The sequence below is a fragment of the Hypomesus nipponensis genome, chromosome 16, assembly GCF_054491055.1.
Source record: "Hypomesus nipponensis isolate SF chromosome 16, ASM5449105v1, whole genome shotgun sequence".
NCBI classification, from domain to species: domain Eukaryota; kingdom Metazoa; phylum Chordata; class Actinopteri; order Osmeriformes; family Osmeridae; genus Hypomesus; species Hypomesus nipponensis.
The window spans coordinates 846,765-918,295 of record NC_140376.1 but is presented as its reverse complement, the minus strand read 5'-3'; the positions used below and the strand labels follow the sequence as shown (position 1 = coordinate 918,295).

The 71,531-nt window shown below is 50.3% G+C and overlaps 2 protein-coding genes and 1 long non-coding RNA gene across 7 annotated transcripts in view; all 3 read right to left on the bottom strand.

The window, feature by feature from the left end:
* tp63 (tumor protein p63) overlaps positions 1–21,002 on the bottom strand; it is a 42,469-nt gene extending 21,467 nt beyond the window's left edge. The window contains 3 exon segments of the mRNA XM_084675780.1: positions 13,357–13,492; positions 13,682–13,816; positions 20,789–21,002. Coding sequence (XP_084531906.1) covers positions 13,357–13,492; positions 13,682–13,816; positions 20,789–20,841 — 324 coding nt within the window. The 5' untranslated portion in view covers positions 20,842–21,002.
* Positions 21,003–35,880: 14,878 nt separating this feature from the next.
* On the bottom strand, positions 35,881–69,390 carry tprg1 (tumor protein p63 regulated 1). 5 transcript variants are annotated; one of them, XM_084676076.1, is made up of 6 exons: positions 68,676–69,390; positions 50,706–50,951; positions 49,769–49,860; positions 46,557–46,733; positions 38,467–38,713; positions 35,881–36,959 (listed from the first exon to the last, which is right to left on the bottom strand). In XM_084676076.1, exons 2-6 carry the CDS (start codon positions 50,943–50,945, stop codon positions 36,765–36,767), a joined length of 951 nt encoding a protein of 316 aa, XP_084532202.1. In that variant the 5' UTR covers positions 50,946–50,951; positions 68,676–69,390; the 3' UTR covers positions 35,881–36,764. The 5 variants fall into 5 exon arrangements, with proteins under 5 accessions (XP_084532202.1, XP_084532200.1, XP_084532204.1 ...); XM_084676074.1 differs by lacking the exon at positions 68,676–69,390 and adding an exon at positions 52,730–53,811; XM_084676078.1 differs by lacking the exon at positions 68,676–69,390 and adding an exon at positions 52,730–53,800 and having other exon boundaries at positions 38,560–38,713.
* Positions 44,798–45,914, bottom strand: LOC146254250 (uncharacterized). The gene is made up of 2 exons (XR_014731486.1): positions 45,841–45,914; positions 44,798–44,923 (listed from the first exon to the last, which is right to left on the bottom strand). It is a non-coding gene; the product is annotated as an uncharacterized LOC146254250 (long non-coding RNA).
* Positions 69,391–71,531: the final 2,141 nt, after the last annotated feature.

Genomic DNA, 71,531 nt, shown 5'->3' with positions numbered 1-71,531 from the left:
ACACAACCTTCATATACCTAATCCACACACACAACCTTCATATACCTCATCCACACACACAACCTTCATATACCTCATCCACACACACAACCTTCATATACCTCATCCATACACACAACCTTCATATACCTCTCCCACTTGGAGAGAAACTCCAAACAGGAGCCTGCAGGTTGTAAGAGGAGTTTTATCAGCATGAGTCAGACAACTGCAGAGTATAAACATTATCATTAATTGATCATAGTATAGTATATCAATGTATAGTATAAAGGTGACTGTGTAGAGAGTAGACATCACTACATCTCAGGAAGAAATCCAGTGGTGTGTTTGACAACAACAACTAAAAAGGGAGAATTTGATTCTGACCTTTAAAAAGTCAGCCCACAACAAGGAGCCCACCCTACAGGACCAGAGTCATACTCCAATCAGGTTCAGGTGACACATAACTGTGACGCATCACTTCCTGTTTAGAAATCTTCTTCCCGCCTATGTAGTGTGTTTAGTCAGAAGTGACGTCACTCATCAAAAGAAGATCGTACAGAAAATGTCTCCTTTACTACACCGCTGCTCTGCCGCTTTCCAGCCAATCACTGCCGTCTCCTTCCCCCCTCCCACTCCCCCCGTCTCCTCCTCCTCCCCCCCCCCACCTGGCCCTGTGTTCAACTGAGGTGGTAGACAGCCTCTCATTATCACAGCACATAAACGTCAGTTCTGATCAGCTGGCCCCGCCCTGCCCCACCCTGCCCCTCTCCCATCCCAGAACAGGAGGCTGAGAGACAAGGACTCCCAGGACACTTCAGACCCCCTGGTTCTCCTGAGGAATGTTCCTCTGGCTGCCAGGGGAATCCGGAGAACAGGGGTGAGATGGGGGCGGGGGGAGTCGAGGGGGAGGGGGGAGAGGTGGAAAAGGGAGGAGGGGGAGAGAGAGCTGGATTCCTCCAAGGACACACAGCCCACCTCAGCCCCCGATCACCAGGCTGAGAGTTTAATTGAGTGGAAGTGTGTGTGTGCTAACCCGGTGCTAACAGCCTGTGTGTGTGTGTGTGTGTTTGCGAGCGTGTGTGTTCACTGCCTCTCCCCTCTAATCAGATCTTATTCCACTGTAACCCAGTGGTACGTTTAATAACCCCTTCAGATGCTCTTAAAAATACCTTCCGTTTAAAAGCCAGGAGTGTCTCTCTCCCCCAGGAGGTTAGCTCCTAACGCTGCCACGCTCAATCAACCCATTTGACGTCCAAGACAGCCTTTAATAAAGCTGGTGAAAGGCCAGGCAGGCTCCCAGGAGCCTTTGTCTGAGGCAAGAGCTGGAGTCAGCATCGCTGAGCCAGGGGGGAGAGGGGGGCAGGGGGAGAGGGGAGGGAGGGGGGAGAGGGGGGCAGGGGGTAGGGAGAGGGAGGGGGGAGAGGGGGGCAGGGGGTAGGGAGAGGGGAGGGGGGAGGGGGAGAGGGGGGCAGGGGGGAGAGGAGAGGGAGGGAGGGGGAGAGGGGAGGGAGGGGGGAGAGGGGGGCAGGGGGTAGGGAGAGGGGAGGGGGAGGGGGAAGAGGGGGGCAGGGGGGAGAGGAGAGGGAGGGAGGGGGAGAGGGGAGGGAGGGGGGAGAGGGGGGCAGGGGGTAGGGAGAGGGGAGGGGGGAGGGGGAAGAGGGGGGCAGGGGGGAGAGGAGAGGGAGGGAGGGGGGAGAGGGGAGGGAGGGGGTAGAGGGGAGAGGGAGGGAGGGGGAAGAAGGGGGAGAGGGGGGCAGGGGGGAGAGGGAGAGAGGGGGGGGCAGGGGGAAGGAGGGGGAGAGGGAGAGAGGGGGGCAGGGGGGAGAGGGGAGGGAGGGGGAGAGGGGAGAGAGGGGGGCAGGGGGGAGAGAGGAGGGAGGGGGGGCAGGGGGAAGGAGGGGGAGAGAGGGGGGCAGGGGGGAGAGGGGAGGGAGGGGGGGGCAGGGGGAAGGAGGGGGAAGCAGTGACCTTTCCAGCCATGCAGCTAGCTGATAGCCTGTTGACTTCGCAGAAGGAATCTGGAGGATGCCGCACGCATGTCTGGGATGTTTAGCATACAGACACCGTAAATAAGAGGCCGTTACCGACGAGGGAAAGTTTGTGATTGGCTGATGGATGGTTTGGCAGATGAATGCTGATGTTCACATTCTCCTCAGGGATCTATGTGTCGTCCGCCACCCAGGCCCAGACATTCCTCTACGTCCACTGTGGTGGACCCTGGGTTTGGAACTTTGCAACCATCCTGCCTGTTGTGTTCATTCCTTTAGTTCAAATCAGAGGGCCTCCCAGGTTTGTAAGTCAAATCAAATCACATTTATTTGTATAGCCCTTTTTACACGCAAGCATGTCACAGAGGGCTTCACATACGCCCATACAACTGCCCCTCAACCAACCTAAACCCTCAAGGAAGTAAGGATGCTCCGACTGTGAACGACCTCGAGAACAGCTGTGTCAGTCCACTTGGTTCATCTAGGACTATTTCAAATATTAAAACTATGTTGGGACATTTACTTTCCTTAAAATACATTTATTTTACGTTTATGTTACAAAATTATTGCATGTTATGTAAAATGTTAACATAAATATTTTTATAAATATTCCTGGTCTAAGAAGGATGTGTTGCCAGTGGTAACCAGCAGGGTCTGTGAGGGTCAGAACTTCTAGAACCTTTAGAACGTGGAACCCCCCAGCCAACACACAGCAGGAGAACATCTGAACAGGGTGTGGTTTTCCAGGTGGGGCTGTGATCCAGGTGAGCTGGAGTCTGGAGGTAGCAGAGGACAGGAACCAGGGGAGCCCTGAGGGGCATAGCTCCCATTCCTGGACTCTCTCTGGTGACCTGGTCTGGGGGGGTGGGGGGCTGGGGGCTGTGGGGGCGGGGGGCTGTGGGGGCGGGGGCTGTGGGGGCGGGGGCTGGGGGGGCAGGTTGGTGATGAGTGACCACATGCGAGGGGGTATTAGCAGCTCTTCTAAGGAGGGGAGGGGGTGAGGGTGGGAGGGGGTGAGGGTGGGAGGGGGTGAGGGTGGGGGTGTTGATGGTGTGGTGGGAAAGAGAGGGATCTATTTCCACCTTCTACCTGCTGGGGGTGGGGTGGGGGGTGGGGTGGGTCAGAGCAGGTGATTGTATCTACATCAACACACCATTAAAGCAATTACCACCAAACAGCCAGGCCAGCCGCATTCTGAGTGCTCCTACAGCCCCCAGAGAGAGGGGAACCTAATACCTCAACACTCAGGGAGGGTGGACAGCCCCCCTGCCCCCCTGACCCCCAGCCCCCCTGCCCCCCTGCCCCCCGCCCTCTAAAGACAGGGACCTGACACCTGCCATCAGCCAGCCGATCTGCAACCCCCCCCTCCCAGCTCCAGCGTTGGGCAACGTGTTTGATGACAAGATAGAAAACAGTCGATTTATCACCTCGGTTTGTTTTTACAGTGATTCTGGAATTCCGAAAAAAACACACATCTAGATCCGTCTGTAAGGAAGATCTGGATTGTTCTAGATCTGCCATCCACAGGACAGAACACACACGTCTACCACAACGTTCCTCCCACCCTTTCAGGATGGTGCGTGTGTGTGTGTTCTTGAACAGGTCTGTTATCTGACCCAGGATTGGGGTGAAGCCCTTCCTGGTCCTGATCAGGACCATCCGCCGGCCCTCTCTCCAGCTCCTTGTGCAGGCCAGTGGAGAGCCCTGCGCTGGGGGCTGGACACGGCTGCTTGTCGGGACATTCATGGAACACCATCGGAATTTACAACAACAAAAAGAGGTGAAAATATATTTTTTAAAATGTGTGTGCACACATTTTTTAATAAAGCCAGGGTAAACTAAAACTAAAGTTGTGAAATGGTGTCCCGTGATGTAGCAGGGATGCCTTCGGCAGAACAGTCTGCCAGTCTTTCAGTCTGCCAGTCTTCAGCGCTCTTCTCCAAATCAAAGCCACTCACTTGAATGCAAATCCAGAAACATCAATCACCTGTCTGTCACAAAGCTGTTTTTTTCCACACTCAGATCATGTCAGTTAACAACAGTCTCAATGGACACTGTACACCGTTAACAAAAGTCTCAATATGACTACCAGCTTCAGTGCGGGACGACAAACAGTTTGAGTCAAATCCCAGCTGTGGAGCCTAACATGAGCAGACTCCATTTCCTGCCTTGTTCGAGCCCTCCACAACACCCTGTTTACATTCCCTCTACGCTGCATTCACACTCACACTCAAACACACAACCGCCCTTTTTAGCACACACACACTCACTCACAAGCACACTCACACAAACACACAATGTCACTGAATTGAAACGCAAACAGAGAAAATCAGCCGCCAAAACAAGAGTTATTAAATTTGTCTTCCTTGTAAATCTGAGACAAGCTGAGATTTGTAATTGATCTGATCCAGTTTAGGTTGTTTCTGAGCCATTTTCAGTGGTTTCCATTCCACACAAGTCACTAAGAAGGACCTAACAGATCCAAACCACACAAACGTACACCGAACCTTTTTTGTTTTAGGAAAATATTGTCGTAATAATTTTTATGACATTACTTAACGACTGGGGCCCGTTCCGCCCAGTACATATCCTTCTACATCGTCTACCCTCTGTTCCACGGAGGTTTGAGGACCCCACCACCCAGGGGCCCGCTGGGTCTGTTACCAGGGGCCCACCGACCCCTCTCCCTGCCTCCCCCCCAGTCTTACCTCACTGTACGAGGACGGTGTCCCAGTCTCCAGGTACAGCATGTTAGCGCTCAAGTTAAGCAGGGCTGCAGCCGTGTGCTCCACTGACTCCAGGGTTCTACAGCTCACAATCCTTCTACTGCGAAAGAGTCCAGGATCACACAGCTAACGGGACAGGTAGGGTCTCAACGGGAGGCTGGGGGGAGGCCCTTTATACCTGGGACAGGGGGGAGGGGCTAGGGAGCTACCTGACCAATACCTGAGCACACACACCCATCTCCTGGAGAAGCCCTGTGTCTTCCTCCTCCTCCTGTGTCTTCCTCCTCCTCCTGTGAGCGTCTGGAGATCCAGAGTGTGAACGCACAGGACAGCCCAGAGCAGCACGCCGCTGTACCATCTGAGATCCGACCACAGAAGCCGCGTTTGAGAAGTGAAAGTTGAAGGTGACAGCAAGGAGATGTATGACGACAGTCACGTCTGACTTCAGGAAAACGTGACGTTCCTCGAGTGAATAAGAGGAGCATGATCAGTCATGGTGAAGGGTGTCACTGAACAGAACAGCAAGTGTTCAAGGTACGTCAGGAAACGGAAGAGACTCAAACTAAAAACGTCCCTTTAGCCAATGCTTCAAAGAATCACACAGAGGGGATTTGAACCCAGAACTTCATGAGTAATCAAATAGCGAGCAAGTGTGACACAGTCTGACACAGTCTGACACAGTCTGACACAGGATGACAGTGAGCTCCATGATGCCAGCTGTGGTCTGTCCAGGGCTGTGATGCCGAGCTTCTCTAGCAGGTCTGGTGACAGAGCCCTACTATGCATCACAATGTGCCCCCGTCCCCCTCCAGGATCAGCCCCCAGTGGCCCAGGACATGGCCCTGTAAGCTTGGATCTACCACAGGTACAGATGCACATCTGTTGTGAAAACATGCATGTTGTTTCAGATAAAGGAGGAACTCTCTTCAGCTCACAGGGGTGGGCCGGGGAGATGAGACAGACCGGCACAGAGACAGACAGGCACAGAGACAGATAGGCACAGAGACAGACAGGCACAGAGACAGACAGGCAGAGAGACAGACAGGCACAGAGACAGACAGGCAGAGAGACAGACAGGCACAGAGACAGACAGGCACAGAGACAGACCGGCACAGAGACAGACAGAGAGACAGACCGGCACAGAGACAGACAAACAGACAGACAGAGACAGACAGGCAGAGAGACAGACAGACAGAGATACAGACAGAGAGACAGACAGGCAGAGAGACAGACAGACAGAAAGACAGACAGGCAGAGAGAGAGACAAACAGGCACAGAGAGACAGACAAATAAACAGACAGACAGGCAGGCAGACAGCTAGTAAGGTATGCACAGAATCATTTAGAAAACGTTTATTGTGCAACTGCCAAGAAAAACGTGGTCTTCTTCATTTTTGATTATGAGTTTAATCTAGATAACTTGAGCTGTTCTGACACTCATTTCTGTAGTCTGATGACCAGAGTCACAATGTTTAAATCAGGACAAACATGCTGACCAGACTGCAACTGCTAACCTGAGGGCGGAGGGTGAAGAGAGAGAGGTGTGTGTGTGTGTGTGTGTAAGGGGGCGGGGTGCATGACTGCAGGGACAGAAGGTGAAACTCCAGCCCTCTGGTCAGAACCCTTTGAAAGCGCCACTAATCTGAACACTGACCTGGAGTCAACGTCTGCAATCAAGGGCCACACCCAGACCACTACCCAGACCCAGGCCCCAGACCCAGGCCCTATACCCAGGCCCCAGACCCAGGCCCCAGACCCAGGCCCCAGACCCAGGCCCCAGACCCAGGCCCCAGACCCAGGCCCTATACCCAGGCCCCAGACCAAGGCCCCAGACCCAGGCCCTATACCCAGGCCCCAGACCCAGGCCCCAGACCAAGGCCCCAGACCCAGGCCCTATACCCAGGCCCCAGACCCAGGCCCTAGACCAAGGCCCCAGACCCAGGCCCTATACCCAGGCCCCAGACCCCAAACCCAGGCCCCAGCCTCCAGACCCCAGCCTCCAGACCCCAGCCTCCAGACCCCTGCCTCCAGACCCCCAGCCTCCAGGACAGGCAGGTTGCACAGAAACTCCAACCAACATCCTCCTTCAAAACAGTGGCATCTTTTGAAGCCCATAATAAGTTTAGATAAACAAACTTGCAATTGTGTTAAATAGGCAGTGTCTGAGGAGTCCCAACAACTCATCCAAGAGTTCCTGCTGCTTAGAGACGCTGCTCTCTGCAATAGAGAACATTCGAGGCAAAGCTCACATTTCAACAACTCCAGCTTAAAAAAAAAAGAAAAGAAAAAAAAAAAAAAGGACTTGAAGAGTTTGCCTTCAGCTCAGGTCCACACCCCCGAGGGTGTCGAAGCCAGACCAATTAGCTGGTGACATGCCCCTAAGACCAAGGGACAACACTGTTGACAGAGGCGCTATCAGGTTAGCGTTAGCTAGCAGGAGAACCCCCACCCAGCCCCTCAACACCCCCCCAGCCTGTATAAGCATCATAAACATCAAACCTCTAAGCATAGGTTCAAGTATTTACAATTGACTTCTTAAGTCAACAAAGAGCTGGGGCTCGTTAGAGAGCCTCAGGTAGCTAGCTGCAGCCCAAACTGACCCACCCAGTAATCAGAGATGACAGTGCCGGTCCAGGCGACAGGGGGGACCGCCCCACAGAGACCCTGGCCCCAGGCAGGCTGCTGGAGGCTCTAATACACGATTAGCACCCAAACAAAAGACCCATTCCGGTGTGGAATGAAGGATTTAGAAATCGATCGAACGACGATGGTAATTATCTGACGTGGCTTTTCGGCAGTAATCTGAGGCCAGGGTTTGAGGTTTGAGTTGCCGAAAAACTGCACTTGTGCAGCAACTGCTTGACACACAGTTTTTGGGGGACATTGAGAGGCTGCCACAGGCAGTGGAGTTTGCTCTGGGCTGGGGAGAGAGCCAGGAGTGCCCTGGCTGATATATTCATAAGTCTAAAACCAGAGGTATGAGTTTGCTTTGAGAATGTTGAGTGCAGCCGTTCCGCTGCACGCACCCAAGTCATCATTAGCACCTAGAGAAACATTCTCACTGGGCACAGTAATGCCATCCTGACACACTGCATCTAACCTGATAGCCCGGCCGCCACGCTGGCTGGGGTGGACTGAAGGCCAACTGAGAGGCCTGGGCACATATCAGGAACGTTTGTGCTTCTCTGTCTCTGACAGGAGAGTGAGATTTATGTACAACGTCCGAGTCTGGCTCAATGATCCCTGTTGGTCTTTGGAAGATGGGAGGGAGGGAGGGAGGAAGAGGGAGGGAGGGAGGGAGGGAGGAAGAGGGAGGGAGGGAGGGAGGGAGGGAGGGAGGGAGGGAGGGAGGAGGAAGAAAGAGGGAGGGAGGGAGGGAGGGAGGGAGGGAGGGAGGGAGGGAGGGAGGGAGGGAGGGAGGGAGGGAGGGAGGGAGGGAGGGAGGGAGGGAGGGAGGGAGGGAGGGAGGGAGGGAGGGAGGGAGAGACGGGGGGAGGGAGATAGATGGAAGGACGGCAGAAAGAAGGAAGGAGGGAGAGGGAAAATTGCAGACAATGGGGAGGGAGGGAAACAGCCAGAGACCCTAGATATGCTCTGTCAGGACACAGGTCTGTTGGGGGACTGAAGACAAGAGAGTCTTCCTGCTTCCTGTCTCAAGAGCCCTCAGTCCTCAGGAACAGCCTGATCAGCACTACAGACACCTGCCCTGAGCCTCTGGAGGCCTCTGCCCCCCCCCACCACAGACACAGGAGCCGCCCCCCCCCCCAGGGTCCCGCAGCGACACCTCTCCCCCGTCACCCGCCCGGTAAACACTGCAGGGTTTCCGTTAAGGAAAGCGGCAGCGCTACAGTCAGCAAACAGGACATTAGTGTGGCTTCCTACCCCTCCACTCTGTGTGTTTACTGCCTTGGGTCTTAGATCTGTGTGTTCAACTGAAGGCGGTGTTAGCACAGTCAACACCTCCAGAGATAGCACTGAGCAGGCCAAGACTTCTGATTGCTGCTCTGACTCCCTCTCACACTCCCTCCTGCGTCACAGAGAAAACCCTGAATCCATCTTTACCCCTGCAGCGTGCCCGGTATAAGGCAGGATATCATGTTTTTGAGAAGCATTTTTTGGGCAAATTAGCTGAAATAAACTTCACATCCTGATAGCATTTGAGTTGCAATGACAGTAAAATACAATAAATCCAGTATCTGTTGACCTTTGCAGGAATGAATGCAACCAATCACTGTGTTCTGACCGAATGCAACAATTGGACGGGCTACTTGCCTGTCAGGTGTTCATGTTTTTTGTGGGTGTGGCTTTGAAGGGAGGGTGAGGGATATTTTGGGATGGATACTTTCAAACTCAAGCCAAAATAGTAATTTTCGCTAAACGTACCTACCCTGCCTTCAAACTCTTTGAGAGTGCTAACCCCAGCCTGCTGTAGAGCAGGAGTCATGGTAACCCCAGCCTGCTGTAGAGCAGGAGTCATGGTAACCCCAGCCTGCTGTAGAGCGGGAGTCATGGTAACCCCAGCCTGCTGTAGAGCAGGAGTCATGGTAACCCCAGCCTGCTGTAGAGCGGGAGTCATGGTAACCCCAGCCTGCTGTAGAGCAGGAGTCATGGTAACCCCAGCCTGCTGTAGAGCAGGAGTCATGGTAACCCCAGCCTGCTGTAGAGCGGGACTCATGGTAACCCCAGCCTGCTGTAGAGCGGGAGTCATGGTAACCCCAGCCTGCTGTAGAGCAGGAGTCATGGTAACCCCAGCCTGCTGTAGAGCAGGAGTCATGGTAACCCCAGCCTGCTGTAGAGCAGGAGTCATGGTAACCCCAGCCTGCTCTAGAGCGGGAGTCATGGGCTCGCCTGTCTTCCCACACGGCTCGCTGAGGTAGACGCTTGTCCTCAGGCCTGCTCTCTCACGGGGCGCGCCCAGTCCTCCTGCCAAGACCGTTCAACCGAGGCAGACGAGCCAACCGTGATCTGGGCCTGGTCTGAAGGCAGCTTCAACAGGCACCTGGCTGAGGTAGGGGCACTGGGGGGATCACTGGAAGGAAACCATGAACCTACGTGACGATGTTGGCTGTGAGGGGGGGGGGGGGGGGGTGAGGGGCTGTTCCAGTCCTTCATCTCCTGCTATACTTTCTGTTTGTGAGACGTTTCCTTCAGTTGGCCTGGTCCCTGGCAGCTCTGAGGAGCGCTAGCTGCAGGGGATGAGAGACCAGCCTTCTGACAGACAAACAGAAAAGTAATGAACCTGTCAGAACACCAGAGGAAGTCAGGTGTGATCCAGCCTTCTAACAAGAATGGAGTTTTACATTTAGCTCATTCAGCATTTTCCTCTGAAGCATTGTACGAATACATATACAAAGTACTGCAGATGATCAAGGATCTGAAGAGCGTAGTTCTAACAATATCCCAGTGGTCAGAGTCAACGAACGGTCTGTACTGGCCCAGCAGAGCAGGAAGGAAACAGTGGAGGCCAACGTAGTGAGGCGCTGGGAGAAGGTTGTGTGAAGAACCCCCTGACAGGAGGAGCACGTCACCTGAAGCTGCTCCTCACTGCAGGCTGAGGGAGGCTGAGGCTGCTCCTCACTGGAGGCTGAGGGAGGCTGAGGCTGCTCCTCACTGGAGGCTGAGAGAGGCTGAGGCTGAGGGAGGCTGAGGCTGCTCCTCACTGGAGGCTGACGGAGGCTGAGGCTGCTCCTCACTGGAGGCTGAGGGAGGCTGAGGCTGCTCCTCACTGGAGGCTGAGAGAGGCTGAGGCTGAGGGAGGCTGAGGCTGCTCCTCACTGGAGGCTGAGGGAGGCTGAGGCTGCTCCTCACTGGAGGCTGAGGGAGGCTAATTGAGATGGGTGTTGAGACTTCTTCTCACAGTTGAACCCTTTCGGCCCGGCTGGCGGGGAGCCAAGTGTGTCATCACCTGTTTTCATCACCTTGTGTCTCCACAGGGACAAAAGCATTCCACTGGTGGGCCGTTCTACCAATGCTGACCGTAGCCATACAGAGATAAGATTGACCCCCTCTTCAGAAACCACAGACATGAACATTAATAGCTGGATTGATTTTGAGACCTGGTGTAATGTGATTGTCAGTTCAGTCTAATATTGACAGTTGCTTTTCAAACTGCTGATCGTAGCAGCTTTGCTGTGCAACACTTACATGACCTCTCTCACTGTGTTCAACTCAAAATGGCCGCAAGTGCATTTTTCCCTCCATAATACAATCAGAGCACAGGTGTTTCAAAACTCCCGCACAAAGTTACACACACGCACACACACAGCAGTCACCAGTGAGAGCTCTGTGCTCTGGTGATCAGAGACGTTATCTGGGGTGAGATCAGCTGAGGGGGAGAGCAGCTCCTGCCACCTCTACTGCTGCATTCCTTCATGTTATTCTACTCTGCACACCTCTCCCACCCTCCCCCACACCTTTCCTTCACCTCCCCCACGCCTCCCTTACAGTCTCACTCCTGGTCTCTCTCCCTCTCTCCTCACTCCTCACCCCTGTCTCCTCCCTCCTCACCCCTGTCACCTTCCTCCTCACCCCTCTCTCCTTCCTCCTCACCCCTCTCTCTTTCCTCCTCACCCCTCTCTCCTCTCCCCTTTACTCCTATGGTGATGAGTCATACTAACAGATGGGGGAAGAGATTTCCAAAGAGAGAGAGAGAGAGAGAGAGAGAGAGAGAGAGAGAGAGAGAGAGAGAGAGAGAGAGGTGCTGCTCTAGATTGCTGCCCTGCAGCTACAGAAAAAAAGTGAAAGAAAGAAAGAATTTCAGATTAAACATGAATCACAAATAAGAACCCCAGGGCTCCACCCAGAGCCAATCAGGTGACTCACACGGGGGGGGGTGGGGGGGGGGGGTCACACCCACACCCAGGAGGGAGGTAGGGAGGGGTGAGGACCTGGCAGAGGAGCAGTGGAATAGGCCCCCCAGTCCCCCTGGACAGGCTAGAGATACCATTCTGTACCCCAGCCCTCTGGTACAGAGGTACAGAAGAGGGAGGGAGGGAGGTTATTACCAGATCAAGAGAGAGCAGACCTCTCTCCCTCCTCTTCCCTCCCTCTCTCCTCCTCCTCCTCTCTCCTCTCTCCTCCAGCATTCCTGTACAGGGAGGGGAGCTGTGACATCATGCAGCAGCACCCTTACACCGGGGTAGCTCACACAAACACACACACTCTTACACACACGCTCTCTCACACACACTTTTACACACTCACACACTCTTAGTGTCCCATGTTATTATCACACAGCTGTTCCTGACACTTAACCTCATCATACGCAGAGTGAGCCATCAGAGAGCAGATTACACAAGCTCATAAAAATACCTGGCTAACTATTGTGACAGACGAGACAGTGAGTACTTACATGGGCCGGACAGAGGAAGACATCTTGAAAATTGTGATTCATTTTGTTCCCGTCTTCAGACGAGACCAAGTCTCAACCCATAAGGCAGTGCCAGGCTTAAGTAACCACATCACTCTCTCACAACCAATCACATAACCATATCACCCTATCAGAGCCAATCACAGCTGAACTTGACCCAACACAGCCCAGCCAAGCGACCAGAACGGCGGTTGACTTCTGCAGAAAATAATATTTGTTTTTAGGAAAACCCCGAGCAGATATCACTGCTTCCGATCTCTCTACTGCTGCTAGACTTCAGACGGGATTTACCTCTGAAACCCCCATCAGGTCACGCCTCTCCACGGGCCCCAGAGTTAGACATGATGCAGGGTCCTGCCAGACCAGCCAGGTCCTGCATCCACATCACCTATGAGGGCTGAGGAGGTTCTAGGACTGTCTACATGTGTGCACATTGCTCACTACAGGCCACATCCAAACATGTATGCCAGTCCAGTGCAGTGGCTTAGCTTGTGTGGCTGTTTGGTGGCAATAGTGATACTTGTTGGTTATATTTATGAGGGAGGTGATCGTAGGGCCTCTCTTGCGCTATGGACTTACAGAGTTAGAGGGTTGTGGAGTTCTGGAGTGTAGGGTTGTGGCTGTGTAAGGTAGTGTGAGGTAGTGTGGGACAATGTGAGGTAGTGTGAGATAGTGTAGGACAATGTGAGGTAGTGTGAGGCAGTGTGGGGTAGTGTGAGGTAGTGTGGGATAATATGAGGTAGTGTGAGGGAGTGTGGGGTAATGTGAGGCAGTGTGAGGCAGTGTGGGGTAGTGTGAGGCTGTGTGAGATAGTGTGAAGTAGTGTGGGATAATGTGAGGTAGTTTGAGGAAGTGTGGGTAGTGTGAGGTAGTGTGAGGCTGTGTGGGGTAGTGTGAGGTAGTTTGAGGCAGTGGGGGATAGTGTGAGGCAGTGTGGGGTAGTGTGAGGTAGTGTGAGGTAGTGTGAGGCAGTGTGGGGTTGTGTGAGGTAGTGTGAGGCATTGTGAGGCAGTGTGGGGTAGTGTGGGGCAGTGTGGGGTAGTGTGAGGTAGTGTGAGGTAGTGTGAGGCAGTTTGAGGTAGTGTGAGGTAGTGTGAGGCAGTGTGGGGTAGTGTGAGGTAGTGTGAGGCAGAGTGGGGTAGTGTGAGGCAGTGTGAGTCAGTTGGGGGCTGTGTGAGGTAGTATGAGGCAGTGTGGGTAGTGTGAGGAAGTGTGGGGTAGTGTGAGGTAGTGTGAGGCAGTGTGGGGTAGTGTGGGGTAGTGTGAGGTAGTGTGGGGTAGTGTGAGGTACTCACGGAGTGAGGCCCCTGGGGGCCGTGCATGGTGAAGCAGTCCATGCTGATCTGGATGGTGCTGCTGGGAGGCCCCTCCCCCTCCTCCACACCATCACAGAAGCTCAGTTCGATGGGCTGGACTGAGTGGAACGCTGACCTGAGACACACACAGAGAAACCTCTAGATTCACACTTGGTACCAACTCACAACACCTGAGGATGTTCTGCTGTCACATGATCAAGTCTTATGTACTTTGAATACGGAATATGGTCTGTATGCCTGTTAGTGTGTGTACCGGTTAGTGTGTGTGTATGCCTGTTAGTGTGTGTGTGGGTGTGTGACTCACTGGTCCAGCATGTCCAGCAGCTGGCTGAACACCTCCTGGCTGAGGAGGTCGCTGGAGGGGGGCCCCTGGCTGGGGGCCCCGGGGCCCAGGAACGAGCCCTCGGCTCTGGACACACGGGACAACAGCTCCCTCGGTCTGCAGGGGGAGACACAGACACACAAGGGTATATGTTTAGCTCAGTGGTTAGAGCTTTTGACTGCAAATCAAGAGGTTGCAGGTTCAAATCTCCACTTGTCATTATCCGTCTTGATAAATGAATACATGACGACATTGTCTGTAGCCCTTAATGACTAAGAGCCTGATAGCTGCTCTGAGATCAGCGGGTAGCAGGTTTGAAGACCTCTGCTTTGAAACACACTGAAACACGAGGAACACAACACAGTAGCAACAAACACAGGAAGTGACACCACCGCATGTGAGGAGGGGATACAGGGTTGACAGACAGACAGACAGACACATAAAGACTCCATTGTTGTAGACTGAAGCTATATTACAGTGTGGTGTGTTTGGTAACAGTTCAACATAACTGTGTTGGTGGTACTGAGACATGAAGGTGGTCCTGTGACCAGCGCTACTGAAACTAAACACCAGCCCCAGCCTGGCCTCACCCCAGCCCCACCCCCAGCCTGGCCTCACCCCAGCCCCACCCCCAGCCTGGCCTCACCCCTGCCCCACCCCCAGCCTGGCCTCACCCCTGCCCCACCCCCAGCCTGGCCTCACCCCAGCCCCGCCCCCAACCTGGCCTCTCCCCAGCCCCACCCCCAGCCTGGCCTCTCCCCAGCCTGGCCTCACCCCAGCCTCTCCCCCAGCCTGGTCTCACCCCAGCCTCTCCCCCAGCCTGGCCTCACCCCAGCCTGGCCTCACCCCAGCCTCTCCCCCAGCCTGGCCTCACCCCAGCCTGGCCTCACCCCAGCCTCTCCCCTCTCCTCATTGTTCCTGCTGAAGGTGCATGCTGCACATGCTGTCGTCTCAGCGGAAATCCCCTCGTCTGATGCTGCCTGTCACAGCTCCTGGTATGTGTGCAGCTGGACGGGGCTGGACGTGTGTGTGTGGTGTGTGTGTGTGGTGTGTGTGTGTGCGCGCTTGAGGGGTGGTAGAGGAGGAGTAGGTGGGGGGGGGGGTATAATGTGAAGCTGGCACTATTTAGGGCTTTGGAATTCCCCTACTCTGTGTGGTTCATGGTATTAATACCTGAGTTTCACAGACGCAAACATTTCCAACGAAGCCAATGACACAAGCAGGCAGCACAGAGCCAAGAGAGGAACCCTGTTGTGAACTAAGACACTCTGACCTGTGACAGTTAATACCTGTCATATCTGGAGCCTTAACTACTGTCCATGTCTGATCCATGACTGAGTTCTTCATTTCAACTGGCAGCATGCTCTTTCACTGATTGACAGAAAGGTTTCAGCCAGTTAGGGTGTTGGTTCTGCCCCCTTTCTCCCTGGTTTTGAGTCGCACAAACAAAAACTACAATAATGGAGCAAATCTAAAGGCAAGCATACTTGTGGGGCTTGTAGTTCTGTCGTGTGAGGTCAGCATTAAAACAAATCAATGTTGCCTCTGTGAAAGCATGTTCTCCCAAGAAAAGCTCACTTAGATTTCGATTTGAACTTTGATATTTTAGCAGACAGCCGTGATTTAGTAGAAAGTACCATCCCAGCTCTTCCCAGTTCTGAGAATGTGGCAGGTCCATCAGCTTAGCGTAAACCCTGGCATTAGCAAACATCTACCTGGGCTCCCAGTCTGACATTCCTCAAGAGCAGGAGCGTCGCTGAGAGGGAACGGCTCTCCTGGGAGACACACCCAGACTACCTCGCGTCTGCCTGCTGCCCTGTAGCTGGCTAGGAGAGTACATAAACACCCATCAAGGTTTCAGTGAAAGTATTGAATGGGGAAAGTGTTTAATGAATGGAGAATGCACTGCATGGTTGTGTACAGGGGCGTTGTTAGACCCTTTTTACTGGAGCACGTGCCCCAGTAAAATCTAAAATTTGAGTTTTAACATATTTCTTTATTGGTCAGTGCTTTCATTTAGATTGATAATCCCAGAAAAAATGAACGTAGTATCCCAATCAACGCTTGTAAAAGTGTTTAACCGAAAACACAAACGGATGCACGCAGAGTTCCATGTCAGCGCTCTCTTCTGAGCTTGCCAAACAGCCGCTGCAGCACACAGAAGTCCAGGTGTCAGACTCTGCACACAAGTCAGAACTGAGGTAGGCTAAGAAAACATTACAAATGATAGGCCTTATCTTATTTTGACGAAAACAAAACAATATTACATGAAGCTCTAAAAACGGTATTTGCGCTCAAATAAATCCGAAAAAAATGTGCGCTTACATTAACTGTTGATGTCCCTGCCAAAGCTGATATCAAACTTGTTTCCCTGAACTGTTGTATAGTGGGTTAAGCAAGGGGAGTTTCTATAGCCGAGTACTGTATTGTGCCCAGCATGCTTGGAAGAAAGAAACTACTGGGGCCTGTGAGCCAGTAGAGCTTTATGTCTAACAAAACCTCTGGTTGTGTGATCTTTTAAAAAGAAGATGTCAAAGAAAAATGTCTATCCTTGATGGAGAGTAAAGTTTTGCTCTGTTCTGTTTTGTTTACCCCTGCCGGCTGTGCTCTGCTCTGTTTTGTTTACCCCTGCCGGCTGTGGCCTCTGCTTTCCTGCCCTCCCACAACCAGCTCCTGAGCGTGTGTCCTTCCCGGCTTCCCAAATCTCTTCTCAGAAGCCAGGATGTTGGCCAACTTTACCCTGGAGAGACACGGGGAGAGGCGGGGAACTGGAACGCTTGAGTTGTATTACTAGATAAATACTACACTGCCAAGCCCCTTGCGCAGGAGAAAAGCACCTTTCAGGGCCGCTTGCTTTATAAACTACACACAGCGCTGCTTGCCAAACCCACGCAGTCAATTATCACTCACTAACATGCCACCCCACCCTCCACGTCATTTCTTACTAGTGCCACTCGACAAGACACCCACATCCTGTCCACGATCACAGCTTGGAGATCTGTAGGGATGTTGGCTCCATGGGTGACTCATAAAAGGTACACCACATTGACTACCCTGTGTGTGTGTGTGTGTGTGTTGGGGGGAGGAGGGTGGGTTGTACAGCTGTTTGGCATAATAGACGGGGGTCAGATGTCATAGCAGCCACGAGCACTGCAATCAGTGAACCAGCTAACCTATACATTTTCAACCGCAGGTCATAATCAAGTCTACAACACACGAAGACACTGCTTGAGCACTGAATTCATGGAGGCAATAAAGTTGTCCGTACCTAACTTTACTTGAAGTTGATAGCAGACTATCTTAACTACCTAGGTAGTGTAAACAAGCAGTAGTTTGCAGGTGATTATTATGATGTTGGCATACTCGCAAAGTAATTTCGGCTAACTGCTAAGGCTAAGCTAGCTTCTCCGTTTGCTCGTTTGATGTCAAGTCGTGTGCATTGGATGTCCGTAAGGGCTTTAGACTTTGAGGTTGTTTTACATTACGGACTTTTGCAAAGTTTTCGAAATCGTCAAAATTAATCACAAAATATCTCATGGTAGGCCTATAGCAGGTAGCTAACAAACTTAAGTTGCCGTCACGTAGAGCTATCTGTATGGCAGCGTGCTAAGTTGTCAAGTTTGGCTCACTGCAAGGGTAAACAATCATTCATTTCCGGGCTAAAATACTAAAAGAAAACATTTAAACTGACACAACACACTAAGTCTCTATACTTACTACCCTGTAGTTATCTCCGGCTCAAACTTAACACTGACCATAACACTGACACAGTTAGTTCAAGTCCTTCACTAACGTTTCAGTCTACGGTCAGGGATGGAAATGGTCCCTCATTGATTATGTAAAAGTTTTAAAAATATATAGGCCTAAATAATATAACAGCATATTTTATCTGTACCCAAACATTAGAAATTATTATTGTGATAAATATTTTTGGTAATTGAATCCACCCAACATTGATTAGGGCCTAGACCAAGATAACATTTACCCAAACGTAAATAGCAGGCTATCGTATATTTCAGGTGGCACAACGCGTAGCTGCGCAGATCTCATAGCGAGATATCTTTCCAATGAAGGAAAACGAAGGGGTTGGAAGTATAAATATCCCCAATAAAACACATAACTTGCAGACTGCCAAAAACGCGAGCCATCTACAACGAGGAGCCAGGCAGAAACTGCCTCATGGTCCCGCTAAAATTGCAGCAGTCACTGCAACAAGCATTGGAGCCTAAAAAATCTGCCTGCCGCAGAAGAGTTGATTTACAGCCGGAAAACTGACAGCAGGTTTCGGGTCAGATTTGTGACCTTGGGGCCTGTTGTCAGGTCGGAGATAGCAGACAATAGTTAAGTATAGCAGACAACAGTTAACTTTGTATTAAACACAGTCAGTGCAGACAGTACAGTGCTTCTGCTCACATGGAGAGATAATTAACTGGACCGATGTAGCCTATGGGAAAGGTCGTTTTGGCAGGCTAATTGTGTTGAAGTTAAGCTTTGTTACAACACTTTAAAATGGGTGGACTATTGCTTTAGCTTTGTTTGAGGAAACACGAAGGTGTTCGAAACTCACATCCACCATATTTAATTAAATATTATTTTGCCCTCCCTGGATCAAAAAAAGTTAACCTAATACAATTCCTTTCGGGGACAACCGCGACCATTCTGTTTTTACAAACGCTTTGTCTGCCGAGGCCAGAGCGCTTGATCCTAGCTGAGTTGTGAGCTTGTTGGAGGGTGTCCTGTTTCAGAGTTATTCAGCTCGCCTGGGGGCGAGACTGCATCCTCCTCGAGACCCAGACAGCCCCTCCAGACTCCAGCGGGCCAGAGGTTAGCTCTGTACAGGGGAGGGCTTTGTCCTCCGCCAGGTTGGGCACACCGACCGATGAAAACGCAATCAAAACAAACAGGCCGTCCGATCGGGGGGTGTTCTCGAGTGTCATCATTTATCACGCGCTCAAAGACCCCGAGCCCTTCTGCCCCGCGTCTGTCAGCCGGGCTGGGAGAGAGACATGACGGCTCGACAAAAGACAGAACGCCCCAGCTTCTCCTCCTTTCAGCCCCTGGGACGGGGGGACGGGGAGTCTGAAATCAAGTGTTAAGTGTGTGTGTGTGTGTGTGTGTGTGGGGAGAAAATAAGAAAAGATCAAAAAGGAGGCGGTATAAATTCCTTTAGAGGACCGATTGAACGGCGTGTGCAGTAATAAATTAAGTGTAATCCGTTCAAATGTACGTTATGTGTGTCTTAGTGACGTATAAAAGACCAAGTGCTTCTCTGTGACTTGGAGTGCTTTGTTGAAATCCATATACTAAAACACAATATGTAGCCTAATTAAAAAGTCACCAGTCAGATACGAAGTAAGATATATTATGCTTTTGTATTTCAGATGTGTGTCACCTAACTTTTTTTTTTTATATACTTTTTTTTTTTGGGGGGGGTGGGGGGGGTGATTTTAAAATAAGTGGTGCATTGGTAGAGTAAAAAAAACAACAAAACCAAAAATACGTTTGGAACATTTAAAAGAAAAAGGAAAAGAAAGTGTAAAAAAAAAAAAAAAAAACAATTTGTATCCCTTACACCACCCATGGTAGTCTCTGTGGATCAGATGACTGTTGTACTTCAACTTAATAAGTCCCTCCAGTCCTCTGTACCTTTCCTTTAGTGTTTAATGATGCTTCTTAACACACGACAGAGTCTGTGTTTGTAAACCATGTCAAAGCCAGAGTGCAAAGGTCAACATCTCTTTTGTTAGCTTGTCAGTGGAAACCAACCGCTGTTCATTCTCCCTCTCACTGCCTTCCTCAGCGCACTTTAGAACAGTGGATATTACATATATAATATCATAGTATTTATACTATCAATTCTTTATTACAACCACTCACTTCACATAGCCTTCTTTAAACATTTTTTCACTGTGTGTAAAATGAAAAATACCATTAAAAAATGTCTCCTGAGTTGAGTATTTATTCTGTTTCTTGCTGTCTGCTGAAAGGAAGTGGGAGGAGGATGAGAACCTTCAGACTGTTTTCTTTCATATTGCAACATGACGGTTTTGGGTCCGTATTTGATTTGATTTATTTGTCAGTAACCCTGACACATCCTTTCATGTCACCAACACACCACAAAGAATCTAAACAAATTGCTCTCCCAACAAAGTTACGGTTTACATACTGGTCACCCCTTCCCCTCCCTCTGCCGCCAACACCTAATCACCAAGAAATATCTCATCATCTTCAATCATCAGATCATCTTCAAATCCCAGATCACAAAACTGTATCCATCCTAACCTGAATTCCTGTCTGGAGAGGTTAAGAAGGTCCACTTCCCTGCTATGGTCCAGCCCAGCTCCCTATTAATACAGACCCAAGCTAAAGATGGGCTGGTGCTGTCGACAGCAGCGATGGTTCTGTTGGTTTCATGTGTCCGGCTCCAGAAGCTCTCAGGGTGCACTGTTGCCATGGGGACACACGCCCCTGAGGCCCCAGGCACAACTACTATATGTCTACCTTCAACGTGTTTTTTCCCGTAAATAATGTTCTTGCCTAAATGCCCAATGAGAGATGCTGTATTTAGCAGATGCTGTTTCATCCAAGGCGACACAGACAGTGATGTAAGGGCTGTCTGGGCAGCCCAGAACCCAGCCACAGCTGTTGTCAGGTCAGTTTGGCCCTCTGGACTCCTGAGCCCTTCCCTGGATCTCCCTTCCCCGGATCTCCCTGCCTGAGCTTCCCTCCCCTGGATCTCCCTGCCTGAGCTTCCCTCCCCTGGATCTCCCTGCCTGAGCTTCCCTCCCTCGCCCAACCATGAAGTCCCCCTACCCAGACAGCAGTCTGACCCTCTTCCTCCACATCCAGGGTTATAAACGTCCGACAGAGGAGAGAGTAACCGCTAAACGGCTGTGATGAGACAGGCAGCTGTCCCCCTCCTGAGTCTCAGCCCCTCATAAAAATACCCTTGACCGGAGGTGGCTGGAGACGTGAGGTACGTGGAGTTAATACGGTCACCGCATGAAGCAGCCCCACCAGGACAAGCTCCCTGCCGGTTAGGACGCAACCCCCGGTGTGAAGGCGTCCTCGGGGGGGGTGTGTACTCACCGGTAGAGGGGCAGGTCAGGGCGGTACGGTGCGGCGGCGTAGGGGGACGTCATGCTGGAGAGCTGCACTTCTCTTCACTGGAGTCTTCCAAAAAATATCAGAAGGTCACATATGCTCGTGTGAAGAGCCTCAGATTCAAACACCACGGTGTCGTCAGTTAAAAAAACATCTCACAAAAACAAACAAACACGGAATTGGGATTAAAGTGCTGGAGGGTCAAGTGCACAGGAGTGGAGAAAGCTTCAAGGATGTTAAGATTTTAGATATTTTTTCCAGAGCTAGCCAACGCAGAGGCGGGGCTTGTGCCAGGGCTCTGGCCAATCCCAAACAGCAGCTGGCCCGGGGTATCACTCTCCTTGTGTTGCTAGGATATAGATATCAAGCAACACCCTTTACCCCTCTCCCCCCTCCCATACATACACACACCCTCCCCCCTCCTGAACCCACCCAACACCCACACACCCTGCTCCTCCCCTCCTAACCTCCCACAGCTGCCCCAGAACCCTGTGCCCTCGACCCAGACCTCCTGGAGGACCAGGCACACTGGCAGCATCACAGGCCGCTCTGGGCAGCAGCCTGGCGGGCCAGATGTCTCCCCCCAGTCCCCCCAGCCTCCCCCACTCCCTCCAGCCTCCCCCAGTCCCTCCAGCCTCCCCCACTCTCCCCAGCCTCCCCCACTCCCTCCAGCCTTCCCCAGTCCCTCCAGCCTCCCCCAGTCCCTCCAGCCTCCCCCAGTCCCTCCAGCCTCCCCCACTCCCTCCAGCCTCCCCCAGTCCCTCCAGCCTCCCCCACTCCCTCCAGCCTCCCCCAGTCCCTCCAGCCTCCCCCAGTCCCTCCAGCCTCCCCCACTCCCCCCAGCCTCCCCCACTCCCTCCAGCCTTCCCCAGTCCCTCCAGCCTCCCCCAGTCCCCCCAGCCTCCCCCACTCCCTCCAGCCTCCCCCACTCCCTCCAGCCTCCCCCACTCCCTCCAGCCTCCACTGACCGACTCATTGAGAGCATCTGGATTACTGTACTCAACCAGTTGAAGAATCTCCCATGACTGGTGTGTCTCAGCAGCATTGAGCTGCAGTCGCACGTTCACATCAACACACGTCTCTTGGACGGCTTCGCTCTCTGAACTAATCCAGCACTTACAGACGGCAGGTTCTACACTGTTTTCCAAACTTTTATAAAAAATAGGTATTTCACCTTTCAAAACAAAAACAAAAAAGACACAAACACAACACCAAAAGTTTTTTTTAAACATTATTTTCACACACGGTGAAAGGAGAGGAGGGGAGACAAGCCTGACACAGAGTGGATTACAGCAGAGTAGAGTCCTCATCAAGGACTCATCAATGATGGCAACTTTCTTTTTTCAAAATTATTTTTTGAACAGTAACAACGTCTTTGTACTTCATTACTTCCTATCTCTGTCGCTCTTCAAGGATGCTTGGGGGGTGAACGAGCCGGACAAAATAAAAGGTGGGGTCAGTGAGAGGGGAGCGGTCCGAAATAGACGTGGTGTATCCGGGGAGTGCAGGCCAGCCAGCCAGCCGGACACTTGTTCCTCTAATAAAGACAGCCTATAGCTGCCTGCCTACCACTACCCACAATGCACCTGGCCGAGGGGCGAGGAGCAGGATGATGTCATCGGGGTGTGGCGGGGGAGCGGAGGCTGTAGTCGGGGAAGTTCTGCTGCTCAGCTTTGGTTCACTGCAGGCTGGTGAGTGAATACGACATGTGGGCAAAAACCCCCTTCAAGATCTGGTACACCCTCTCCCTGACCCCCCCCCCCCCACACACACACACACGTATACACACCACAAACATATCACACACACATTCACAAACATGCCACCCCCCCTCCATACACACTCACAAAAAATCCCCCTTCCACGAACACGTATTCACAAACACACCACCCTTAAAACACACACCACCCCCACTACAGTCCATACTCCCCTACATACCAGCGCAACAGAAATTTATTTTAAATTACCCCCCCCCCCAAGACTCACAGCCATACCAGAGCAGGCATACCAAACACATCTACACAACACCTGTGTGTACCCAACACATCTACACAACACCTGTGTGTGGGTGCCTCTAACATCAGTAGTACCTCCTTACAGAAACGCGCAGTCCTGTCCATTCAGCTGTGACCTTGAGATCCTCTCATCTCCACCAGGACAAACTCAGAGACCAGCTGAGTGGCTAAACAGGATCTTTACACCGACACATGAAACCCTGACGTCAATAATTGCTCTAAGGCCCGGGCATCGACAACCGGCCACTAACCCCCTCTTACTTCATCTGACATGTATGTGTGTGTTTACACGTTGGCGGTTACGTCAGTGGCGTGTGTGACAGGCCAGTCATCTCCACAGGGCCCGGACATCAGGCCAGCATTGACCTGCTGCAGGGCTCAGCCTGGCCTCATCTGCAGGGCTCAGCCTGGCCTCATCTGCAGGGCTCAGCCTGGCCTCATCTGCAGGGCTCAGCCTGGCCTCATCTGCAGGGCTCAGCCTGGCCTCATCTGCAGGGCTCAGCCTGGCCTCATCTGCAGGGCTCAGCCTGGCCTCATCTGCAGGGCTCAGCCTGGCCTCATCTGCAGGGCTCAGCCTGGCCTCATCTGCAGGGCTCAGCCTGGCCTCATCTGGGATAGTTTCAGGACTACGTTAGCGTGGCAGGATGAGGCTGTCCCCCCAGCCTGGGGAAATGGAGAGCCCCACCCTCCTCCACCCCCTCTCCTCCACCCCCTCTCCTCCACCCCCTCTCCTCCACGCCCTCTCCTCCACCCCCTCTCCTCCACGCCCTCTCCTCCACCCCCTCTCCTCCACCCCCCCTCCTCCACCCCCTCTCCTCCACCCCCTCTCCTCCACGCCCTCTCCTCCACCCCCTCTCCTCCACCCCCTCTCCTCCACCCCCCTCCCTCCACCCCCCCTCCTCCACCCCCTCTCCTCCACCCCCCCTCCTCCACCCCCCCTCCTCCACCCCCTCTCCTCCACCCCCTCTCCTCCACCCCCCCTCCTCCACCCCCCCTCCTCCACCCCTTCTCCTCCACCCCCTCTCCTCCACCCCCTCTCCTCCACCCCCCCTCCTCCACCCCCTCTCCTCCACCCCATCTCCTCCACCCCCTCTCCTCCACCCCATCTCCTCCACCCCCTCTCCTCCACCCCCTCTCCTCCACCCCTTCTCCTCCACCCCCTCTCCTCCACCCCCTCTCCTCCACCCCCTCTCCTCCATGCCCTCTCCTCCTGAAAGTGGCACGTTAATCTACATAGTTTTTAACTCACTGCTGAACTGCTAAATGGGGGTATTTGGAAGAAACTCAATGTTTGCCACGGTGTGTGTGTGTGTGTGAGTGTGTGTGTGTGTGTATACTGGGCTACGGTGTTGCACCATTGGCTGCTGGCATGGCTGGGGGCAGTTGGTGTCACAGCTGTGGAGTCTGACTTCAGCAGGGTCACAGAGAGAGAGAGAGCTTCTAACAGGGTCACCTACTGTACGCCCCCCTCCCCTTCCTGCCAATCACAGGCTCTGGGTTAGGGTGTGTGTGTGTGCATGCACATGTGTGTGTGTGTGAGCAAGTGTGTGTATTCACACACACACACACACACACACACACGTGTGTGCATATGCACCAATGTGTGTGTGTTCTTGTACATGTGAGATGTGTGTGTATTCCAGTCGATGACTAATGTAGGGGATATCTGGATGAGTCAGAGGGTCTAGTGTCCGGTGTGAAGTCTGAGAGGTGATAACTCACACCACTCACCCAATCACCACTCAGCCAATCACCACACAGCCAATCACCACACAGCCAATTCCCACACAGCCAATCACCACACAGGGCTCAGAGTTCTATCCTGCCTGGTAGCCTGGCATTGTTAATCGCTGTGGCCAGGGGCGAGCCGACCCATTAAACAAACTAAACATGTTTAAGGCCCAGCGATTCATTCAGGGCCCTCCCAAAAAAAACATTAGAAAATAAATAAATATATATATCTCCAATTAAAGGGCCCCAACACCCCGAGGCCCCCAACACCCTGTGGCCCCCAACACCCCGAGGCCCCCAACACCCCGAGGCCCCCAACACCCCGAGGCCCCCAACACCCCAACACCCCGAGGCCCCCAACACCCCGAGGCCCCCAACACCCCGAGGCCCCCAACACCCCGAGGCCCCCAACACCCCGAGGCCCCCAACACCCCAACACCCCGAGGCCCCCAACACCCCGAGGCCCCCAACACCCCGGGGCCGGCCCTTACTATGGCCTCGTACAGAGAGGCCAGGGTCAGAGCTAACACACACACCCACACACGCCAAGCTGATTCATATTCAATAAAAGTACATTAAATACTTCACTTAAATAACTTGTAATCACACGCAACGAACCACTACAAATTTCACATAACTGTAAATCAGGAAATCAGTTTCCTCAACTCATTTAAATCCTCTCGTGGATTATATGAAATGATTTAATCAGTGATGTTTTTTAAAGGATACGACAGTTGACTAACTTGAAACTCCTTCCCACTGGTTCCTTGGAAACGTCATCGTCAGCGTGCATTCTTTCTCACGCTGTGATTCAGCTGGTTCTCCTTTTTGTCTTTTGTCGTCGTGGTGACTTTTAGACCTAAGAGCCGTTGTGTCACCACACCAATCCTGGGAAAATTGATGTTGCCTGCAGCGACCAATAAACAGGCAACTGGCCAAACTTCAGATGCAGACAACCAGTAGGACAGCTTTCAGTGGGAACCAGACTTGTTTTTTTGGATTTACTTTTGTTTTAGTGAGGGTGGCGGGGGGAGATGGTGTAGTCCTATTATCAAGGTGCAGCTACCACAAAGACATGTGACATTTGTGATTCATGGTTATAAAGCATTTCAAAATATCAAAGTTGACAGACATAACATTACAGCTCAGACACCGCTTGGACCTGTGAGAGAAAGAGGTGAAAATCTAAACCCAGTAAAAACTCAACATCAGTTCTGAAGTTCAAACATCCACATTGAGAGGGTGTGTTTATGATTTGGGTTGATGTTGAGCTCCAGCTTTGTGTGTGTCGATCCCGCTGCATGGCAGAAGGATCACAGAATTAGACGTTCACGTGGAGAAGTGGATGAGAGTGCAAAGCCAGTTCTGGGCCGAGTCCAAACTGGTCCAAACTGGTTCCACAGGACGGCTTCTGTGGAGCGCAGCCTCCCCACCAGGCCTCGGGTTGGAGAACCTTTAGAGAACACATCAAAGCTTCCTACTCCTGGGAACGCACACAGGCCTCTGACCGCCAAGCATCAACAGCAGATAATCCAGAGTAAAGCCTGTCTTTACTGTCTTCAGATGTCTCCCCTGCCCCCCACTCGTACAGGACACCATTCACCTGCTTCACTGGCTCCATTTACTGAGGAGTTTGGACTCAACTACGTTACCCAAATGTTACTGACAATCCCACTGCTGTAAGAACAACTTGTTTTGTAACACTGTTCACTTCACCAATCACTCGACCCAGGTGTGTTAATGAGCCGTGACTGTATCAAGTCATCATGTTCATTAACCTGAGGGCACCACCGCTCTCTGGACGGCCGACCACAGTGCCAGACACAGCGACCTTCACAGGGACCTGGTGTTGACGGGGTGATGGAGTCCCATCTCAGAAGAGCTGCTTCAGCACTCAGGTAACCCTATCGCCCGCTCCGCGCCTCTTACAAATACAGCGTCTGATGTACAAGATCTGGACCGGTGTTTGGAGACCGTGGCGACGGGTAACCAGGCAACAGAGTGACAAATGTGATGGGTCTGGGCCGTGGGAGGTTCTGTGAGTGCGGAGCGTGACGTCTCGTACAGTGGACACAGATCCTCAGCGCAACACGACACCGGGGCAGGGGTGGCTTTTGTCACCGTATACGCTTTAAAAATAAAACATGCCGTGGACGTGAGAGGGTTCTGGAACGCCAGAAGAGTTAGGTTCCTGAGGTTCCTGAGGCCTGTCTGAAGGAAGGCCGCTGAACGCTGGGATGGATCTGTGGGGGAACCGATACATAATCACAGAAAATTAAGACTTCACTACTCTGGAGGTTGTCGTGTTCCCCGACACCCTCATCAGGTCGAAGCAGCGAGGAGAATCTGCCATGGAATCACACCTCACTTCCTGTGCATCCAGTGTAAAGATATACGAGTGAAACTCTTGTTTCTATAGCGACCTGCCAAATATAACCTGAAATCTCATTGTGTGTTCACATTAGACTTATATTGAGTTGACCACCTGCCGGCCTGCCTGTGTTCACCAGGCAGCACATGGCAAGGCTTAGACGAGGGAGAGAGACAGGAATCTAACAGGGCTGATCTCACTTGGTTAAATACCCACTATGACTCACCACCATCAGGGAGGAGGAGAGAAAAGGAGAAGGAGGAGAGGAGGAGGGAGAGGAGGATGCTCTACACTCAGAGATAACATCATTTCCGTCAGTTTTTCCATAAAGTCTGGATAATTCCGGTGACCTGATTTTGTCGTGTAGTGGCGGGATCTGTGGGGGTGTCCAGAGCTCAATCAAAACAGAGTCTACAGTCGTACGTCGTCTGTTTTTGTAATTAGCCTTGGCTTAAGGTATTTACATGACTATGAAAGCTGATCTGGAGAGTGGGAGGCAGGGGGATGAGATGTGTGAGGGGCGGGGGGGTCCAGGAGGGGCTCCAGGGTGTTAGGTAGGCCAGGTTCCTGGGACATAACGTCACACGTCAATCAGACAAGCCGCTAGCTGGAGAGGGTCAGCGGTCTGCTAGCCCGTGGCTGCAGGAGGGACACAAGGTGACAAAGTATCTGCAGACACTCAGAACCGCTGCTTCTGGGTTCTGAGGAGGTCGGAATGCCGTCAGGAAGTAGCTGCCACAGGGAGTACCTGGTCGTGTTACTGCTGACACAACAGTACAATTACATTTTACTTAATTAGTGACGATTAGATCACTTAAATCTAGGAAATTCAAAACAACTATCCCAAAGGAAATTTGAGCACTTAGAAAGACGTGTGTGTGACAGAGCGAGAGCGAGGTGATCGTGTGACAGAGTGAGAGCGAGGTGATCGTGTTTGGTACATGTTCCTCACGAGAGCCCCTCTCAGGCCAGGTGATGTCGAGGTGTGGTCCTCGCTTGTCCCCATGCCCCAGGAAGACGGTCCCCATGCCCCAGGAAGACGGTCCCCATGCCCCAGGAAGACGGTCCCCATGCCCCAGGAAGACGGTCCCCATGCCCCAGGAAGACGGTCCCCATGCCCCAGGAAGATGGTCAGATGGACATGGGCGTCTGGCTGTGATTGACACATGGCAGAGCAGTGACGCAAAGTTCACAAGCCTAAACAGCACTATTAACCCTGTGTTTGTCTAGGGATCCAGTTACAGGACCGTGTGTGTGTGTGAGAATGCGTGTGCTTGGCGTGTGTGTGTCGGTCCATGTGTGTTTAGTACGAGTGTGTTTCCTCTGAGTGACGTGGAAATACAGGAGTCATATTTTCATATTTAAGATCGACTTCATCAGACCTGGTCCAGTTACTACGTGGAATTACTGTCAAATACTTGGGAGTGAACTGGAGCTTATCTCACCCAGACGCAAGTAAAATCAACAGACCAGTTCTGTAAGTGCAAACTGTGAATGCAAGATACATGTTAAACCTCGATTTGTTGACCCCAAATAATCCACACTGATCATCAAAGAGACAAACACTTATAGATAAAAAACAAAACCGAACAGAGCAATGGATGGTTTCAAATATTTTGCATATTCATAGGGAAAGTCCAACATATTTCAAAATGATCTTTCTCAGAAATCCCTGACATATTCCACAGAAAGTACCAAGTTTTCTGATCGTTTGCATGACAGATCTAAACTGTAATAGTTCAAGAGTTCCATACATTCAAAACAATAATCTGAAAATGAATTAAGTGTTGTACGTTCCAGTGAAGAGTACTAAACCGCAGATCAGCTTCAGAATGAACTTTGATTCAGCAAAGCCATGTTTATTATATGAGCTCAGCCGAGTGTGACCTTTGATCTACAGAACATTAAAGGAGCGATAAAGGAGTGTTGTTGTGGAAGCTGTTCCCATAATGTGGGTGTTTTCCTCACTGGTCCTGTTCTGCAACTCAGAACTGAAATGGCAACATGGGACAACCAGGACAATAACAAGCCAGAAAAACCATGAAGGTGTTCCCTGAGCAGGGAGAGAAAGATCTGCAGGAGGAGAGGAGGGAGGAGGAGAAGCAAATAGGAGAGGAGTAGAGAGTAGATGGGAGGCTACAAAACAGGTTGACTGAGTCCTGAGGGCCTAAATGACTCTCTGCTGTCTCTCCCTGCTCTCCCTTTCGCTCTCTCCCCCTCTCACTCTCTCCCTGCTCTCTCTCTCTGATGTCTCACCCGCTCTCTCCCCTCTCTACTCTCTCCCTGCTCTCTCTCTCTGATGTCTCACCCGCTCTCTCCCCCTCTCTACTCTCTCAAGTTGGAGGGAGCCAGCATCCGGACGTTTGCAAACCTGACAGACACTTGAGAACAGCCAAGGTGTAAGTGATCCCTCCACATCACGCCACTTACAGAGATGGGCTTAGACAGATAGGGACCTGGGGAAAAAAACTCTCATGGAAGAATTTAAGACCAAATCCTATCTGGGAAAGATTGCATGGTCCATTTGCCATGAACAAATACCAATGTATTTAGGAATACACAGTGAAGAATCATTACATAACAGATTGTTCCAGTAAAGAAATTAATCTAGTAATATTACGGAAATGAAACATAGATAATGTGTGTCTCTACAGAAAGTAGTTTTTTCTCTTTTCCTCTCTCACTTTTTTTAACACACACATGTAAACTGTTACACATGCAGACACGCATACACACACAAACACAGCCACTTACACATCTTGTATCCTACAGACACTAGAGTATTATGATGTCTTGGTGCACAGTCATCTGTCCTTGAGCCGGTCTTGTTTAGTAGAGGGGGGTAGGGGGGGCAGATGGCTGAGCGGTTAGTCGGCTAGTTGGGCTGTTAGAAGGGTCCCGGTTCGATGCAAAATGACGTTGTGTCCTTGGGCGAGGCACTTCACCCCACTGTACTTACTGTGAGTTGCTCTGGATAAGAGCGTCTGCTAAATGACTAAATGTAAAGTCAGTGGTGAGAAGGTGAGGAGTGTGTGTGCAGCGCGTACCTGAGCACAGACTGGGATTCATGCTGCGTCACACAAAGAAGATCATCAATCAGCACTCACGGCTTTTCACAACACCATGCAATGCTACGCATCCCTTCTCAAGGTGTGCTACTGTAGCTGTGTTCAGGGTCATATACAGGAGAGCCACTCGACCGTGACCCAAGCGCAGGTAGTCAGTTATGGGTTGGTTGCAGCCTGGTCAGTCTAACTTTCAGACTAGGAGGGACCAGGGAACCAGGTGGGTGGGGGGTGACTCACCTGGTGTCATCCCCCCAGGTGTGTCCCTCTGGTCCTGGTCTCTCACCTGTGTCTGACCGCCGCCCTTCTCAGGTGTGTGGTGGAGGAAGAGAGAGGGGGAGCATACCGCGGTTCCTTCCCGGTTTAAACCCCCCTCCTCCCAGAATGCACCAGCCGTTAGGCCTAACAGCCAGGCTCTGGTTCACGCCTCCCCAGGAACTGCGTACTGACACAATATTTCCCGTGCATGCGAGGTACGGCCGGGGGCACGTCCACCGGAGGCCTCAGACACCGGTCATCTGGTGAAACCGTAGCTCTCAGCTGTCGCCTGGGTCACATCTCCGAGCACTCGTATTGGCCCGCCATAGGGCCACCTGCTGGGGGCCTGCCTGTCATAGCAAGGACATAGCTGGGGGAGGGAGGGAGAGAGGGGAGGGAGAGAGGGAGAGAGGGAGAGAGGGGAGAGGAGAGAGGGGAGGGGGAGAGGGAAGAGAGGGGAGGGGGAGAGGGTAGAGAGGGGAGGGAGAGAGGGGAGGGGAGAGAGGGGAGGGGAGAGAGGGGAGGGGGAGAGGGGAGAGGGGAGAGGGGAGAGGGGAGAGGGGAGAGGGGAGAGGGGAGAGGGGAGAGGGGGAGAGGGGAGAGAGGGGAGGGAGAGAGGGGAGGGAGAGAGGGGAGGGGAGAGAGGGGAGGGGGAGAGGGGAGGGGGAGAGGGGAGGGGGAGAGAGGCGAGGGAGAGAGGGGAGGGGGAGAGGGGAGGGGGTGGGTTGGAGGAGAAGAGGGGTCAGGCAGGTTGGAGGTGGAAGTCTCAGGGCTTCACTTAGTGCCAAGCCTTCACATTCCAGGACCTTTCCTAGAGGTTGGGGGAGAGGGGGTTAGAGGGAGGCAGCCTCCCCTGGGGGGGGGGGGGGGGCAGTAGAGGCTGTAGTAGAGGCTCGAGTCTCTCTCAGGGGGCTGTCATCTTATCCTCTTAACCTCTTAAACAGAATCAGCAGCCTTCCACACCAGCACCATCAACGAGGCCCGAGGCCGGGCCAGAGGCCGGGTTTGAGGCCGGGCTGGGCTCAGGGTTAACTGTTGGACTCAAGCTGGATCATACTAGACCTCCAGACGCAGGGCTGGGCCGATGGCAGACAACAGGGAGATAACTACATAAACATGTGAGAACACACACTTACACACACATCTAACTAATTGGCAGGACTTCCAACTGACAGATCACTTACTTCTGGCCGCTATAAAATAAGAAATGTGCTGTGATCTCCACACTGAATATCACACAAACAGACTGAATACTTCCCACTCCCACAAGAGCCAGTGAAGCAGGGTGGAGGTGAGGATATGACCGGCATGCTGCCTGGCAGCGAGGACGAAGGGCAGTACTGCCCCCTGTTGGTGAGGAGCTGAACCATCCTGAACGAGGGAAATGCCTCCGATGCTTCCAGTGAATTCACAGTGGGAGCAGTTTGGACTTGGAAGCCGAGAAGGGATTGACAAAATAAATCAAAACAAACAATTATTCAGGGTATGGGCTAAAATTATCCCAGCGGCCATCTGAGATATGCGAGGCTGTGGAATGAGAGAGAGGCAGAAGCCATGGTGGAACAGGGAATGTCAAACACTCCGTCCTCACAAACATGTCTGGATTTTCAGCAGTAGCCTTTTCTTAGCTTTGATTACGGGTGTGAGATTGTAGAGAGTTATGGGGTGCATGTCGGTGAGAGAGGGAGAGTGAAGAGAGAGAGAGGGACAGTGTGCGTGCATGTGCATATCCACCTACAGGGATGAGGGTGTGTCCTGGAGTTCTGTCACCCTCCCAGCAGCACTGCTGAGCCCTCTCCTGTACAGCACCCTAGAACCTGCACCCTAGAACCTGCACCCTAGAACCTGCACCCTAGAATCTGCACCCTAGAACCTGCACCCTAGAACCTGCACCCTAGAACCTGCACCCTAGAATCTGCACCCTAGAACCTGCACCCTAGAACCTGCACCCTAGAACCTGCACCCTAGAACCTGCACCCTAGAACCTGCACCCTAGAACCTGCACCCTAGAACCTGCACCCTAGAACCTGCACCCTAGTACGTGGAGAGAGGACTGGATGACAGAAATAAGATGGTTGGTCACTGGTGCTAGTCCTGTTAACCAGATATTATATGACTTGTTTCTTTTCTGTTTGTTGTTATTTGTCATTAGAACCAATTAAGAATGAACACTTTAATACCAGCTATTGTTCCTTCAGGTTGGGATCTGACTGGCTGTGGACTATGGGCTGAGCAGAGAAGGGAAAACATCATTTGTCTTTGTCTCAGTAAATGTGGTTTCTAAAGAAGGCCACTCCCCAATAACTGAGTTTATCTAGCGCGGAGCAGATCCCTATCTCGCCTCCACGTTCCCCAGAGTCATCAGTTACACAACCTGCAATTACAGAATGATCAGTCAGTTCTTACGATCACCTGGGAAGGTTGGCTAACATCAACACTGCTTCAGCAGAAAACAGGGTCAACGCTTCAACACACAGCTGTCATCACCTGCTAACGAGACAAACAGCACTGATGTTTAACAGTAGATGTTTACGTGTCTGCTATCCCTAACCCTAGCCCGTCACATCCCGGCTGTTTGTACATTTGTTGTTGTGAACAAACCAGGATGAAGAGCAGTAAACAAGCTGAGAGGAAAGAGCCGATTCTAGGGTGTGTTCTGTCTGTTCTGTGTCTACATTACTGGGAACACAAGAGAACTTGACGGTTCTCCTGTTTCCCTCCAAGTTCAACACCACGCTACAGACACAACACTGACAGCTGGGGGGGCAGAGAAGGGGGGTGTAAATAAAACTGTATTTCTATTACCATCATATAAGAACTAGCACAGCAATGATACTCTAGTTCTCACACACACACACATACACTCACCCACACACACTTACACCCACACATTTACGCTCACTGACAGACATGCAAAAAACTTAGACATATATACACAGCTGTAAAGTATGGGCAGCAGATGGAAAAGGATGGAGAGAGAGAGGAGAGAGTGTGGGAGAGAGATAGGGGGAGAGGAAGAGAGAGGAGAGAGTGTGGGAGAGAGAGAAAGAGAGAAGGGGTCACAGAGGATAATAAATGTTTCTGGACAAGTCTAGTTGGCAACCAGCATTCTAGTGACAGGTGCAACATGTTTACCGAACAAACAAGCCACAACAGACGTCAGAAAAAAAGGAAAATGTTGTCTGGAGGTCGGCTGGCCGGCCGGCGAAAATCTGCTTTGTGTGAACGGGTGGGTGGGATGGGTCTGGATGAGGAGGTGTTTCTGGGGGGGGGGGGGGGGCTGTGTGCCCCCCCAGGACCACTAGTGTCTCTCAGAATCTGTCTAATGTTACTCACCCCAAGCATGCAAGGCAGCTCTGGGTGTTGGCTGGGGGGGTCATCCGGGGTCACAGGCGTTTTACAGCGTTTTTTAAGACCCCCTCCACTCAATCGGCCAATCACACTGCTCTTGAGGGGGAATGGGAATTTTGTCCCAGACTTCGGCTGTGCTGAAGGAGTACTTGGGCCTGTCACGCTGGGACTTGGCCCTTTCACTGAGGTTTGATCCACCCTACACACACACACACCCCTCGGGAAAACATCAGTCACATTTTGAGAGGCCTAATCTCGTTCGTTTAAACGTTCTGTTCTTCACGTAAAAAAACACAACCGGATTTTTGTCACAAGCGCTCTCCCTAAGCGTTTAAAAAACCAACCATAACATCGGGGACAAGAGACGTTCAATCTCAGAATAGTTCGGTTATTCTGATATTAATTACACGATTCATGTTTAAAGGACCGTTCCCCCAGTTTGCAGTGTGCTGTTAATGTCAGCCCCTGACAGTCGTCAGTCGAGCTGCCAGTTCATCAGTTAAAAGTTGTTCTAGAAAAAATAATTGGAGTGAAGCTGTACCTGTATTCTATAGCTCCCGGCTACAGCTTATCTTCCCAGAATGGAACGCTCATTAGAAAGCCTTGCGGGTCGTTTATCTTGAGAGTATCTAGTCTTCAACCACGCAGTGGTACAGCCCTGATCGCACAAGTAAAGTTGACAAAGAACAGTTCAAATGATCACTTTAAAAAAATCAACGATAACGCATTTCAGCAAATGTTTTTCATGCGTTCATTTGTTTTATGGCATGAGGATTTGTTTTTGTTGCTGTTGAATGATGTTTATGCACTCAAAGTAGCCAACGAAACCAAATGTTTTGCCATTGAGGATAAAAGGCAAGCAGGTATAACGCCTTCAATGTTTGCATTTCTCTCCTACGCAAAAGCACATTCAAGCACAAGGTGGGAAAATACGTATTTCCTTTTTATATATAAAAAGGAGTATACTCCTTCAAAGTGAACTGACGCCAGCATAATTTATACATTGGCTTGGAGCAAACTGCATACCACAAAGCAGTAAAATACACTTTTACTGTCTGTAAGAAAATGGGTGCATGGGTAATTTTTTTTCTTACGCTTGTAAAAAAAAAAAGATCCTAATTATAATCAATTAACCATTCAAGCCTGACCTTGGAATCAACATGAATCCACAACGTTAAACTATTAAATAATGTTTCACAGATTACGAAATATGTTTTTTTAGTGTGTCGATTACTTAACCTCTGCTCTATTCTGCCCACTCTGAACAAACCTTCATTTTCGTGCCTTCCTGGTTCCCGTGGGCGGGCTTGTCGCCCTCCCCTGCCTCGAGCTGCAGTGATTCCAGGCCCATAAACCATCCACACTTCCACCGCCAGCCAGCTCGCTGTCTCTCCATGGGAACCAAACAGCAATACAACAAGGCCATCTTTGGTCTACTACATCACATTCCTACAGTTGTAGATGTGGACAATATAAACAAACACATTTGTACATATCCCCTTCCATATCTACACCAGGGTACATTATCACCATCTTGATTGAAGTTTAATGGGCTAATAAAAATGTTTTGAGGCAAGACACCAGAAACAGGAGGTTGTGGAACCGTGTTCTGAGCCACTTCTGGAGGACTCTGCTCCACAGCTTCATGTTCCCTCTCATTGGGCTCTGTGTGGCTCTGGTACGAGCTGGATGAGGAGCATGTCTCCAGGACACTGCTTCATCCGGCCAGGATCACACCCCCATCCTCGCTCCTGGGGGGGGGGGGGGGGGGGGGGGGTGTGACTTGGGAGGAGGGGGAGGGAAGGGAGGTTGGGGGTGACTTGGGAGGAGGGGGAGGGAAGGGAGTGACTTGGGAGGAGGGGGAGGGAAGGGAGTGACTTGGGAGGAGGGGGAGGGGGGTGATTTGGGAGGAGGGGGAGGGAAGGGAGTGACTTGGGAGGAGGGAAGGGAGTATGGGGGTGACTTGGGAGGGGGGGGGGGGGGACTTGAGAGGAGGGGGAGGGAGGAGAGGGTGTTAACCCCTTCTGCCCCTGCGGTTAAGAAACACGATCCCTGTGCTTCATAGAGGCACATAGTTCACCTTTCAGACTGAGCCTGCGGCACTGCTGAGGTGAGCACTACTCTGGAGAAGGACGCAAAGCAGCTTAAACTGACGCCGGTGAGACCCTGGCTCAGTGTGTCTGGAAGCTGGGAGGAAAATATTTTCATTGTTGAGCATCCGGTTTATTGTGCACTTGTCAGTCAGAATCCAAAAGAGTTATTTCAAGAGGGAGACAAGAGGCCATCTTGTTTTAAGGGTTCATTAAGAGTGTTTCCAACATAAAAAGCAAATATGATTTTATAACAAACAGCAAACGCACCCCCCTCATCCAATCAAGGAAAAACACACAAGGGTGTTTATCTTTGACTGTGGAGAAGAGCCATGGATTAAATACAAACATGACAAACAGATTGATGGTACACCTACAATTCTGGGGAAATTCCAGGGCCATGCACACTGTAATAATAAACTGCTCACGATAAAACCAAACTGACACATGCACCTCCATGCTCCAGCGAGCGTCTAAGAGCTGGTGTGACAGGGCAGTGCACACACAGGGAGAGTATCCTCCTGCTTACCAAACAGGTCCATTATTACAGCAACGCCAAGACAAACACAAAATGTGGTGAGGTATCGATACATAGGGTCAGCTACATTCCCATGCTTTAATTAAAACAAGAAAATGGGCATTTAAGTAGTTGTATGAGACAAATATATGTTGACAGTGTGGAGGGAACAGTATGGGACATGAATGTTTTATGGAATCCCAGTTAACTTCCCAAGGAGACGACAAAGAATAAGTTACTAAAAGATTTACCATTCTAGAACTTCCAGTGCTTCGGTAAAGCACATTGTAGAACAGAACGGTGAAGCACATTGTAGAACAGAACGGTGAAGCACATTGTAGAACAGAACGGTGAAGCACATTGTAGAACAGAACGGTGAAGCACATTGTAGAACAGAACGGTGAAGCACATTGTAGAACAGAACAGTGAAGCACATCGAGACTCAAGCAAATACACCAAAAGATCCCGAGCAGCAAAATATAAACGTAAGACCAATGTGATTTCTCTAAACAGACTCTTCTCTACATGGCTGTACTTCCTGTGAACATCTTCCTGAGCAGAGATTAAAAGCCGATGTTGCCCCTGGCCAGGCAGTAGCCCAGCTTGTTCTGGTTGCCAATGATGGACATGAGGCCCACAGTGGCGTCAATGAAGAGGGGCTGGTTCAGGACCAGGACCCCATTGGCCTTGCCAGGAACAGGCACCTTGCTGTGGGCCTCACGTGCAGCCTCCGCTAGCTGCTCCCAGAAGCGCTGGACCTGAGGAGGGAGGGAGGGAGAGAGAGAGGGGCGGGAGAGAGAGAGAGAGAGAGGGGCGGGAGAGAGAGGGGCGAGAGAGAGAGGGGCGAGAGAGAGAGAGAGGGGCGGGAGAGAGAGGGGCGAGAGAGAGAGGGGCGAGAGAGAGAGAGAGACAGAGAGAGGATGTGAGAAGGTTAGGGTTACACAGGGAGTAAATACAGCATTCAACCTCAAATCAAGAGGTGGCAGGTTCAAATTCCCCGTTCAGTTTATCAATTTACAAATAAAAATATGTTTCTACAGTATACATATATAAACACCATACTTGAAGGTACATTCATAATTGTTTGATGGACATGCAGTTTATGCACTATCTAACCAACCCTTGAGTCATATGAGTATTTACCCTATACCATCCAGTCTCCACTACGCTACTGGGAGGCAGGTGTGTGTGTGTGTGTGGAATGTGTGGAATGGACCAGGCTCTATGAGATTAGACCCTCCAGTCATCCTAATGACTGGTTACATGATCTGGGAGGGGGACCTCAATAAGATTCCTCACCTGGACAGTGGACCATGTTCAAACTGTTAAACAGTTTGAAGGAGGGTGAGGAGGAGGGAGGGGGGAGAAAGGGACGGAGGTGGAGGTCAGGGTGGGGGTTTAGGAGTAGGGAGGTGGGAGGGAGGGGTCGGAAGTCAAGGGCTCTGTCAGAAACCTCTTTGTTGTGACTCCTAAACTGTCTGCACTCGGCTACACAGGCCCTGCCAGGTATGTTCTTCCTTCTGAGATGTTAGCCTAGCTTAGCATAGCACAGCTCTCCCTCTGAGGTGTCAGCCTAGCTTAGCATAGCACAGCTCTCCCTCTGAGGTGTTAGCCTAGCTTGGTATTGCACAGCTCTGAGTTATTAGCTTAGCACTGCTGCACACGTAGGAGTAGTGGGCCGCCCTCACTAAAACCTGCTTAATCAAGGTTGACTGTGGCTAGTTAGCTTAGCTAGCTAGCTACTGAACGTATTAAATAAAAGGAAGAATATGTCAACACCATTTAACTACTTTGACAGTACGGATTAGTAACCAAACCCTTACCTTCACTGGTTGTTTTTTAATGCCCCTGAAATGTGTGTGTGTGTGCATGTGTGTGTGTGGGGATGTGTGTGTGTGGGGATGTGTGTGTGTGTGCATGTGTGTGTGGGGGGATGTGTGTGTGTGTGCATGTGTGTGTGTGTGCATGTGTGTGTGTGGGGATGTTGAAGGAAATGACTTCTGTTGTTACATCATTAGGTGTTCCAGTGAAGAGGTGTCATCACCTGTGTATTCCATGGAAGTCATTTCTCATACACACTCATAAAGTGGGCTTTGACAGTTACGTCTCACAGCTCGCTTAGCTTTGCTTCACCCTTACAACATATAATTTGCGATTACAACAGTCAAGAAGTGGGGGAGGGTGGGCTGGAAGCTGGAATGCGAAAAAACAAAATCGCGAAAATGCGAAAAGTGCCAAATCCAACTTTATGAGTCAATCTCCTACGTGGGTTAGGAAATACAGGGATGGGCATTTGCTGGAGCCTTCGACAGCAGCTCGAGAGGCGTGCAGCTGTGGTGGTGCAGAGGAGGGCCGTACATGGCAGAGCGCGGCCAGCTTGTCGCTGCTGCCCCTGACAGGGTGGCTGGTGAAGGTGCTGAAGGGGTAGTCTGTGGAGAATGGGTTCCAACGAGAGCTGAAGGAGGGTTCCCTCAGACGGTCCCAGAACACGCGCACGCCGTCTCCCTCCCGCCTGGGGAACACACACAAACACAAGTCATGTTACACAAACACAAGTCATGTTACACAAACACAAGTCATGTTACACAAACATAAAACCCACAAATACATCTTCCATTTTTATGTTTGTTCATGTTTAACTCCAAAATATCTTAATACTCCCCCCCTCCTACTCCGCCCCCACCCCCCATAGGCAGGCTGGTTCTGCACACTGCTCTACTTGACCTTTAACCCCCATGGTAACCCACGGTAACAAAGCTAACATTCTGACAAAATGTCAGTAATCTGATGTTCCTCCAGGGCATAGCGTCATGTTCAGCAGCTCAGGGCTGCTATCTGGCCACAGGGAGAACAGCTTGTTCTGTCTCTCTCTCTCTCTCTCTCTTCTGCCCTTTTCAAATAAATGAATAAATAAATAAATAAATAGGTTTTTAATGAACATCACCTCTGGGCATGTTGTCTCCTCTCAGACTGATGAACCTCAGAAGGCTCATACTTGGATGGCAACGCACACACACACGCACGCACACACACACGGCTCTAGAACCGTGAATATTCTGGAATGATGTTTGTGTAGGCCTCTATCCGTGGAACATCTGACAGAGCACGTCCTGTGATCATCAATCACCTTTTAAGGTCCGATCCCAGATTTGTAAGTGCTGTAATTACAGTATGTCATACCTGCTGATGTTTAATCCCACTGGTGAAGTCAAAGGTTAACACTGACATCACAGGTCAAACCTTCACTAAACTATTCTAATTATGATGTCACATGATGGACAGCTGTGTGTGGTGTCTACAGCTAGAGTACAGCTGTTACAGTAACAGCTGTAACCCACGGTAACACCCTGGATGCTGTAACACCTTACAGTGTCACAGTCAAGCGTCCTACAACAAAACCCCCACATCTACATCTCTAACTCACTATCTCCCCCCCCCCTTTCTCTACATCTCTAACTCACTGTGTATGTCTCTCTCCCCCCCTCTCTACATCTCTAACTCACTGTCTATGTCTCTCTCCCCCCTTCTCTACATCTCTAACTCACTGTGTATGTCTCTCTCCCCCTCTCTACATCTCTAACTCACTGTCTATGTCTCTCTCCCCCCTTCTCTACATTTCTAACTCACTGTATGTCTCTCTCCCCCCTCTCTACATCTCTAACTGTCTATGTCTCTCTCCCCCTCTCTACATCTCTAACTGTCTATGTCTCTCTCCCCCCTCTCTACATCTCTAACTCACTGTCTATGTCTCTCCCTCCCTCTCTACATCTCTAACTCTCAGTCTATATCTCTCTCCCCCCCTCTCTACATCTCTAACTCACTGTATATCTCTCTCCCCACATCTCTAACTCTCAGTCTATATCTCTCTCCCCCTCTCTCTACATCTCTAACTCACTGTCTATGTCTCTCCCTCCCTCTCTACATCTCTAACTCTCAGTCTATATCTCTCTCCCCCCTCTCTACATCTCTAACTCTCAGTCTATATCTCTCTCCCCTCTCTTTACATCTCTAACTCTCAGTCTATATCTCTCTCCCCCCTCTCTACATCTCTAACTCACTGTATATCTCTCTCCCCACATCTCTAACTCTCAGTCTATATCTCTCTCCCCCTCTCTCTACACCTCTAACTCGCTGTCTATATCTCCCCCTACAACTTCAAAAGCAAGCTGTCGTTTTTCTGTGTACGTGTTACCATCACGGGTTATTTTCCATGGTGATTTGCCAGAAGTCCGATTCTGAGAATGTCTCCAGAGTGCAGCAGCAGTGGAACTAGCAGTTCCTCCTGGCTTGTAGCTGCCAGCACTGGAGGAACACTCAGAGCAGGAGCCCTTCCTGCTAAGCCCACATAGATCCCCCAGGGCAAGCATTCTGCTGCTGCCCACCTCCCAGAACCACATAGGAAGCACCACAAACACAGAACATCATGTTTGGATACTGCCTCGCTTTTTCCTTTCTTTCTGTCTTTTTCTTTTTGGACAAATAATGTCACAAAGGGCTTTACCAACATCCACAGTCCCCTTGCTACCGGTTTACACAAGCACCTTCCTCATGACAATGGACCTGAACAGCGAGCTCCTCCCTTAGCACATGTCATGAGGGGGAGGGAGGGAGGGGGAAGAGAGTCTTTACAAGAGCACAAAAGCACAGCCAGGGCTAAAAGACTGATTATATTTCAACCGAGCGAAGGGTGAGAAGGAGGGGGGAATCCTGTGTGCGCTTCTCTTTGTACAAGCAAAGAGCACGGCTATTAACCTGGTATAAATGAGGATATAAAAAAAAGAAAAGCTCTTGAAAATTCCACAGGTAAGCTACCACCACAAGGGACCGGCCCAGACAGGCAGGCTGGGATGGGCTTTCCAGCCAGAGGCCTTGGAAGTCATCCTACTGACACGCCAGCACTGTGGTGGGGTTTGGACTTCAACACCAGCCCCAGGAGTCAAGTGTCCTCAACACAGACACCTCACAGGAGAAAGTGAGGAGAGAGAGAGAGGAGGAGAGAGAAAGTAGGAGTGAGAGAGAGAGAGAGAGAGAGAGGAGAACAGTAAGAGAGGAGGGAGGGTGTGGAGAGAGAGAGATACAGAAAGCAAGACAGTAGAGGGAGAAACCATAGGAGAGGCAGAGAGAGGAGTGAGAGGGAGAAAACTGGAGCAGAGTCAACAGTGCCACATGCTGGGCCCAGGAGGACCCACCCTGTGCTGGACAGGTCATCTGGTTTACATCCTGACCTTCACCAGGGGCACACACACTCACACCTGCACACTCACTCACAAACAAACAAACACACATACACACACACACACACACATCTACACCTAACACACACACAGCATGCGTGCACATGAACATACACACACTGTATTCTTAGCTGAGCTTTAGGGCAAGCGACTAAAAATTCCTTCCCTGCACTCTGAGGGGCTGAAGACTCGTAAGTCAACACACTAGATAAACACGAGGGATGGCTTCAGCTGCCATGGCAAGTGTCCCACATTGTCTCCATGCCAACACACAAATCCCCTGATTGCTCAATAGAGCCTGAAAGTCTCCAAGCCAGTCATCCTGCATGCATCAGCCAGCACTAACCCTCATCCCCTCTCTCATCCAGTGGAATCCATATATGAAAGAGAAGGAAGAACAGGGTGATGATAAAGAAGAAGTGAAATGAGGGAGGGAGGAGGAGAAGAGGGAGGGAGGAGGAGAAGAGGGAGGGAGGAGGAGAAGAGGGAGGAGAGGGAGAAGAGGGAGGGAGGAAGGAGGAGAAGAAGGACAAGAGGGAGGGAGGAGGGAGAACAGGGAGAAGAGGGAGGGAGGAGAAGAGGGAGAAGAGGGAGGGAGGAGAAGAGGGAGGGAGGAGGAGAAGAGGGAGGGAGGAAGGAGAAGAGGAAGAAGAGGGAGGAAGGAGAAGAGGGAGGAGAAGAGGGAGAAGAGGGAGGGAGGAGGAGAAGAAGGAGAAGAGGGAGGGAGGAGGGAGAACAGGGAGAAGAGGGAGGGAGGAGAAGAGGGAGAAGAGGGAGGGAGGAGAAGAGGGAGGGAGGAGGAGAAGAGGGAGGGAGGAAGGAGAAGAGGAAGAAGAGGGAGGAAGGAGAAGAGGGAGGAGAAGAGGGAGAAGAGGGAGGGAGGAGGAGAAGAGGGAGGGAGGAGGAGAAGAGGGAGGAGAAGAGGGAGGGAGGAAGGAGAAGAGGGAGAAGAGGGAGGAGAAGAGGGAGGAGAAGAGGGAGAAGAGGGAGGAGAAGAGGGAGGGAGGAAGGAGAAGAGGGAGGGAGGAAGGGGAGAGACTAGAGTACTAGAAGACACACCCAGAACGATAGAACGAGAGTGAAAGAGAGGACAGGATAGGGTCAGGACACGTATCATGTCTTCACAATCCGTTCCAGTCGTTTCTTAATGTTAGTTTCTTTAACTCCACTTTAGCTGGTAGTAAAACAGACGGCCTGAGGTCTACTGCACACTGAGACATGCAGGAGTGAACCTCTGCCCCCCGGCCCCCCTCCTCCTGACCTCTCCCTGCTCATCTGGCCAGTGAAGGATCCATCCCTCAACACAGCCAGGGTAAAGGAGTCCTGCAGCTGAACAACTACACAGGGCACAGTCTCTCTACTTCAATAGTATCCACTAGTCTTTCTACCTCAATAGTATCCACTAGTCTCTCTACTCTACCTCAATAGTATCCACTAGTCTTTCTACCTCAATAGTATCCACTAGTCTCTCTACCTCACTAGTCTCTAAGCTAGTCTCTCTACCTCAATAGTATCCACTAGTCTCTCAACCTCACTAGTCTCTAAGCTAGTCTCTCTACCTCAATAGTATCCACTAGTCTCTCTACCTCAATAGTATCCACTAGTCTCTCAACCTCACAAGTCTCTAAGCTAGTCTCTCTACCTCAATAGTATCCACTAGTCTCTCTACCTCAATAGTATCCACTAGTGTCTGTACCTCACTAGTCTCTAAGCTAGCCTCTCTACCCTACTAGTCTCTAAACTAGTCTCTAAACTAGCCTCTCTACCCCACTAGTCTCTAAACTAGTCTCTCTACCTCACTAGTCTCTAAGCTAGTTTCTCTACCTCGATATTCTCTAAACTAGCCTCTCTACCTCAATAGTATCCACTAGTCTCTTTACCTCACTAGTCTCTAAAATAGTCTACCTCAATAGTATTCACTAGTCTCTCTACCTCACTAGTCTCTAATCTAGTCTCTCTACCTCACCAGTCTCTAAACTAGTCTCTCAACCTCACCAGTCTCTAAACTAGTCTCTCAACCTCACCAGCCTCTCTACCTCAATAGTATCCACTAGTCTCTCTACCTCACTAGTCTCTCTACCTCACTAGTCTCTCTACCTCACTAGTCTCTCTACCTCACTAGTCTCTAAGATAGTCTGTCTACCTCACTAGCCTCTCTACCTCAATAGTATCCACTAGTCTCTCTACCTCACTAGCCTCTCTACCTCAATAGTATCCACTAGTCTCTCTACCTCACTAGTCTCTAAGATAGTCTCTCTACCTCACTAGTCTCTAAGAAAGTCTCTCTACCTCACTAGTCTCTAAGATAGTCTCTCTACCTCACTAGTCTCTAAGATAGTCTCTCTACCTCACTCTCTCCACTCTATAATCTCTAGTGGAGGTGTTTAGGAAACGAAAGCATGTCAGCAAGCAGTTCTGATGACACCTCAGGAGATTCATGTGTCATAGAGCGCCCTCTGCTGTTTCAAACAACTACTGCAGCTCCCCCCTTCATCTTCCTGGATTATTATAGACAACCTAGCTCCTCTCCTCTCTTCCCTACTAACTCCCGTCTCCTCCTCTCCTACCGCCCCACCTCCCACGGCTACACTAACTAGGGCCAGGGGAAAACAGGAGAACGACCATCTATCATTTTCCAATCTCTACAAACATCTCTCTCCACTCGTGGTGGGGATGCTTTGAATGTTCTCAGTAGGTTGTTTGAGGCAGGAATAAAGCTAGCTGACTGGGGACGAGACGCACAGTAATTACCTTGTCTAGACAGTTTGGAAAGAAGGCACTTCTCCAAAACACATCACCTCTCTCCATCTCCCTCTCTCACTCCCTTTATATCCCTCGCTCTCTCCCCACTATCCCTCTCTACCTCTCTCCATTTTCTCTCTGTCTTCCTTGCTCTCGCTCTCTCTCTTCTCCTTGAAACATAAATGTACTGTATACAAAACTTTGCTCATGAAGGTGTGTCTGGAGAAACTTGAGATAAAAAGCCCCTCTCTGTGTTCCCCTTAAACGCCTGCTCCCCACATCTGACCCACACCGTCAGCTGGTGAGGCTCAGTGTGGTTTCTCTCCCTGCCCTCTGAGGGGACGGGGTCTGTGTGTGTGCTAGCTCAACACTAAGTGGAGCCAGTGGTCCTTCATCAACCTGCCATACCACACACACACACACACACACACACACACGTCCTACACCAGAGGCTTATTGAATTATGAGAGAAACACAGTCACTTGTAAATGATACACGTTAGTTGGTCTGCTGTCACCTGTAACACCTGTGTGCAGGAAATTGTTTGTGATATCTGACTACAGCCTTGTTCCAGTTGTGGAAACAGAGCCAGAGAAAAGATTTTCCAAACGAGCACATCGTGATCTGCTATTGTTTATTACTGTTAACTAAAGAGTCTCTTGTAGAACAGTCCTCCAGTTCTGTCATCTTCAGCCTTGCACCGAAAATGCTGATGATTTCAGCACTCTCTCTCTCTCGCGATGTTACTTAATTAACCGAGAGAGAAGGAGAGAGAGAAGCAGAGAGAGAGAGAAGCAGAGAGAGAGAGAGAAGCAGAGAGAGAAGCAGAGAGAGAGAGAAGCAGAGAGAGAGAGAGAGAGAGAGGAGAGATGGGATGAGGGTCTTTTCTTTTGGGAAGCTGGTTTTATACTGTTGGACTCCAGGGTGATTGTCACTGGCGTTTTATTTATAATTGAATCTAATGCTCTCAGATCAGGCCCCCAGTACAGGCCTGCCTGCTCTGAGTGCTTTATGGAGCGTTACGTTTTATTCATCAAATTAGTTTTCCTTGGATTGGTGTCCCCTGAGCCAGCTTTAAAAGGTTTGGATGAAAGAACTACATTCATTTCTGCCACTAATCAGTTATACTGGAGTGTAGTTCCAGAGCTCTCCTAGTGACAGCTTCACCCTCCCCGCCCGGTAAAAAGCTTTCCTCTCCGCCCTGCCTCATTCCAGCCCAGCCTCTCTCCCTCCACCATGCACAACACCCTCCGCCCTGCCACCAGCAGAGTCTCATTTAATTGTAATAACTGACACCTCCAACAGCTAATACTCCTCGTGTTAATCATTCATGGCGTTATGAAGAATGCATTAGGATGTGGACTGGAAGGCAGGGGGAGGCAAGACTCTGTCGGAGGGTGCTTGGGGAAAAGTTGTGGCAAGGCTTTCCAGGACACACTGCGGTAGCTTAGTGGTTAGAGCATTTAGTATTTGACTACAGAAGTCGCAGGTTCAATTCCCTCTCTGTATATCGCAGGATAAAAGCTGAATAAACATGTCATGCTGGTGGGTGTGTAACAGTGTTTGGGTGTTCAGGGAACTATCACTCATTCTTCTGAACAGGAACTATACCAGATTGATTTACATGACATGATCTAGGCAAAGTAGTTGAGAGAGAATTTACATGTCAAGCCTCCGAGAGGAGGTCAACTTTTAGAGGAGAAAGGAGGAGATGCAGGGCCTTCATGAAGAGGAGGCAGCAGCCTGGCCCAGAGTCCTGGGAGGAGGAGAGGAGAGAAGGGGATGAGAGGAGAGGTGGAGGGGATGAGAGGAGAGGTGGAGAGGACGAGAGGAGAGGTGGAGGGGACGAGAGGAGAGGTGGAGAGGACGAGAGGAGAGGTGGAGAGGACGAGAGAAGGGGATGAGAGGAGAGGTGGAGGGGATGGGAGGAGAGGTTGAGGGGATGGGAGGAGAGGTGGAGGGGACGAGAGAAGGGGATGAGAGGAGAGGTGGAGGGGTGGAGGGGAGAGGTGGAGAGGACGAGAGGAGAGGTGGAGGGGATGAGAGGAGAGGTGGAGGGGACGAGAGAAGGGGATGAGAGGAGAGGTGGAGGGGTGGAGGGGATGAGAGGAAGTGATGAGGGGAGGGGATGTGAGGAGGGGATGAGGGGAGAGGTGGAGGGGTGGAGGGGATGAGGAGGAAGGTGGAGGGGATGAGAGGAGGGGATGAGAGGAGGTGATGAGGGGAGGGGATGGGAGGAGGGGATGAGGGGAGGGGATGTGAGGAGGGGATGAGGGGAGGGGATGAGGGGAGGGGATGAGGGGAGGGGATGAGGGGAGGGGATGAGGGGAGGGGATGAGGGGAGGGGATGAGGGGAGGGGATGAGGGGAGAGGACTCACGAGATGAGGGAGCGGGGTGGGAAGGTGAAGTTTCCGTGGGCGATGCGGTCGACAAAGTTGAGAGGGATCCTCTGGATGGTGTCACAGTTCAGCATGACGAAGTCGTACTTACAGACCAGGAGAGAACTCTCTGTGATCAGCACCAAGCGCTCCTTCTCATTGTTCCAGTGGTCCACCCTGCAGACACACACACACACACACACACTGAGACCCTGACAAGACACACACACACTCCATGATAAGACACACCCAACCTGCAGTGTAAGTGTAAGCAGATTTCGCAGCCTCACAGACAAAACACTAACTTCACACTTTCCAGTCAGCAGAACTGTGGGACAAACACAAACTGTCGCAACGCGTTCTGTTTAACCAGACGGCAGCACTCTGCTACACACACGACAGCAGGAACTGCTTCTGAAATGCTGCTTTGATTCATAAGACGCCCTGGAAAAACAAAATCCCCGTATGGATGCGCTACAGATTCCTTAAATTCAACACCAAGAGCAGCACAAATACACAGAGTTTAGAAATGCACACGGCCCAAAAATGAGCTCTCTTTTCATAAAACCTGTTAAACGAGTCTCTCTTTTTCCTCTATAAAACATGCAGAGGAATGTCTCCGTCTCAGAGGGTGAGAGTGATGGAGCGTTGCCCTGGGCACGGCCTACGGTGGATGAAGACGTTTGTTACCAGCTTGTATATTTTGACATCTTTAAGCGAACTCCGTACGAGGTTATTTTGAGTAAAGACAAAAAGCATGTATAGCCCAGTCACTCAATTATGTACATACTGGAAAAGCTTCCTAATTTCAAGAAATGCCCTTGGCAAAGTTCATCCAATATGCATGCAAGCATCTCTGGGTCCCAAATGTTATATCAACAAGAAGAAAAAACTAAAAAAAGCAGTTGGAAAACTGTGTCACCAAGACATCAGCCAGGCTGAGTCTAAACGACTGCTTGGAACGGAGACCCCAGACCTACACAGTCGCCAAATCCCCTAACACAAGTTTACTGGGTGTAAAACTAAATCATAGGCTGTTTTAAACCCGATTGTCCGTTTCCTTGGAGATGCACATGCATTAAGGACAGCTCTAAGGCACAGACACACGCACACGCACACACACACACGCACACACACGCAGATAACACAAGGAGAGGGTTTCAGAGGCCGCAGTGCAGGCCGCAGATGAAAGGTGTGGACGAGAGGTTGAGTCACCTGCCCGGAGGCCTGGGGTCATGAGGGGGACGCTGGGTTCACATCCCGGGCACACGCAGGTGGGAGGCTGGGGGGGCTGGGAGGCTGGGAGGGCTGACTGAACCCACCCCCCCTCAACATGCAAACCCCCCTGATCTCCCCCTCTATGTCGTGTCACACCAACCCCCCCCCCCCCCCTTCAGGGGGCAGGCTTAGTGCCACGCTGCCAACATCACACCTCACTTTACCAAAGGTTTTCTCCCTCAACTGGGAAGATTCCATTAAGGTTTGTTTTTGAAAACAAACTGAAATCCCAGTTGTGACAGCGTGAAATGAAACTGAAACCACAGTGGTGACAGGATTGTACCAGGAGCTTTGACTGTGTTGTGTTTGGTCTGGAAGGTTTAGGAGGCTGAAGTGGTCTATGTTCTTCAGAGCAGTGGTCTTCAACCCTGGTCCTCAGGGACCCCCTGTCCTGCATGTTTTAGATGTTTCCCTGCGCCAACACACCTGATTCAAATGAATGGTCGTTACAAGGCTTCTGCAGAGCTGGATAACGACCCATTCATTTGAATCAGGTGTGTTGGAGCAGGGAAACATCTAAAACATGCAGGACAGGGGGTCCCTGTGGACCAGGTTGGGAACCACTGTTTTAGATGTTTCCCAGCTCCAACACACCTGACCCAAATGAAAGGGTCATTGTCAGAGCTTGGTAACGACCCAGTCGTTGTGTTGGAAGTGACTGAGCCGTTACCAAGCTCTGACAATGACCCTTTCATTTGGGTCAGGTGTGTGGGATGAGGGAAACATCTAGGGGTCCCTGAGGACCAGGGTTGAAGACCACTGCTTAAGCAGACTACCCTGAACGCTTCCCATCTTCTCCCCTATGCTGTTAAGACAAACCAGCCTGGCCCAGGGTACATAACCCCAGCTGACCTGCTCTGACTTCTCCCTCCCCTTCCTCCCATACTGCTGTCACCAACTATCGCATAAACTTCCTCCTGTTTGCAGCATACGGCTGCTCCCATCGCCACGCTGCGAAGTAGCTGCCACTGTGTCATTGTGTGGAGTGGAGACCGTGCAGAAGAAGGATGTATTATTTATTGTCTCGTGGCCCAGCCCTGTTCCCTGAAAGGCTGGGCCAGTCACATGGTCCTGGAGAAGCAAGCCAGCTTGTTAAATGTCCTCAAGCAGGTTCATTTTGTTGCATGTTCCTTTTCGTTATATCATCTCCTATAACTTTAACTTCTTCACATAAAACAAGGAAATGAGCAAGTCTACAACGACAACTGTTTGAAAGTTTTGTGAGGTCTGGATGACTTGCCCTCGTGTATAGTACACTCCAGAGTATGGTAGCAAACAAAACCGTTAAACAGTAGATGGGTACAAAGCGCTCAGTAAGAACGAACCGGAAGAAAAGGTTGTGATCAGATTTCTTTGAAGCCGATTTCAAGAAGGAACAACAAGTCCCAGCACAGAACCTCTCTCAGAACCTCTCTCTCTCCTTAGATGAACAGAACCTCTCAGAACCTCTCTCTCCTCAAATGAACAGAACCTCTCTCTCTCTCCTCAGATGAACAGAACCTCTCAGAACCTCTCTCTCTCTCCTCAGATGAACAGAACCTCTCAGAACCTCTCTCTCTCTTCTCAGATGAACAGAACCTCTCAGAACCTCTCTCTCTCTTCTCAGATGAACAGAACCTCTCAGAACCTCTCTCTCTCCTTAGATGAACAGAACCTCCCAGAACCTCTCTCTCTCTCTCCTCAGATGAACAGAACCTCTCTCTCTCTCTCTCTCCTCAGATGAACAGAACCTCTCTCTCTCTCCTCAGATGAACAGAACCTCTCAGAACCTCTCTCTCTCCTCAGACGAACAGAAACTCTCTCTCCTCAGACGAACAGAACCTCTCTCTCCTCAGACGAACAGAACCTCTCTCAGAACCTTTCTCTCTGTGCAAGAAGGCACATTACAAATGAAAGGTATTATTGTCATTATTATGATGAACAGTCTTGCTTACTCAGCCAGCAGCCAGGTGCTGAGGACTCTTCCATCCACCTGTTGATCCACCAGGCCCCTGACGTCCTCCACAGCCTGGTCCAGGGTCCCGGGCTGGGGGGAGAGGACACACATCACCAGGGACCAGGGAACCAGGAACCAGAAAACCAGGGAAGCAGGAAAGTAACTTTAGTTAAACATAGGTGGGACATTTTTTTTAAACTGCAATTCTGTCCCTTTACTCTTTACATTTTAAATAATTAATTTGCATACATTAACTCTCAGCTCCAGCAACGCGATACTTCCCCTGGCTCAAATCTCTGGACTCGGGTAGAAGCACGAGAACGTGCTAGATTCAGCTGACAACATTTGCACATGTCCGTGAATTAAAAGACAGATTAATTGATTTAGTTTAGGAGTGTCTGGCTGGCTTGACGGCTGATTAAACACAGTAATATTTACCGTGGGCGGGGAGGCGGACTGAGGGGCAGTTAATCTCTGGGGGTTTTGCGCTGCTACAACTGCCAGAGGTGTAAATAACCGTGACGTTGCGGATCATTATAAAATAATCTCATAAATCTGGCCATTGGACCCAGTGGATTTCTTCTCTACACAATGAGCCTAATTAATTTCAGAATGTAATTAAACGCATCGTTGTGCCTTTATCTTCTCTATATGACAAAATCACAAATAGGAAAATGTGTTTCTTTATACTTTTGAAAATTGATTTGTACTATTTACATTGGATTCATAGGAGTGTTGAGGATGGGCGCAATGCTGACCAAACAGTACTGTCAAAAAACTCGGACACAAAAAACGATAAAACCAGACACAGAAGACTGCTTCTGCAGAACTGTCTGATTGTGTGATTTCTGTGATATGGCGTTGCCATTTTGACCGAATCACATTAATAGCGCAAGGCCCGGGGCCCCGGTAATAAAGAGCGCGAGAGTCATTACCCTCAAGACAAAAAACCTCTTCAGTTTGAACTGGTTCACTGCTGACGTCCACTGATTCTCCTTCGACTGGGCGCTGGGCGGCATGGCGGGTCCCGCGCTCTCGGGAGACTGAAGCGCCGGTGAACTCGGTTCAGCTGCAGCCGGTTGAACGGGAGTGGGAGCGGGGTCAGTTGAGGCGGACCCTGGTGCTTGTTGATCCAGCTCAACGGCCTTGAACGTGTCTTCTTCTGCCTCCGACATCCTTGCCTGTTATCAAGGCAACCACAAGAGCTACTTCGTTTAACCATCACCAGGCAACACTGTAGGCCTGTTTGCCCATGACAGGCTAAAGCGCACCGCGAAGTTTAGTAATTGAATTGCTTCCTACCTAATACTACTTACACTTAGGATATTTAACAGTAGGTCTAGCTAGATTTAGGCGTATTTGAGAGGGATCATTTCATAATAGTGTAGCATATGCAACAAATTGAAAACCTATTTCCTGGACTACTCTGCCTACAATGATTTGGGAGGAACCTGCAACTAGATTGTTTATGTCAAAAACGATCAAGAAGTATCGTTTCTTATAGTTAGGTTGCCCCAAAACGTTTCTATGCTCTAAATTCACGTTTCAAGACGAACTATAGTTGAACCGACACAGGGTTTTCTTCTTACCTGGGGGTTGTTTGCCTTTGGGACTTATAGCCTGATGTCGTTTTCGGTCAAATAAAATGTTTGGTACAGCGGGGGAGACTGGCATGTGGCAGGTGCGCGAGGCATTCTGCTACTTCCTTATTCCGCAGACAAGCCCGTATTTTTTTTTTGGGGGGGGGGGGGGGGGGTGGGGGGGGGGGGGGGGGGGTGGGTTGCGCTAACAAGTCACATCCACTAACTGAAATCCATTGCAATAACCATGTTGAGAAACTAAGTTATGAGAAAGTTAAGAATCGGTGAAATGGTTAGTTGGCATATGGAACTACATCTAGCAGGGACCTAACGCTCTGAAGAATCACCGTAATGGTCTATTTGAATATCTAGCCTCCAGTGTGTAGTCGAATTTCAAGCTACTATGTATTAAGCACCCAAATTGAAAGTTTATCTTTTAAATCTTGACTGATTTACTTCGCCGGTGTTCTACATAATTTCACCGTTAGGCAAGACGGTTGTCTAGGGTTTAGGCCAACTGACACGCTATGACAAATGCATAAACAATGCACCGTAGCTTCACAGAGCTATGCTTGTAAGATAAATATTTTTGCTTCGCTTTTCCCTTTTCATGCTAAAATGTTCCCACTTTGATGTCTCTGCTCGAAATACCAATGTTTCATGCTCATGGGTTTAACTGGACCCATAATATATCAAACAATTAGGTGAGTGGGACGGATAGGATTGTTTGGAGTGAATTATATTCTCTCTCCCGCAATGCCGTGAATAGCTTTCGCTGTAAGCCTCACTCTTCTCCCGGGCTAATCGTTTCTGACACCGCGTGCAAGAGGGCCACCCATTCCCCTGTGCCGTTCTTTGAATGAGCTATTCAAAAGGTTTTCTGGAAGTTTAAAACGAATCTACTTGTAATCCTGAGCCGCCATAGATGCGCTGACAGCTCTGTGAAGAAGCTTTTCAGTGTGGAGGGTTTCTTCTATAGCTACGCCCCCGCAGCAGAGGTCTCAGATGAGTAACATACAGCTTGAACTCCCAGCGGTAGAGAAGCTCTCTCTAAACCTGTCGCACACTCATCTGGTTTAAAGTCAGCTGTCTTGTAATGACATCTCATTACTCGGGAGAAACGGCCAGTCCTAGTTCAATAATTAAATTCCTGGAATACTGACACTAACATATCCTAATAATGGTCAAAGAGGACTGTTAACGATCATTTATTATTAAAAGATCGCCTTGACATAAAGTAGAATGACGCTAAAATAGTTTATAAATATATGTATTAACTGATCAGGACATCATGTTAAAGTAGGTCGTTTTGTGTAAGTTTTTCAACATGACGGGAAATGACAACACTGCATGTTTTTATGCAGAGGCTCTGAACTTACCAGACCTCCAGTCGACACGGGCTTCATCTCATCCAGCGAGGCAAGGATAAGAATAATCTATATCGCTCTATCTGGGCCAAGTGATCAACGCCGCAGAACTGGAATTTACCGGATCAGCCGAGATGTGGATTTGGCTGTGGAAACTTTGCGATTTGAGGCACGAGCAGCCTTGGCACATTTGAACAATCATCTGTAATATACACACTGGACCATTCACCTGCCACCTGTGCTCTAGGATGGGTTTAGACCTAAGACAAATCACATCCTGTCAGCATCAACGCACAACCTGCACATGTGGGTAAACAAACTTAATCTATCTGGATTAACCATGTTATTCCAGGAAATAAAATATTGACCATCATATAGGCTCCAGTACAATACAAAAAAACAACACATGACTAACTAGAGCACCACAGTGACCACCACTGTAGTCTGTAGGACCTTCACACACAGCCTGAGTATTTAGGATGTTAGTGATGTATTGTGGACACAAATCCCTATGCTGTACTGTAGTATTGAAGTCATGTAACCCCTTGACAACTCTACACACTCTAACAAGGCCACAGCCAGCTCCTGGCACTGTTACTGGAGGAGAGAGAGAGAGTGTGAGAGTGCAACAGAGATGGAGAGAGAGTGCAAGAGAGAAAGAAAGAAAGAGAGAGATTCAATTATGCCTGTATATTGTGTTTATCCACATCCAGAGCAGCCTGATTTAACTCCCCCAACACAGGCAGGCGGATCAGCCGATGTAACACAGCTCTCATCGACCTCAGGGCAACCACCTCCATGATCTGTGTGTGTTTACACACACAGAGTGCCTATGTGTGTTTATACATGACTGTAAGTGTGTTTACATACAGTAGGAATGTGTGTGTGTGTATTTGTGTGTACATCGGGTTGCTGAGGCGTAGCAACACTGACAGCTTTTTTTTTTCTCCGCTGGGTCCGTGAGTAATGCCCGGGCCGGGGCGGAGGAGATGGGGGAGGGACGGGAGGGTTCATTAACCCAGCTGAAGCTTGATGAGCCGTGATCCTGCTAGCCTCCTACGTCCCCAGGAAGTCGGGCTGCAACTCCTGATGCTGGGGGCTGGAAGAGCTGTGGGCTGGAAGATCTGGGGGCCGGGGGATCTGGAGGATCTGGGGGCTGGGGATCTGGAGGATCTGGGGGCTGGGGGATCTGGGGGCTGGGGGATCTGGGGGCTGGAGGAACTGGGGGGGCTGGAGGGGAGCTGGAGGAAATGGGGGATCTGGGGGCTGGAGGGGAGCTGGGGGCTGGAGGGGCTGGAGGGGAGCTAGGGGCTGGGGGAGATGGGGGATCTGGGGGCTGGAGGGGCTAGGGGATCTGGGGGCTGGAGGGGCTAGGGGATCTGGGGGCTGGAGGTCCAAACATTTTAAGATTCAAATAGATGTAGAGAATTTAGAGATGTCAATAACATCTCCCTCATCACACGGATGTTTCCCAGCGACCGTGAGAGGGTAAGAGTGGTCTCCAGAGTCGACCTCACATCCCTCTGAGAAGAACAGAGATGGTCAAATGTGGTTGGGTAAACAGCAAAAGTATACTTTCTGACCGCAAGCTGACCTCGTTGTTTACAGTCTGGAAGGGAAACTTCCAGGTGATCGCCGCCGACGGTCATCGACAAACGGTTCCACTTGACCTTGACCGCTGTGGTTGGGCGGGGGGAGGGGAGGCCTGTCGACAGGGATCAGACACGGTTCACTGTCGGGGTCGGACGTGGGGTTTCAGGTAAACACGATGCACACCGGACCTAGCAACCGGTAACCATCTCTCTCTGAGGACTTCAATACAACCAGACGTTTTTCTGGAACACCAACTCATCAGACACAAAGGATACAATCGAAGTTTCATCATGAAAAGTCGGAAATAACCTATTGAGGAAGATAGAAGCGCATACCCCCGTTCATCTCTGAGTTTAGCAGATGCTTTTATCATTGGCGATTACGCGGGGGGATCTGAACCGTGATCTGCAGTCCAATGCGCCTTAGCTGAGCTATACCCTCCCTATCAAAATGTCTGTTAAATGGATCTGCTGCACATCAGTGTCTCCTCTCAGGTGACATGCTCACTCCTCAGACTGCTACGCAGTTTTCAGAAGAACAGCAGCTCAGATAATATTAGGATTTATCACAGGTGTTATTACAGGTTACATCATTTATTCTAGGTTTAGGCAGGTCGCTCGGACAAAGTCAAGAGGAGCAGGGCCGAAGACTTCCAAACGTACCAGAACTTCTTACAAATATCAATACATTTGAACTTGATGTTACTTGAGAGAGCCAGAGGCAACTCGCCTCGTCTGGGTGCAGTTCTGAACTTGTCCACTAAGAGGCAGTGTTGCCTCAGTGTCCGTGCTGCCCAGCACAGTTACAACCTGCTCCACTGCAATCAGGCTGCTCTGTTTTCCCTCCACATGCTAAGCACACGTTAAACACATGTCATGAGCTCCATGCATCAGCTGAAAGGCTTTCGCTCGCCGTTCTGCGTCAGATGAGCTGGTTCTGTAGTCTTCAACAGTGAAGTGCTGAACTGTGGACCTTTTATTAATGTAACATGTTCTCCTCCCCTCGCCTCCCCTCCTTCGCTCTCCCCCCACCTCCTCTCCTCTACTCCCCCCACCTCCTCTCCTCTACTCCCCCCACCTCCTCTCCTCTACTCCCCCCACCTCCTCTCCTCTACTCCCCCCACCTCCTCTCCTCTACTCCCCCACCTCCTCTCCCCTCCCTCACGCCAGGGTGACCAACAGGGCACCAGCCTTGTGACCCTCGCAGGAGGACTGACCCGTCAATCAGGTCTCTCGGTAGTCACTTTCCATGAAGATTCAATGCATAGGATGTAGGGCAGACAGACAGACAGACAGACAGACAGACAGGCAGATAGGCACACAGGCAGACAGACAGACAGACAGACAGACAGACAGACAGACAGGCAGGCAGGCAGGCAGACAGACAGACAGACAGACAGACAGACAGACAGACAGACAGACAGACAGACAGACAGACAGGCAGGCAGGCAGGCAGGCAGGCAGGCATCTAAGTGTCCCGGCAGCCCTGCTGTGGATGTGCCCAGGGACTCCCTCACCCTCTAGTGATTTGAAAGCAGTGACCCTCTTTCTCTCCAAGCACCAGATGGTTATGCACACCTGTCCCCAGCGCTGAGAGGACCCCAGCGTGTGTGTGTGTGTGTGTGTGTGTGTGTGTGGGTGTGTGGAGCCCCCCTGGGTAGGAACGTTAACAGTTGAGCTCAACCAAGAGCAGATGCCTGACCTAACAGAGGGTTAAGTGTGAACGCTAGCCCGGGTCAGGGAGGCACAGCCTTCACTACGCATCTGCAGCGCTGGGCGGTGCCTGATTAAACACAGCTCCTCCACACACACACACAGGATCAGGAATACCTCAGAACACCTTGGAACCAAGACCAGACTTCCTGCTGAGAGTGGCTTCACGTGGTTTACCATGAGTGTTAAGGCCAGGGAACAGAGACTGCTGAGTGTGTGTGTGTGTGTGAGAGAGACTGCTGAGTGTGTGAGAGAGACTGCTGTGTGTGTGAGAGACTGCTGTGTGTGTGTGGGAGACTGCTGAGTGTGTGTGAGAGACTGCTGTGTGTGTGTGTGAGACTGCTGTGTGTGAGAGAGACTGCTGTGTGTGAGAGACTGCTGTGTGTGTGAGAGACTGCTGAGTGTGTGTGAGAGACTGCTGTGTGTGTGAGAGACTGCTGTGTGTGTGTGTGAGACTGCTGTGTGTGTGTGAGAGACTGCTGTGTGTGTGTGTGAGAGACTGCTGTGTGTGTGAGAGACTGCTGTGTGTGTGTGAGAGACTGCTGTGTGTGTGTGTGAGAGACTGCTGAGTGTGTGTGAGACTGCTGAGTGTGTGTGAGAGACTGCTGTGTGTGTGTGAGACTGCTGAGTGTGTGTGAGAGACTGCTGTGTGTGTGTGAGACTGCTGTGTGTGTGTGAGACTGTTGAGTGTGTGTTGCGTGTGTTTTCTGCTCTGTCTCTAAATCACGCACCGCCCCGGTGACGGCGTCTCTCCCTCTCCGGTTGTCGGGGGACGGACAGGGAGATAGTCTGGTGATTTATAGGGCGTGATTACCAGAGCTGCACTCATTTACTGCTGCTGTCGCCCTCATTACTGCTGCTGTCGCTTCAGCGAAAGGAGGGCCCGGGTTTCATCCCTTCCTTGTTGGTCTGAACGTTGTGTACGAATACACATGACACCCTCCCCTCCCTCTCACATGCCCTCTCCCCTCCCTTCCCGTCCACCTCCTGTTCAGGGTGAGGTATGACCCGGCTGTCTGGGGAAGAACGGCACCACAGCCTGTAGGGTACCAGGTGGGCTTCATAGCCCAGCACCACAGCCTGTAGGGTACCAGGTGGGCTTCATAGCCCAGCACCACAGCCTGTAGGCTACCAGGTGGGCTTCATAGCCCAGCACCAGAGCACCAGAGCACCAGAGCAGCAGAGCAGCAGAGCAGCAGAGCAGCAGAGCAGCAGAGCAGCAGAGCAGCAGAGCAGCAGAGCAGCAGAGCAGCAGAGCAGCAGAGCAGCAGAGCAGCAGAGCAGCAGGGCTGAGGGCAGCAGGGCTGAGGGCAGCAGAGCAGCAGAGCAGCAGAGCAGCAGGGCTGAGGGCAGCAGGGCTGAGGGCAGCAGAGCAGCAGAGCAGCAGGGCAGCAGGGCAGCAGAGCAGCAGAGCACCAGGGAAGTCACCCTCCCCTCAGCCCTGTCACAGCATCGCCCACGGAGCCACTTCTAACATGGAGGGAGTGTGAAAGAGTTTCTTCTTCTTCTACTGAATGCCAGTCAGAGGGGAGAGAGACCAAGAGAGAGGGCTAATCACAGCTCGGTGGTCGTGTTTACAGCTACAAGGCTACTGACTGATGAAACAGAACCCTCTGTAACACAGGGCCTTACAAACCAGGCATCCCCTCTTCATCAAAGACCAACCAGGAGACACACCCTCCCCCCCTCCCCCCCCTGCAAGAGGGCGTTCAAGTTTCAAACCAGATTAATAGTGGACCGGATTCACCACCGTATTGATTATCTCCATTCCCCCATTCCGTTCTTATTTGTTTCTCGTCCAACGAAGCGCTTCGTATGATGTCTCTGCATGTTGCAGAAGGGGGAACAGTGGCTGCTTAATATAGCCGTGTTGACCCACTTTTCCAACAGGACTCACCAAACTATGTTGAACAACGCAGGACCACATCGACTGAAAACAAACGGTCTTAAACACGTCCCTGCTTGAGTGCTGTTCTGTCCGTCACACAGCCAGTGGGAGACAGAACAGCTCGAATACTTAGTTTTCCATCTCCTCTGAGTTGCCCGGGGTAGGAGCGGTGAGGAGAGCTGGAGAGTATCGAACTGAAAATGTGATTTAAAAACATATTTTTTTTAAACTGCACGTCAAACTTCTACTGAGGCAGACAGTTTGTTGTTGCGCGGGTGACGGTGGAAATTAAAAGTGTTCTGGTGATGAATGAAAGATTGAGCATTAGCCCAACTGTAGGGGTCGATAAACCACTGTAAAGCCCTCAGTGTATCTGTTACCCTGCATCAGTGGACACAATCCTCTGGTGCAGGGTAACAGGGCATATCTGATGATACATAACATTTAGTCATTTAGCAGACGCTCTTATCCAGAGCAACTTACAGTCCCTCTGGATAAGTACAGGGACATTCCCCTCGAGGCAAGTAGGGTGAAGTGCCTTGCCCAAGGACACAACGTCATTTGGCACGGCCAGGAATCGATCTGGCAACCTAGCCCGACTCCCTCACCGTTCAGCCACTTGACACCCAGCACAATGCCCTGCTCAGCTCTGTGTTATTAACTGATGAAAAAATGATGAATGAAAAATTAAAACATTTTTTGTTGTTGTTAGCGGGAGCCAAAAATGGTGTGAAATCCTGGACGACTCGACCCACATGTTTCCAAGAACGGGCGTTTGTACTCTTGTTGTGTGTGTGGGGGGTCATAATAAAAGAGTCTGGGCTCCCATGGCAACTGAAAAACAGTCAACTAAAGACAAACAGGAGGACTGTGAACTTACACCTACGCGCATGCTGAAAAACAGTCTTTCACCGATCCATCAACGCAACCACTCTCTGCAGTCTGGGCAATAACGTCTGGTAGCACAGGGCTGGTAAATAGGTCACGGCTGCAGATAATTGTATTAACTGCGCTGTAAATAGACTTAAGAAACAAACATAGATTGCATAAAATACTGTGATGTTTTGTCAGAATCCGTTTCACACAAATTGGCAGAATCTTTTTAATGCCGTCTACCTCTTTGTCAGTCTTGTTGTCAGCTCAATAACAGCTCGTTTAGACGCAGCAGAATGCTCTTATACGGTGGGTATGGAGGGCAATCATTCTTCAGCAGCCTTCTCTTAAAAGCAAAAAACTAAACATGATCCTCAAAGAATTATGTTTGACGTATAAGAGAACTTTGAACCTTCAACATGACACCAGAAGACGTATCATCCCTGACATCTCCCCATTACGTTTGGAGTGAATCCCAGACCCAAAGCTCTCCTCCAGCACAGAGATAAACACAACTGGGGTACAGGAGGAGTGTGTGAGGAGATGTGACTGGCAGGCGCAGGGTCTAAAACCCAGGCACAACCCGGGTTCAAGAGCCAAGAACAAGCTAGACTACAGTAGGCGGGGCTCAATTCCACACAGAGGTCAGTTTCGGAGGACTGTGGGCTTGGAATCACTTCTGCCCTACAAGCATCAAGTTAAACTCTAATTGATGGATGTTACAGACATATATAGAAATCACACACATTCCTTATGTGAATACATGATTGCACACAGGGAACATGATTAAGAATTCATACACACAAACACACCAGTAACAGACTGGTGTTGTGTTGTGTCTCTAGTGTTGTGTCACTAGTAACAGACTGGTGTTGTGTCTCTAGTAACAGACTGGTGTTGTGTCTCTAGTAACAGACTGGTGTTGTGTCTCTAGTAACAGACTGGTGTTGTGTCTCTAGTAACAGACTGGTGTTGTGTCTCTAGTAACCGACTGGTGTTGTGTCACTAGTAACAGACTGGTGTTGTGTCTCTAGTAACAGACTGGTGTTGTGTATCTGATTTGACTCCCAAACTACGAGTTCAAACTCTAGATAAGAGAAATCCAAACTGTTCAAGCATGTGCGCGTGCAGGGCCAAGGTCCTACCCAGCTTCCAGAAAACACCATCTCCTCCTCATCCCCTCACTCTGAGACTGAAGCCTGTATTTAGAGTGTGTGTATGTGTTTGTGTGTGTAAGTGTGTGAGAGAGAGAGAGAGAGAGAGAGAGAGAGAGAGAGAGAGAGAGAGAGAGAGAGAGAGAGGAGTGGGGGGCAGGGTTAGCGGGTTGGAATGAACACAGTCACGGCAAAATGCAATAACCACATGTTGGTAAATCATTTTTAAGTTCAACTACGATATTAAAGCATTCCAGGATGAACGTTTGGGTCTGCTGTAAATTACTCCGTCTGGGCGAGACAGGAATCCGGGTGGGAGCGCACAGGGAGGTGCAGGGGTCCAAATCTAAGGTCTCCTGAAGCAGCATCCTGACAGTACAGTTGGATGACAAGCTGTTCCGACCCCTTGAGACACGCCACTACTGAGATACGCCACTACGCTCAACTGGAGAGGCAGCGATAAGCTCCCCGCCACGCGCCTCTCTCTCTCTCTCTCTCTCTCTCTCTCCGTCTCCCTCTCTCCCTCCCTCTCTCTCTCTCTCTCTCTCTGTCTCCCTCTCTCTCTCTCTCTCTCTCTCTCTCTCTCTCTCTCTCTCTCTCACACTCAAACACCCTCACCCACACAGCCTGGTGTTGATTTGCAGTTAGGCTTCTCACACAAATACACACATCCAAAACACAGACACATCAACAAACACACACACACACACACACACAACTAAATACACACACAAGCACACATAAGCACTAAAACACAGCAACACACACACACAGGTCTAAGAATCCACCCAGCTTCCAGAGCATCATTACAGTCCTTTGAAGACGTGCATCCTGCTGTGCTGGAGAACTAGGCTCTTTTCCACATCCACAAATCATCAGGATGTCCTAAATTTACCCCAGAGAAAAACACCATGACAGGGGAAAAAACTAAGATCCTTCCCCCAAGAAATTTGGGGCTGGGTGGGAAGGGGGCTGGAGGGTCTGGGGGTCTGGAGGGCCTGGGGAGGAGGGGGCTGGGGGGCCTGGGGAGGAGGGGGGCTGGGGGGCCTGGGGAGGAGGGGGCTGGGGGGCCTGGGGAGGAGGGGGGCTGGGGGGCCTGGAGATACAAGATGAAGACACAGACATTGCGTGTAGGGGAGATGTTTTAAACATGAACTTAATGAGACAGGTAGTGGTGTAAGGAGAGGTGAGCAGGTACTCAGTTCCTGAGAACACTTCAGGATGACTCAACAGGAAGTCCCAGTCAGCTGATTGTTCCGTCACCTTTCAAAGGATGCCATGGATGCCAGGGAGGCGCTTAGCGTCTTAATCAACAGGAACACAGGCAGGAACACAGCAGAAACACAGCAGAAACACAGGCAGGAACACAGGCAGGAACACAGGCAGACACAGGCAGGAACACAGGCAGGAACACAGGCAGAAACACAGGCAGGAACACAGGCAGGAACACAGGCAGAAACACAGGCAGGAACACAGCAGAAACACAGCAGAAACACAGGCAGGAACACAGGCAGGAACACAGGCAGAAACACAGGCAGGAACACAGGCAGGAACACAGGCAGGGACACAGGCAGAAACACAGGCAGAAACACAGGCAGAAACACAGCAGAAACACAGGCAGGAACACAGGCAGGGACACAGCAGAAACACAAACAGAAACACACACAGAAACACACACAGAAACACACAAACCCTCCATTGTTCTCTCTGTTGCTGTTTCCCTGAATCTTCCAACTCTCCCTCCCCCCCCTCCCTCCCCCCACACTCTCCTGCTTAAAGACAGGAGATGAGACGGCTTCGGATTAATCACCTACGTAGAATGAAACCTCCCCCCCCCTCCCTCCCTCCTGACACGGGGGTGTCAGGACATCAGCTCCAGCCTCGTGTCAACACTTCAGCCACACTTTAAACCCAGGGAGGATCTGACAAACACAAACACATTTCAACCCCTGTTCCGTGTCTTCCTCACCCTGCTCAGAGTTCTTCCCTAATTCTTCCTCTTAATTGTTAATGATTTCTTCAAATGCGAGCAGGGCGCGTTGTTCGCCCGCTCGCTCCCCTTTCGCAGGATGTCACATTCCAAGGCGTGGAGGTGGTTCTCTCTCTCTCTCGTCTGCACGGAGACCGGGAGGAAGAGGAGCCGAGGAGCCGTCTGCCGTGCTAACCTGAACCACCTCCTACATCTTCTAATGACTTTGATCATGTAGCTGTGAATCATTTAGCGCTGAGATGGAGAGCAGACGGTGCACGCATGGCCGGCCACAGATGAAGAGGCCAGGCACAAAAACACGGAAACCAAGATTGCCCCCAAGGGAGTTCTATTAAAGTTTAACTGGAACCAGTGTGGAGTGGGTTAGGATTCTCATTAACACACACACATCCACACACACACACACACACATCCACACACACATCCACACACACACACACACACATCCACACACACACACACACACACACACATCCACACACACACACATCCACACACACCGACCCAGTCAAACACTGCGGATGATACAGTTTCGTTCAACAATATCGATAATTTATAAACGTCTGATGGCATCACGAAGGAAGGACTTATCTTGTCTGTATCATGTGTAGAAGTGTTAACACTAAACAACACGCTCCAGACAGGGAGACGGGAGGGAGGCCAAGGCACAGCAGGTAGCAGCGACGCTAGGAGGACACGCGACAAGCTAGCATGGGGCTAGGAGCACACGCTACAAGCTAGCATGGGGCTAGGTTCACACGCTATAAGCTAGCATGAAGCTAGGAGCACACGCTACAAGCTAGCATGGGGCTAGGAGGACACGCTACAAGCTAGCATGGGGGTAGGAGCACACGCTACAAGCTAGCATGGGGCTAGGAGGACACGCTACAAGCTAGCATGGGGCTAAGAGGACATGCTACAAGCTAGCTAAGCTTTAAAAGTCCCTGGGGGTGTGAGTGTGTGAGCGGGATGCATCAGATGATGAATCTATTCATTGTAAACGAGCTGAGGAACACTGAGTACCGTGTCTGCTCTCAGACACACATGACATGGCAGACACACACGCACACACACACACACACTGCACAGGTACACACACGCACACACACACTCTGCACGGGTACACACATGCACGCACACACACACATACACTCTGCACGGGTACACACATGCACACACACACTGCACAGGTACACACATGCACACACTGAGACACAACAATTGTACACTGTACAAGCACTATACACACTATAGAGGTACACACACAGAATATAGGTTTGCGTACATCTCCAAACAAGCACACCAGAGGAAAGTAATTAAGTTCTCCTACCCATCATCATCACCAGTAAATGATGTCAAACGCGATTGTTCACCCATCAAGAGGTTGAAGACACACTTGCGCATGAATAGGAAAATAACACCCCTGGGTAGCAATTTAAAGACACCACTTAAAACAACGTCTTACACAGACCTTCTTGTCAATACGAGGTGGTCAATGAACAAGACGTTGCTAGGGAACTGTTGCCGTAGGACCAAGATGGAAGATTATGGAAAAAGTATAGGTGTTTGTCTGTAAAGAGCGAAGGGTCAACGCTCGACAAATGCTGAGTGCTACGGTCTCTAGGGGAAACAGGTCTCTAGGGTAAACAGGTCTCTAGGGGAAACAGGTCTCTAGGGGAAACAGGTCTCTGGGGTAAACAGGTCTCTAGGGTAAACAGGTCTCTAGGGGAAACAGGTCTCTAGGGTAAACAGGTCTCTAGGGTAAACAGGTCTCTAGGGTAAACAGGTCTCTAGGGTAAACAGGTCTCTAGGGTAAACAGGTCTCTGGGGTAAACAGGTCTCTAGGGTAAACAGGTCTCTAGGGTAAACAGGTCTCTAGGGTAAACAGGTCTCTGGGGTAAACAGGTCTCTAGGGTAAACAGGCTTGGCCAGTGAGAGGGACTAGGACTGTTGACTGCGACACGCCAGATTAGCGCTGATGTTTAGTATCGGGTGATTACTGCCTAGAACATGGGCCTCGCATCCCCAACTTTCCTAGACCTCATACCTCGCAGCGTTGGCATGGAGACCCATCGCCACGAACATCAAAGCCCATGGCAACAATAAAACCAAGGTGCTTTTCTTCAACTCATTCCACGATGATTTAATTTTAGAGCCAAAGCACATCGTTGAGAGGAAGCCATGTTCCAGAAGCTGTTATTAAACCTGCTTTTAGTCCCAGAGGAAGCTGGCTGACTCACCCCTGGGGGAGGGAGGGAGGGAGGGAGGGAGGGAGGGAGGGAGGGAGGGAGGGAGGGAGGGAGGGAGGGAGGGAGGGAGGGAGGGAGGGAGGGAGGGAGGGAGGGAGGGAGGGAGGGAGGGAGGGAGGGGGAAGTTGGTTGCTACCTAGAGAAGAGCAGATCAACATGTGCCGTACCTTGGAGGTACTGGGATTGGTGTTTGATGGTCTGGGTAGCACTGGTCAGATTTCAGACCGTAACTAACACGTCCCATCGCAAAGCTTGGCCTTGAATACAACAACAAACATACACCCCAAATATCTCAAAGAAGGAGCGTCATAGAAGTACATGAAAAACATTTGTCTAGAGAGGTGTCAGGCAGTGTGTTGACCTCCGTACGCCGGGCTGGAGAGAGGAGGCGTGTCAGCAGGAAGACTTCCCAGGACGAGCGGAAATGAAAGGAAAACAGAATTGGAGATGGAGGAGTGAAACGGCTGGTGATTACAAACTCAACCGCTCCGCATTCCGCCCCGAGGGGGGAACACCGGCGTAGGACGATTGCCGTGTAGGATAACCGTCGTCTAGGAGACCCGGGGGGCGGCTGATTGGCCGCGCCCTCCCCTGATGGAGTCAGTTCCCCTTCCAGCTGGACAAATGCGCAAGGTTGCTGAGAGATAACAAAATGTCTTCATTTCACAACAAACAACTGGAGTCCCAGGGCTTCTTAACCAGGCTGCAGAACTAGGTTTTCCTCTCTTCTGCTGCCTGATAAGAAAAACCGGATCAACTGTCGACCTACCGCCTCCTAACTCATCTGTCAACATTTCTCTGTCTGATGTACACATGTCAGTTTGCTCTAAAATAACATTACAGCAGTTATGTGTGTAAATATTACCTACAGCTGATGTGTATAAATTACATCACAGTATATATCTAAACAGCGTGACCTTTCCAGTGACCTCAGCTAGCTGTAAGGAGCTGCTAATTCTACCAAGGAACCATCCGGTCAAAATCCAGTAGCTCAGTTAACCAGCCACAACCACAAGCCTGGGGCACCACTGGCTCAGCTTGAATTTGACTCCATGCTGCTTGTATCTCGCAGTAGAGAAAACTGGAGAAAACAAGCCCATGCTTTTTCAACTTAAAAGAACAAAGAACACTGATTTATTATGTCCTCCTAAAATACGCCTTTGTATAATAGCTTAAAAATGCTCTGAGCTGCTATAGGTATAAAAAGAAATTGGGGGAAATTCCTGGATTCTATAAATAAATGTGTTTTTATGAGAGCAGATGAGAGAGGTAGTCTAACACAGAATAAGGGAACGATCTGAAAACCTGTGGCCAGGTGCCACCACCAGATGTTCACCTTCTGAGCCACAATCCTGGTTCTTGGTTTTTGCAAAACAAGAAATCGAGAGAGACTTTGGCAGTTCGCTGGGGAATTTAAAAGCTTAGCTTGGGATGAGAGGGCTGAATCGTACATCATCACAGGAATCAAATGTCCCAAAACACTGAGGTCACCCTGGAGCGGAGACACACTGAGGTCACCCTGGAGCAGAGACACACTGAGGTCACCCTGGAGCGGAGACCAGGGGAGATCAGGCAGGGTTTCCCGCAGCACTTTACAGTTAAGGCGGCCGCCTAAGCAACACACGCCTGCCGCCTTAACTAGGTTGTAAAGAAAAACGAAGAAAAAAAAATAGCGATAGCAATATCCCCCCCCCCCCTTTTCTGCAGGAAACCCTGCCAGGGGAGACCTGGGGAGACCTGGGGAGACCAGGGCAGACCTGGGGAGACCTGGGGAGACCAGGGGAGACCTGGGGAGATCTGGGGAGACCTGGAGAGACCAGGGGAGACCTGGAGAGACCTGGGGAGACCTGGAGAGACCAGGGGAGACCTGGAGAGACCTGGGGAGACCAGGGGAGACCTGGAGAGACCTGGAGAGACCTGGGGAGACCTGGAGAGACCTGGGGAGACCTGGGGAGACCTGGAGAGACCAGGGGAGACCTGGAGAGACCAGGGGAGACCAGGGGAGACCAGGGGAGACCTGGGGAGACCAGGGGAGACCTGGGGAGACCTGGGGAGACCAGGGGAGACCTGGGGAGATCTGGGGAGACCTGAAGAGACCAGGGGAGACCTGGAGAGACCTGGGGAGACCAGGGGAGACCAGTTGAGACCTGGGGAGACCTGGAGAGACCAGGGGAGACCTGGAGAGACCAGGGGAGACCTGGAGAGACCTGGAGAGACCAGCTGAGACCAGCTGAGACCAGCTGAGACCAGCTGAGACCAGCGGAGACCTGGGGAGACATGGAGAGACCAGCTGAGACCAGCTGAGACCTGGGGAGTCCTGGGGAGACCAGCTGAGACCAGGGGAGACCAGCTGAGACCAGGGGAGACCTGGGGAGGCCTGAGCGGTGTGTTTTCATACGATTGAATGTTTAATAACTTATAATACAACAAGGAGAATAATGCTTACAACTAGTTAATTTAAAAAACACCTGACTCATTCCAATTCAGATTAAATATATATTTGTGTGAGTTCCCTCAGACATGACATTTAAAGTGACTTACTGAATCAAATATAACTATTCCTATTCCTATACCTTGCAGTAATAAACATGATTTCTATTGCAAGCCCCTCTTAATCCACCTGAGATTCCTCTCTCGACACAACCTGCAACATTCCACGCTTTATTTACAAATGTCACACTGGTAATCCCTGAAATCCCTCGAAATCCCCTTAATCAGGGCTAGGTAATCCTGAACAGAATACTCTGTCAAACTGCCACAAGCTTCCCTGCACCCTCAGTGACCCTGAGACTCAGGAGACCTGTGCTCATATAACTCAATCAAACTGTCACATCACCTCAAGTAACACCCTCTTAACATCACAACATCAGACAATGGTTAGAACATTTGGGGGGCGGGGTCTCATAGAGACACTCATTACAGAAGATCATGTGACTTTCGAGGATTAACGCAATACATGACCAGTGATAAATAATGTATTCATTTAGTAGATGCTTTCATCAAAAGCGACAGCATGCGGGGAGGGGATTTGAACCTGCAACCTATTGATCTGCAGTTAAGAGGTCTAACCACTGAGCTGAACATTTTACTATCCCCTTCTGAACAAAGACATGGAACCATAAACCTTGCTCTCTACCTGGAAACACATCACAAGGTCTATTATACAGAAACATGGAGTGGATTTAAACCTGTTGTTTAAATCCACTCCATCTAAACCTGTTGTTTAAATCCACTCCATCTACTCCACTCCATCTACTCTACTGCTCCCATGGTACCAATAAATACATTCTGTACAAAGACCTGATATGAGGGCTCTCCACCCTCATCTTAGCCAATTACTGTAGCCAACCATAACATACACAACCACCTAGTTTAAATTCAGCATTTGGAGAACAGGTCATGAGGTCACAGGTTCCGGTGTGGTGTTTTTGCCCTGTGTGAACCTCAACCCTGTTTGAGGTGGAGGTGTGTATGTGAGAGTTCTTTCTCTGCTTATGGAAGCTGAGGAAAGGGAGGGGCATCCAGCGTCTCAGAGCAAAACAGCAATCTAAACTGGATGGGGGGAGGGGAGTTAGACAAGTTTGATCTGAATAATTTATCACTGATGTTTCGACTGCCTTTGTTCTGCATCCAAAGGATCTGTGTTTCAAGCTTTTATAGCGTTTGTGGCTGGACTTATTATGCGTGATCAAATAATTCTCAGTCCAGGGATTTTAAAAGCAGGATTCTTTCCTACTTTTTCTTTAGTAATGTAAGTTATCAAGGCCACATGGGCCCTCTCTCCTTCCTCTCTACCACTTCTGATTTTAATATTACAAATATATCTCTGTCTTGGGTATATAAATGACTTACGCTTTCAACAAAGTTCTTCAATTATTCATTGCTTTAAACATTTATTTTGCACACAAAAAATCCATTATCAAAGCTAACAGTCCACACACGGTCCTGACGGATCCAGTCAAGTCTTCCTGACGTTGTCAACAGCAACTGTCAGAGACTGTTGAATGTTTTCCTTGAATGCAGGATGAACTACAGTAGATGGAGACATATCAGTCCCATCAGACCAGACTGTGTCCTGTACCAGATAATTCAACCAATTTATTTTTAATTCCTTTCAATTTGATTCATTAATCCGGAAGTGGACAGTTACTACTGTACTAACCTAGATGCACACTGATGGTTTTGGTCAGAGCCAAGCTTAAATAGCTAGGCTACTGTACCCAAGGAAAATGATTAGCTGTCAGCCAACTATTAAGATGCTCATTAGCACATAACCTACAGCATATAGCGTTATATAACCTATATAGCTAGTTAGGCAGCTGGCTAACTGTGCTAACTAATTAGCCTTGTCGGCTAGCTAGCAGTTTATAACTAACTAGGACCAGGACAACAGCCACTTCAGACAGTCCAACCGTAACCATTGTTCGTGGGAACAAGATAGCAACGATTTTATTTTGACACTGAGACACAGCTTTGTTTATGCGGTGCGGAAAACTTACCGGTAACTCTTGCCTCCTGCAGTCATGTCATGTCGCTCTTCTGCCGGGCCTGTTTTGAGCAACGCCATCTTTGTTGTCGGTTTGGTATAGCAGCTAGCTCCGTGTTGATATCGTTGTCAGACCCTCTTCTGCGCTTTAAGTAAAACTGTGCGCTTTGTGTTTTTTGCTTTACTGCCAATTTGTGCAACAGATTAGGTACTGGTAGCTAGATGATAACTAACATTGTGTGGTGAAACTAATGTCAACAGAGATCAGGTACTGTATTACAAGGCACCGGCGGGAAAGACAATGCGTGATACCGCTCGTGATAGGATCATGTTATCTTAACTGCTCTCCGCGTTTAAAAACCAATCACACACAATGAATCACTGGAAAATAACATTTGAACAAGGCTTTCCGACTATCTCTAATAACATTTATATTTTTTTAGTGGGTATACAGTAAGTCAGTTAGGCCTATAGCCTATGACACTATCCGGTAACAACACATAAGATATTCATCCCAGACACGTCCTCCTCACAATCAGCGGGATCTCCTCATCAGTGTGAGAAAAGAGCGAGTTCCCAGCAGGACCATGAAGTTTGTATTCAACCCTATGGTGATCCCCTCCCTGCACCGAGGTCACGAGGTGACGACTCAGAGGGCCGCGTTAAACCATGAGAACCGCCTTACCTCCCCGTGTCTCCCCGCTGCTCAGGAGACGCACCTTCTGGTAAAGACAGTGGCTTTAGCTGGATCTGACAGTCAGCGCTCCGTTGCATATAAATCAGCCAACGCACTCGCAAACTTCAAGGTTCGGCAGTTGATTTGACAGTTTGACATAGGCCTAAGTGTAGTTTTCGTTTCATGAGGAGGTGTTCCAACTGACATTGAACAGGAAAACCTTCTTTAGACAAGGACGCGAATGAATGAGATAGGCGAGTGGATTGAGTGAAAACGGCAGCTTTCAGGAAAATATAGCCTGGTTATTATAGGCCTTACTGAATGGCGCACACTTCAGCGGTTCCTTGGCTTACAGCAAGCAAGCAAGTTAGCCTAGGACGTTGTTTTTGGAAGACACTCGGGTGTTTCATTATTGATTTGAGAGATAGACTTCCTGAAGGACCAGACAAGCCCTTGGCCCTGTTTTCAGTTAAACTCGCTCTCACACACGCACTCGCATGCCAATATTAAAACAATTGACATTAATTTAGCCTATCAATAATCTCGGCCTACTGTAGGCCTAGTCTAGGCCTATAAGTGGCTATACTAAGTGTTCAAGGTGCTTTGTCTGAATAGTGTGACTTTTGGGTAGAGATTAGGGATGCAAAAGTTGGTCCAGTTCGGTAGGCTATACCAAATTATAGCTTGCTATAGGCCTATCACTGTTTTTTTTTATGATAAGAGTTCATTGAAACGTTGTGTGGTGGAGTATACCAGAGTAAGTGTCTGTCCTAGAAGGTCAACGTGATTCAGCATGACTCTGCTGTACCCTGCAGCCCAGACAACACAACCCTGTCAGTCAGTCAGAATAAACACCATCATTCCTCAGTCTGTGCAACCATCGTTTTGCGATCAGATAATCTTAATCGCTTTGGATAGCCTATGGTTTGATGTTTCTTTCGTTTTAACACTTTCATCTTTCATTTTATGAACTGTGACTGTCAGATGGAGAGTCCTTGCAAAACACATTATATATATAAAACAATACAACAGAATCACACATCAATGTATTTCTCGAGTTTAAAAATATTTTATTTCTCTTCTACAATTCTTTTCGGGCTGAATGTCAGTGTGGTGAGCAGAGGTTGTTAATAGGTCGAGAGCGAGCTGGAGCCGCGCCGTTTCCTGTCTGCACTGTCCCGGCGCACGCGGGGAGGCTGACGGTGGCGGATGTGACTCATCACCCCGGGCGGCGCGTGATCCTGAGCGCCTCTGACAGGAATCTTCCGTCTCTGCTTCCGTGTTGTGACATTTCCTTGAGTCTCTTTGCATGCTACCCAAAACAAGCATGCCCCCTCGCAGCCCCGCGCTGACACCAACCTCAGCATCCACGCGAGCCCACGGCTGACCCCGGCTGCCGCTTGGGGAAAACTCGTACAGTAGATTACACTTAGCCCGGCCCCGGGACAAGACTGCTACTCAACGGCGGTCCTGTAATCATTAATGATACATTAGCTTGTTATCCAGGCATTTAGAGACAAGAAATGGTTCATGTGGCTTTCATGTAAGCCAAGCCACTTGACTCCCCGCATGTTTGACATGCAAAGGCAGGAACATGGGTCTAGGATCCATGCTCTGAATTACTGTATAGAAAAGCCCATCATTCCGAGACAGCAAATGAATCATTCCCTACATCGCTGATGCTGAATGACGTGGAAGGACAGTGTATCCGTGTTATTCACAAGGAACAGAAAACAACTGGAGGTTAAACTTCCGCTCTCCCCACTTTTCAGTTTCTATCTAGGCAACTCTGACTAACTGCTTACATCACTACCCTCGGAGGACGCAGGGACGCGCAAAAAATCAATGCTCTAGATGCGAATGCGCAGTGAGGCTTCACTTCATAGCCGTTATCGCCGTTAGCTTGGAGCGCTGCAACGGCGACCCACATTGTAATGTTATGTAAATATGACCGTATGACAGCTTCATTTAAAGTGGAGCGCGGGGACGCGCGCAGTATTACTGTTATGCATGATAGCGGCAACATTCCGCTCCCTCGTTGCTCATGCGCTTCCTGGTAAATAATTTAGGACGTAATTCGGAGTATTAGGACGAGGCATTCACAAATGCCAAGCAAGCCCCCGGAGTCTTTACACTGGAATTTGTAAACTCAAAGGAAGAAACTGGAAGGTGCATCGTGCAGGCTGCTAGGGC

Bases quoted from the DNA above. Each gene is read 5' to 3' on its own strand.
- tprg1 (XM_084676074.1), bottom strand. From the start codon at position 52,756: ATGAAGCCCGTGTCGACTGGAGGTCTG. The intron at 50,952-52,729 runs GTAAGTTCAGAG...CCTTGATAACAG, and splicing joins CCGTGTCGACTGGAGGTCTG to GCAAGGATGTCGGAGGCAGA. The intron at 46,734-49,768 runs GTAAGCAAGACT...GTGTGTCTGCAG, and splicing joins AGCACCTGGCTGCTGGCTGA to GGTGGACCACTGGAACAATG.